Here is a 70,376-nt window from a genome sequence, read left to right as displayed (position 1 = left end):
ACACATCAGACATGTTACACCTGCAAGCGTCACAGGGTCCCGGTCTCCTCTAGCAGGAGATACACAGTAGGGAATGTATATGTTACACAGATAATGACACATCAGACATGTTACATCTGCAGCGTCACAGGGTCCCGGTCTCCTCTAGCAGGAGATACACAGTAGGGAATGTATATGTTACACAGATAATGACACATCAGACATGTTACACCTGCAGCGTCACAGGGTCCCGGTCTCCTCTAGCAGGAGATACACAGTAGGGAATGTATATGTTACACAGATAATGACACATCAGACATGTTACACCTGCAGCGTCACAGGGTCCCGGTCTCCTCTAGCAGGAGATACACAGTAGGGAATGTATATGTTACACAGATAATGACACATCAGACATGTTACACCTGCAGCGTCACAGGGTCCCGGTCTCCTCTAGCAGGAGATACACGGTAGGGAATGTATATGTTACACAGATAATGACACATCAGACATGTTACACCTGCAGCGTCACAGGGTCCCGGTCTCCTCTAGCAGGAGATACACAGGTAGGGAATGTATATGTTACACAGATAATGACACATCAGACATGTTACACCTGCAGCGTCACAGGGTCCCGGTCTCCTCTAGCAGGAGATACACAGTAGGGAATGTATATGTTACACAGATAATGACACATCAGACATGTTACACCTGCAGCGTCACAGGGTCCCGGTCTCCTCTAGCAGGAGATACACAGTAGGGAATATACATGTTACACAGATAATGACACATCAGACATGTTACACCTGCAGCGTCACAGGGTCCCGGTCTCCTCTAGCAGGAGATACACAGTAGGGAATGTATATGTTACACAGATAATGACACATCAGACATGTTACACCTGCAGCGTCACAGGGTCCCGGTCTCCTCTAGCAGGAGATACACAGTAGGGAATGTATATGTTACACAGATAATGACACATCAGACATGTTACACCTGCAGCGTCACAGGGTCCCGGTCTCTTCTAGCAGGAGATACACAGTAGGGAATGTATATGTTACACAGATAATGACACATCAGACATGTTACACCTGCAGCGTCACAGGGTCCCGGTCTCCTCTAGCAGGAGATACACAGTAGGGAATGTATATGTTACACAGATAATGACACATCAGACATGTTACACCTGCAGCGTCACAGGGTCCCGGTCTCTTCTAGCAGGAGATACACAGTAGGGAATGTATATGTTACACAGATAATGACACATCAGACATGTTACACCTGCAGCGTCACAGGGTCCCGGTCTCCTCTAGCAGGAGATACACAGTAGGGAATGTATATGTTACACAGATAATGACACATCAGACATGTTACACCTGCAGCGTCACAGGGTCCCGGTCTCCTCTAGCAGGAGATACACAGTAGGGAATGTATATGTTACACAGATAATGACACATCAGACATGTTACACTTGCAGTGTCACAGGGTCCCGGTCTCCTCTAGCAGGAGATACACAGTAGGGAATGTATATGTTACACAGATAATGACACATCAGACATGTTACACCTGCAGCGTCACAGGGTCCCGGTCTCCTCTAGCAGGAGATACACAGTAGGGAATGTATATGTTACACAGATAATGACACATCAGACATGTTATACCTGCAGCGTCACAGGGTCCCGGTCTCCTCTAGCAGGAGATACACAGTAGGGAATGTATATGTTACACAGATAATGACACATCAGACATGTTACACCTGCAGCGTCACAGGGTCCCGGTCTCCTCTAGCAGGAGATACACAGTAGGGAATGTATATGTTACACAGATAATGACACATCACACATGTTACATTTGCAGTGTCACAGGGTCCCGGTCTCCTCTAGCAGGAGATACACAGTAGGGAATGTATATGTTACACAGATAATGACACATCAGACATGTTACACCTGCAGCGTCACAGGGTCCCGGTCTCCTCTAGCAGGAGATACACAGTAGGGAATGTATATGTTACACAGATAATGACACATCAGACATGTTACACCTGCAGCGTCACAGGGTCCCGGTCTCCTCTAGCAGGAGATACACAGTAGGGAATGTATATGTTACACAGATAATGACACATCAGACATGTTATACCTGCAGCGTCACAGGGTCCCGGTCTCCTCTAGCAGGAGATACACAGTAGGGAATGTATATGTTACACAGATAATGACACATCAGACATGTTACATCTGCAGCGTCACAGGGTCCCGGTCTCCTCTAGCAGGAGATACACAGTAGGGAATGTATATATTACACAGATAATGACACATCAGACATGTTACACCTGCAGCGTCACAGGGTCCCGGTCTCCTCTAGCAGGAGATACACAGTAGGGAATGTATATGTTACACAGATAATGACACATCAGACATGTTACATCTGCAGTGTCACAGGGTCCCGGTCTCCTCTAGCAGGAGATACACAGTAGGGAATGTATATGTTACACAGATAATGACACATCAGACATGTTACACCTGCAGCGTCACAGGGTCCCGGTCTCCTCTAGCAGGAGATACACAGTAGGGAATGTATATGTTACACAGATAATGACACATCATACATGTTACATCTGCAGCGTCACAGGGTCCCGGTCTCCTCTAGCAGGAGATACACAGTAGGGAATGTATATGTTACACAGATAATGACACATCAGACATGTTACACCTGCAGCGTCACAGGGTCCCGGTCTCCTCTAGCAGGAGATACACAGAGGGGAATGTATATGTTACACAGATAATGACACATCAGACATGTTACATCTGCAGCGTCACAGGGTCCCGGTCTCCTCTAGCAGGAGATACACAGTAGGGAATGTATATGTTACACAGATAATGACACATCAGACATGTTACATCTGCAGCGTCACAGGGTCCCGGTCTCCTCTAGCAGGAGATACACAGTAGGGAATGTATATGTTACACAGATAATGACACATCAGACATGTTACATCTGCAGCGTCACAGGGTCCCGGTCTCCTCTAGCAGGAGATGCACAGTAGGGAATGTATATGTTACACAGATAATGACACATCACACATGTTACACCTGCAGCGTCACAGGGTCCCGGTCTCCTCTAGCAGGAGATACACAGTAGGGAATGTATATGTTACACAGATAATGACACATCAGACATGTTACACCTGCAGCGTCACAGGGTCCCGGTCTCCTCTAGCAGGAGATACACAGTAGGGAATGTATATGTTACACAGATAATGACACATCAGACATGTTACATCTGCAGCGTCACAGGGTCCCGGTCTCCTCTAGCAGGAGATACACAGTAGGGAATGTATATGTTACACAGATAATGACACATCAGACATGTTACACCTGCAGCGTCACAGGGTCCCCGGTCTCCTCTAGCAGGAGATACACAGTAGGGAATGTATATGTTACACAGATAATGACACATCACACATGTTATACCTGCAGCGTCACAGGGTCCCGGTCTCCTCTAGCAGGAGATACACAGTAGGGAATGTATATGTTACACAGATAATGACACATCACACATGTTACACCTGCAGCGTCACAGGGTCCCGGTCTCCTCTAGCAGGAGATACACAGTAGGGAATGTATATGTTACACAGATAATGACACATCAGACATGTTACATCTGCAGCGTCACAGGGTCCCGGTCTCCTCTAGCAGGAGATACACAGTAGGGAATGTATATGTTACACAGATAATGACACATCACACATGTTATACCTGCAGCGTCACAGGGTCCCGGTCTCCTCTAGCAGGAGATACACAGTAGGGAATGTATATGTTACACAGATAATGACACATCAGACATGTTACATCTGCAGCGTCACAGGGTCCCGGTCTCCTCTAGCAGGAGATACACAGTAGGGAATGTATATGTTACACAGATAATGACACATCAGACATGTTACACCTGCAGCGTCACAGGGTCCCGGTCTCCTCTAGCAGGAGATACACAGTAGGGAATGTATATGTTACACAGATAATGACACATCAGACATGTTACACCTGCAGCGTCACAGGGTCCCGGTCTCCTCTAGCAGGAGATGACACAGTAGGGAATGTATATGTTACACAGATAATGACACATCAGACATGTTACATCTGCAGCGTCACAGGGTCCCGGTCTCCTCTAGCAGGAGATACACAGTAGGGAATGTATATGTTACACAGATAATGACACATCAGACATGTTACATCTGCAGCGTCACAGGGTCCCGGTCTCCTCTAGCAGGAGATACACAGTAGGGAATGTATATGTTACACAGATAATGACACATCAGACATGTTACACCTGCAGCGTCACAGGGTCCCGGTCTCCTCTAGCAGGAGATACACAGTAGGGAATGTATATGTTACACAGATAATGACACATCAGACATGTTACACCTGCAGCGTCACAGGGTCCCGGTCTCCTCTAGCAGGAGATACACAGTAGGGAATGTATATGTTACACAGATAATGACACATCAGACATGTTACATCTGCAGCGTCACAGGGTCCCGGTCTCCTCTAGCAGCAGATACACAGTAGGGAATGTATATGTTACACAGATAATGACACATCAGACATGTTACACCGGCAGCGTCACAGGGTCCCGGTCTCCTCTAGCAGGAGATACACAGTAGGGAATGTATATGTTACACAGATAATGACACATCAGACATGTTACATCTGCAGCGTCACAGGGTCCCGGTCTCCTCTAGCAGGAGATACACAGTAGGGAATGTATATGTTACACAGATAATGACACATCAGACATGTTACACCTGCAGCGTCACAGGGTCCCGGTCTCCTCTAGCAGGAGATACACAGTAGGGAATGTATATGTTACACAGATAATGACACATCACACATGTTACACCTGCAGCGTCACAGGGTCCCGGTCTCCTCTAGCAGGAGATACACAGTAGGGAATGTATATGTTACACAGATAATGACACATCAGACATGTTACATCTGCAGCGTCACAGGGCCCCGGTCTCCTCTAGCAGGAGATACACAGTAGGGAATGTATATGTTACACAGATAATGACACATCAGACATGTTACACCTGCAGCGTCACAGGGTCCCGGTCTCCTCTAGCAGGAGATACACAGTAGGGAATGTATATGTTACACAGATAATGACACATCACACATGTTACACCTGCAGCGTCACAGGGTCCCGGTCTCCTCTAGCAGGAGATACACAGTAGGGAATGTATATGTTACACAGATAATGACACATCACACATGTTACATCTGCAGCGTCACAGGGTCCCGGTCTCCTCTAGCAGGAGATACACAGTAGGGAATGTATATGTTACACAGATAATGACACATCAGACATGTTACATCTGCAGCGTCACAGGGTCCCGGTCTCCTCTAGCAGGAGATACACAGTAGGGAATGTATATGTTACACAGATAATGACACATCAGACATGTTACACCTGCAGCGTCACAGGGTCCCGGTCTCCTCTAGCAGGAGATACACAGTAGGGAATGTATATGTTACACAGATAATGACACATCACACATGTTATACCTGCAGCGTCACAGGGTCCCGGTCTCCTCTAGCAGGAGATACACAGTAGGGAATGTATATGTTACACAGATAATGACACATCAGACATGTTACACCTGCAGCGTCACAGGGTCCCGGTCTCCTCTAGCAGGAGATACACAGAGGGGAATGTATATGTTACACAGATAATGACACATCAGACATGTTACATCTGCAGCGTCACAGGGTCCCGGTCTCCTCTAGCAGGAGATACACAGTAGGGAATGTATATGTTACACAGATAATGACACATCAGACATGTTACACCTGCAGCGTCACAGGGTCCCGGTCTCCTCTAGCAGGAGATACACAGTAGGGAATGTATATGTTACACAGATAATGACACATCAGACGTGTTACACCTGCAGCGTCACAGGGTCCCGGTCTCCTCTAGCAGGAGATACACAGTAGGGAATGTATATGTTACACAGATAATGACACATCAGACATGTTACACCTGCAGCGTCACAGGGTCCCGGTCTCCTCTAGAAGGAGATACACAGTAGGGAATGTATATGTTACACAGATAATGACACATCAGACATGTTACACCTGCAGCGTCACAGGGTCCCGGTCTCCTCTAGCAGGAGATACACAGTAGGGAATGTATATGTTACACAGATAATGACACATCAGACATGTTACATCTGCAGCGTCACAGGGTCCCGGTCTCCTCTAGCAGGAGATACACAGTAGGGAATGTATATGTTACACAGATAATGACACATCAGACATGTTATACCTGCAGCGTCACAGGGTCCCGGTCTCCTCTAGCAGGAGATACACAGTAGGGAATGTATATGTTACACAGATAATGACACATCAGACATGTTACACCTGCAGCGTCACAGGGTCCCGGTCTCCTCTAGCAGGAGATACACAGAGGGGAATGTATATGTTACACAGATAATGACACATCACACATGTTACATCTGCAGCGTCACAGGGTCCCGGTCTCCTCTAGCAGGAGATACACAGTAGGGAATGTATATGTTACACAGATAATGACACATCAGACATGTTACACCTGCAGCGTCACAGGGTCCCGGTCTCCTCTAGCAGGAGATACACAGTAGGGAATGTATATGTTACACAGATAATGACACATCAGACATGTTACATCTGCAGCGTCACAGGGTCCCGGTCTCCTCTAGCAGGAGATACACAGTAGGGAATGTATATGTTACACAGATAATGACACATCAGACATGTTACATCTGCAGTGTCACAGGGTCCCGGTCTCCTCTAGCAGGAGATACACAGTAGGGAATGTATATGTTACACAGATAATGACACATCAGACATGTTACACCTGCAGCGTCACAGGGTCCCGGTCTCCTCTAGCAGGAGATACACAGTAGGGAATGTATATGTTACACAGATAATGACACATCAGACATGTTACATCTGCAGCGTCACAGGGTCCCGGTCTCCTCTAGCAGGAGATACACAGTAGGGAATGTATATGTTACACAGATAATGACACATCAGACATGTTACACCTGCAGCGTCACAGGGTCCCGGTCTCCTCTAGCAGGAGATACACAGTAGGGAATGTATATGTTACACAGATAAAGACACATCAGACATGTTACACCTGCAGCGTCACAGGGTCCCGGTCTCCTCTAGCAGGAGATACACAGTAGGGAATGTATATGTTACACAGATAATGACACATCAGATATGTTACACCTGCAGCGTCACAGGGTCCCGGTCTCCTCTAGCAGGAGATACACAGTAGGGAATGTATATGTTACACAGATAATGACACATCAGACATGTTACATCTGCAGCGTCACAGGGTCCCGGTCTCCTCTAGCAGGAGATACACAGTAGGGAATGTATATGTTACACAGATAATGACACATCACACATGTTATACCTGCAGCGTCACAGGGTCCCGGTCTCCTCTAGCAGGAGATACACAGTAGGGAATGTATATGTTACACAGATAATGACACATCAGACATGTTACACCTGCAGCGTCACAGGGTCCCGGTCTCCTCTAGCAGGAGATACACAGTAGGGAATGTATATGTTACACAGATAATGACACATCAGACATGTTACACCTGCAGCGTCACAGGGTCCCGGTCTCCTCTAGCAGGAGATACACAGTAGGGAATGTATATGTTACACAGATAATGACACATCAGACATGTTACACCTGCAGCGTCACAGGGTCCCGGTCTCCTCTAGCAGGAGATACACAGTAGGGAATGTATATGTTACACAGATAATGACACATCAGACATGTTACACCTGCAGCGTCACAGGGTCCCGGTCTCCTCTAGCAGGAGATACACAGTAGGGAATGTATATGTTACACAGATAATGACACATCAGACATGTTACACCGGCAGCGTCACAGGGTCCCGGTCTCCTCTAGCAGGAGATACACAGTAGGGAATGTATATGTTACACAGATAATGACATATCAGACATGTTACATCTGCAGCGTCACAGGGTCCCGGTCTCCTCTAGCAGGAGATACACAGTAGGGAATGTATATGTTACACAGATAATGACACATCAGACATGTTACACCGGCAGCGTCACAGGGTCCCGGTCTCCTCTAGCAGGAGATACACAGTAGGGAATGTATATGTTACACAGATAATGACACATCAGACATGTTACACCTGCAGCGTCACAGGGTCCCGGTCTCCTCTAGCAGGAGATACACAGTAGGGAATGTATATGTTACACAGATAATGACACATCACACATGTTATACCTGCAGCGTCACAGGGTCCCGGTCTCCTCTAGCAGGAGATACACAGTAGGGAATGTATATGTTACACAGATAATGACATATCAGACATGTTACATCTGCAGCGTCACAGGGTCCCGGTCTCCTCTAGCAGGAGATACACAGTAGGGAATGTATATGTTACACAGGTAATGACACATCAGACATGTTACACCTGCAGCGTCACAGGGTCCCGGTCTCCTCTAGCAGGAGATACACAGTAGGGAATGTATATGTTACACAGATAATGACACATCACACATGTTACACCTGCAGCGTCACAGGGTCCCGGTCTCCTCTAGCAGGAGATACACAGTAGGGAATGTATATGTTACACAGATAATGACACATCAGACATGTTACACCGGCAGCGTCACAGGGTCCCGGTCTCCTCTAGCAGGAGATACACAGTAGGGAATGTATATGTTACACAGATAATGACACATCAGACATGTTACACCTGCAGCGTCACAGGGCCCCGGTCTCCTCTAGCAGGAGATACACAGTAGGGAATGTATATGTTACACAGATAATGACACATCAGACATGTTACACCTGCAGCGTCACAGGGTCCCGGTCTCTTCTAGCAGGAGATACACAGTAGGGAATGTATATGTTACACAGATAATGACACATCAGACATGTTACACCTGCAGCGTCACAGGGTCCCGGTCTCCTCTAGCAGGAGATACACAGTAGGGAATGTATATGTTACACAGATAATGACACATCACACATGTTACACCTGCAGCGTCACAGGGTCCCGGTCTCCTCTAGCAGGAGATACACAGTAGGGAATGTATATGTTACACAGATAATGACACATCACACATGTTACACCTGCAGCGTCACAGGGTCCCGGTCTCCTCTAGCAGGAGATACACAGTAGGGAATGTATATGTTACACAGATAATGACACATCAGACATGTTATACCTGCAGCGTCACAGGGTCCCGGTCTCCTCTAGCAGGAGATACACAGTAGGGAATGTATATGTTACACAGATAATGACACATCAGGCATGTTATACCTGCAGCGTCACAGGGTCCCGGTCTCCTCTAGCAGGAGATACACAGTAGGGAATGTATATGTTACACAGATAATGACACATCAGACATGTTACACCTGCAGCGTCACAGGGTCCCGGTCTCCTCTAGCAGGAGATACACAGTAGGGAATGTATATGTTACACAGATAATGACACATCAGACATGTTACACCTGCAGCGTCACAGGGTCCCGGTCTCCTCTAGCAGGAGATACACAGTAGGGAATGTATATGTTACACAGATAATGACACATCAGACATGTTACACCTGCAGCGTCACAGGGTCCCGGTCTCCTCTAGCAGGAGATACACAGTAGGGAATGTATATGTTACACAGATAATGACACATCAGACATGTTATACCTGCAGCGTCACAGGGTCCCGGTCTCCTCTAGCAGGAGATACACAGTAGGGAATGTATATGTTACACAGATAATGACACATCAGACATGTTACACCTGCAGCGTCACAGGGTCCCGGTCTCCTCTAGCAGGAGATACACAGTAGGGAATGTATATGTTACACAGATAATGACACATCAGATATGTTACACCTGCAGCGTCACAGGGTCCCGGTCTCCTCTAGCAGGAGATACACAGTAGGGAATGTATATGTTACACAGATAATGACACATCAGACATGTTACATCTGCAGCGTCACAGGGTCCCGGTCTCCTCTAGCAGGAGATACACAGTAGGGAATGTATATGTTACACAGATAATGACACATCAGACATGTTACACCTGCAGCGTCACAGGGTCCCGGTCTCCTCTAGCAGGAGATACACAGTAGGGAATGTATATGTTACACAGATAATGACACATCAGACATGTTACACCTGCAGCGTCACAGGGTCCCGGTCTCTTCTAGCAGGAGATACACAGTAGGGAATGTATATGTTACACAGATAATGACACATCAGACGTGTTACACCTGCAGCGTCACAGGGTCCCGGTCTCCTCTAGCAGGAGATACACAGTAGGGAATGTATATGTTACACAGATAATGACACATCAGATATGTTACACCTGCAGCGTCACAGGGTCCCGGTCTCCTCTAGCAGGAGATACACAGTAGGGAATGTATATGTTACACAGATAATGACACATCAGACATGTTACATCTGCAGCGTCACAGGGTCCCGGTCTCCTCTAGCAGGAGATACACAGTAGGGAATGTATATGTTACACAGATAATGACACATCAGACATGTTACATCTGCAGCGTCACAGGGTCCGGTCTCCTCTAGCAGGAGATACACAGTAGGGAATGTATATGTTACACAGATAATGACACATCAGACATGTTACATCTGCAGCGTCACAGGGTCCCGGTCTCCTCTAGCAGGAGATACACAGTAGGGAATGATCTTCAGGCTGGACACGTGTCATATCTCCCCGGATGTAAGGATCTGATCTTCTTTCTTACAGTTTTCCATCAATGGGAAGAAAGTGGATATCTCCTACAGTTTCCTGGAGAGCCACACTATCAGTCAGTGCTACGATAACTCCCCGTGTGACCGGATGCCATGCTTGCACGGTGGGCGCTGTATGCCAACGGGAGAATATGAGTTCCAGTGTCTGTGCATCGACGGCTTCAAAGGTGAGACTGATAGTCGCCATCTACTTCCAGCCGTGACGTGTTACTATAAACCAGGAACCACAAACTCCAGTAACGTCTGCGGATAGGGATGTATACTGGTGCTGTAAAGGGCCCTACACACTTTGCGGTCCGCCACTGAGCTGCCCAACAGCAGATACGGCCGACGGGCGACCCGGCGGGGGGGCAGTGCCGGGGGGAGTGAAGTTTCTTCACTCACCCCGTCACCCGGCTCCATAGCAGTGCAGGCAAATGTGGACGAGATTGTCCATATTGGCCTCCATGCACAAGCGACGGGGCACCGGCGATGAACGAGCGCGGGGCCGCACATCTTTCATCGCTGGTGCCTCCACACTGAATGATATGAACGTTATCTCGTTCATATCTGTGATTATTATCGGCCGGTGTGTAGGGCCCGTGCGTCCCGATCAGCGTCGGCACTGAGATCCGGCTGCTGGGATCTCCCCCAGATCAGACTGTGCACAGAACTGCTGCCATCGATGTTTTCTGCATCTTCTAGGTGATCGCTGTGACTCACACGAGGATCGCTGCCAGATACACAATCCCTGCATCAATGGTGGCATCTGCAAGGACAATCGATGCCACTGCCCAGAGGGCTTCTCCGGAACGTTGTGTGAGCGAGGTGAGGAATACCCGCCGCGTAGCCCAGCAGGAGATACCAGTGACATGGGGGGTCTATGTACTAAGCCTGGGACCAGCCAATCCGCTCCTGACTGCTGCTGGTACGCTCTCTCTGTCCAACGCTTAGTACATAGACCCCTTAGTGGTGTACTGTAGATGAGATTCCGCGCGTGGTATATAAGATGACGCATAGAGCGGTCCCTCACTGTAGTCATGTAGTGATGTCATATCTGTATACCCTGCACTGTGCCGGCAGTGTACACCTTTCCATCACCTGTGCCGGCAGCGTACACCTTTCCATCACCTGTGCCGGCAGTGTACACCTTTCCATCACCTGTGCCGGCAGTGTACACCTTTCCATCACCTGTGTCGGCAATGTACACCTTTCCATCACCTGTGTCGGCAATGTACACCTTTCCATCACCTGTGTCGGCAATGTACACCTTTCCATCACCTGTGTCGGAAATGTACACCTTTCCATCACCTGTGTCAGCAATTTACACCTTTCCATCACCTGTGTCAGCAATGTACACTTTTACATCACTGGTCTCGGCAATGTACACCTCTCCATCACCTGTGTCAGCCATTACTTGTGCCGGCAGTGTACACCTTTCCATCACCTGTGCCGGCAGTGTACACCTTTCCATCACCTGTGCCGGCAGTGTACACCTTTCCATCACCTGTGTCGGCAGTGTACACCTTTCCATCACCTGTGCCGGCAGTGTACACCTTTCCATCACCTGTGCCGGCAGTGTACACCTTTCCATCACCTGTGTCGGCAATGTACACCTTTCCGTCACCTGTGTCGGCAATGTACACCTTTCCGTCACCTGTGTCAGCAATTTACACCTTTCCATCACCTGTGTCAGCAATGTACACTTTTACATCACTGGTCTCGGCAATGTACACCTCTCCATCACCTGTGTCAGCCATTACTTGTGCCGGCAGTGTACACCTTTCCATCACCTGTGTCTGAAATGTACACATTTCCATCACATATGTCAGCAGTTTACACTTCCATCATCTGTTTCAGCAGGTACAAATTTACTTCACCTGTGTCGGCAATGTACACCTTTCCCTCACCTGTGTGAGCAATGTACACCTTTCCATCACGTGTGTCGGCAATGTACACCTTTCCATCACGTGTGTCGACAATGTACACCTTTCCATCACGTGTGTCGACAATGTACACCTTTCCATCACGTGTGTTGGCAATGTACACCTTTCCATCACGTGTGTCGGCAATGTACACCTTTTCTTCACCTGTGCCGGTAGTGTACACCTTTCCATCATCTGTGCCGTCAATGTACACCTTTCCTTCACCTGTGCCGGTAGTGTACACCTTTCCATCACCTGTGCCGTCAATGTACACCTTTCCATCACCTGTGTCGGCAGTGTACACCTTTCCTTCACCTGTGCCGGCAGTGTACACCTTTCCTTCACCTGTGCCGGTAGTATACACCTTTCCATCACCTGTACCGTCAATGTACACCTTTCCATCACCTGTGCCGTCAATGTACACCTTTCCATCGCCTGTGCCGTCAATGTACACCTTTCCATCACCTGTGCCGTCAATGTACACCTTTCCATCACCTGTGCCGTCAATGTACACCTTTCCATCGCCTGTGCCGTCAATGTACACCTTTCCATCGCCTGTGTCGGCAATGTACACCTTTCCATCGCCTGTGTCAGCAATGTACACCTTTCCATCGCCTGTGTCGGCAATGTACATACTCCCATCACCTATATCAGAAATGTACACCTTCCCATCACCTGAGTCGGCAATGTACATCTTTCCATCACATGTGTCTGCAATGTACACCTTTCCATCACCTGTGTCTGCAATGTACACCTTTCCATCACCTGTGTCGTCAATGCACACCTTTCCATCACCTGTGCCGTGTACACCTTTCCTTCACCTGTGCCGTCAATGTACACCTTTCCATCACCTGTGCCGTCAATGTACACCTTTCCATCACCTGTGCCGTCAATGTACACCTTTCCATCACCTGTGTCTGCAATGTACACCTTTCCATCACCTGTGTCGGCAATGTACACCTTTCCATCACCTGTGTCGTCAATGTACACCTTTCCATCACCTGTGTCGTCAATGTACACCTTTCCATCACCTGTGCCGTGTACACCTTTCCATCACCTGTGCCGTCAATGTACACCTTTCCATCACCTGTGTCGTCAATGTACACCTTTCCATCACCTGTGTCGGCAGTGTACACCTTTCCTTCACCTGTGCCGGTAGTGTACACCTTTCCATCACCTGTACCGTCAATGTACACCTTTCCATCACCTGTGCCGTCAATGTACACCTTTCCATCACCTGTGCCGTCAATGTACACCTTTCCATCACCTGTGTCGTCAATGCACACCTTTCCATCACCTGTGCCGTGTACACCTTTCCTTCACCTGTGCCGTCAATGTACACCATTTCTTCACCTGTGCCGGTAGTGTACACCTTTCCATCACCTGTGCCGTCAATGTACACCTTTCCATCACCTGTGTCGTCAATGTACACCTTTCCATCACCTGTGTCGGCAGTGTACACCTTTCCTTCACCTGTGCCGGTAGTGTACACCTTTCCATCACCTGTGCCGTCAATGTACACCTTTCCATCACCTGTGTCTGCAATGTACACCTTTCCATCACCTGTACCGTCAATGTACACCTTTCCATCACCTGTGCCGTCAATGTACACCTTTCCATCACCTGTGTCGTCAATGTACACCTTTCCATCACCTGTGCCGTCAATGTACACCTTTCCATCACCTGTGCCGTCAATGTACACCTTTCCATCACCTGTGTCTGCAATGTACACCTTTCCATCACCTGTGTCGGCAATGTACACCTTTCCATCATGTGTCGGCAATGTACACCTTTCCATCATGTGTGTCGGCAATGTACACCTTTCCATCATGTGTGTCGGCAATGTACACCTTTCCATCGTGTGTCGGCAATGTACACCTTTCATCAGCTGTGCCAGCAGTGTACACCTTTCCATCACCTGTGTCAGCAATGTACACATTTCCATCACCTGTGTCAGCAGTGTACACATTTCCATCACCTGTGTCAGCAGTGTACACATTCCCATCACCTGTGTCAGCAGTGTACACATTCCCATCACCTGTGTCAGCAGTGTACGCATTCCCATCACCTGTGTCAGCAATGTTTGCCTTTCCATCACCTGTGTCAGCAGTGTACGCATTCCCATCGCCTGTGTCAGCAATGTTTGCCTTTCCATCACCTGTGTCAGCAGTGTACGCATTCCCATCGCCTGTGTCAGCAATGTTTGCCTTTCCATCACCTGTGTCGGCAATGTACACATTTCCATCACCTGTGTCGGCAATGTACACATTTCCATCACCTGTGTCAGCATTGTACACATTCCCATCACCTGTGTCAGCATTGTACACATTCCCATCACCTGTGTCAGCATTGTACACATTCCCATCACCTGTGTCAGCAATGTTTGCCTTTCCATCACCTGTGCCGGCAGAGCGCGCCATATCATTGTGTCCGCAGTGTGTTTTGTAGTTTAGATGCTTGGCTAAGTTTGTGTTGTTGTCTTAACGAGCTTATTTGCACTTGTACAGGCCCACCAGCTGCCAATCTGGATGACGGCGGGCACGAAGGGAGTGGGGGGAATGGTACTGTATGCACAACTTACTTTGTTATTTTACCTTTCTCTCTCTTTCCTATATGTGCCACTAGAAAGTGACTGGGATATTACGGTCTCTTAGACTGACCTGTATGGAGCGTGTCACTGATTATTTGAGGAGTCCCAGTGAATGTTCCGATGATGCGTTATTCTAGCCAGATAGTACCGTGATTAGGTATTGTTGTCACATAGTAATAACATAAAAACTCTACGTCACATGTATGCAGATACAGTATAAGATATTAGCTCTGTGGGTGATTATACCTCCTTACCCCCATCTGGTACTGCTAGTGCTGGGATCGGCTATTAAGCCTTGCCTTGTGGACTTCCTACTGACTGGCTCATTAGGGTAACGTTCCTACACTCCAGCCAATCAGCTTCTCTTTCCATGTCCGCTTATTTTACAGACTCGCCAGGAGTTTACGGATCCTACTTCTCTGATGACTCTTTCATAGCCCTCCCAAGACAAATCTTCCCCAGGAGGTAGGAAGACCCCTTTATACAGATAGATAGATATATTATACAGCTGCATCCACCTGCTATAGTAATAGCTGCAATGCTTTCTTGTTTCAGTCGCCCGGACGCTCCGGAAACCATTGAGCTGGAGGTCCGCACCACTTCTACACACGGTGTGATTCTGTGGCAGGGAATGGTGAGTGTCTATACAGCTCGCTTGTTATTCTGCGCACAGTGGGCCTAGCGCAGAGTTCTGCCGCCGGATATTGCAATCTATAGCACTGCGCATGCGTCACGGTGAGTATCTACATGCACATCTCAGCTGCATCTCCCATTGCGGCTTAGCGGGTGTTACTGGGGCTCACTTGTAAGATACGTGTGCCCTGGGCACGTAGACGGAGCTGCAGACTGTGCCACGTTGTGCGTACACAGAGATGTGGCTGATGTCAGACTGATCTCCTGCACGGAGGATAAGGCTGGTGGAAATGGGCGCTGTGACGGACAGAAGCTGCGTCCATAGGCAGACGGATAGGGGCGGCTCCATAGACGCTGGTGTCTCCGATTACAGCCGGATATTCGCATTGATTCGGCCGGACTCTTAATCCGGCCAATCAGCAGCGTTACACTCACACACCCTGCAGATGACCCCATTGGATGAGCCTTTGTCGTGAGAGTCTCTGCAGGATGAAGCTCCACGGGTCACTGGTTATTTGCCGCAGTGGGTTCAGTTGCGGGTGATTTGCTTGTGACATACGTGTGACTGATAACGGTTATGATTGTATGATACGATAAAACATGACGCAGTGATAATGTGCGTGATGGCGGTGTATACACTAATGACAGTATGTCCTGCATGTGAACAGTTGTATATATAGTGCAAATAGTAACTAAACCACTGTATTCATTCCATGCGGAGCGCTCTTCTATCTGCCACTTGTCACCTAACTGTATCTGCGCTCAGTAACAGCGATCTGCATAGCTCGCCAGTCTCTCCGCTCACTTCCTGTACTTATATCTGCGCTCGCCAACAGCGATCTGTGTATGTAGCTCGCCTGTCTCTCCGCTCACTTCCTGTACTTATATCTGCGCTCGCCAACAGCGATCTGTGTATGTAGCTCGCCTGTCTCTCCGCTCACTTCCTGTACTTATATCTGCGCTCACTAACAGTGATCTGTGTATGTAGCTCGCCTGTCTCTCCGCTCACTTCCTGTACTTATATCTGCGCTCACTAACAGCGATCTGTGTATGTAGCTCGCCAGTCTCTCTGCTCACTTCCTGTACTTATATCTGCGCTCACTAACAGTGATCTGTGTATGTAGCTCGCCTGTCTCTCCGCTCACTTCCTGTACTTATATCTGCGCTCACTAACAGCGATCTGTGTATGTAGCTCGCCTGTCTCTCCGCTCACTTCCTGTACTTATATCTGCGCTCACTAACAGTGATCTGTGTATGTAGCTCGCCTGTCTCTCCGCTCACTTCCTGTACTTATATCTGCGCTCACTAACAGTGATCTGTGTATGTAGCTCGCCTGTCTCTCCGCTCACTTCCTGTACTTATATCTGCGCTCACTAACAGTGATCTGTGTATGTAGCTCGCCAGTCTCTCTGCTCACTTCCTGTACTTATATCTGCGCTCACTAACAGCGATCTGTGTATGTAGCTCGCCAGTCTCTCTGCTCACTTCCTGTACTTATATCTGCGCTCACTAACAGTGATCTGTGTATGTAGCTCGCCTGTCTCTCCGCTCACTTCCTGTACTTATATCTGCGCTCACTAACAGCGATCTGTGTATGTAGCTCGCCAGTCTCTCTGCTCACTTCCTGTACTTATATCTGCGCTCACTAACAGTGATCTGTGTATGTAGCTCGCCTGTCTCTCCGCTCACTTCCTGTACTTATATCTGCGCTCACTAACAGCGATCTGTGTATGTAGCTCGCCTGTCTCTCCGCTCACTTCCTGTACTTATATCTGCGCTCACTAACAGTGATCTGTGTATGTAGCTCGCCTGTCTCTCCGCTCACTTCCTGTACTTATATCTGCGCTCACTAACAGTGATCTGTGTATGTAGCTCGCCTGTCTCTCCGCTCACTTCCTGTACTTATATCTGCGCTCACTAACAGCGATCTGTGTACGTAGCTCGCCAGTCTCTCCGCTCACTTCCTGTACTTATATCTGCGCTCACTAACAGTGATCTGTGTATGTAGCTCGCCAGTCTCTCTGCTCACTTCCTGTACTTATATCTGCGCTCACTAACAGCGATCTGTGTATGTAGCTCGCCTGTCTCTCCGCTCACTTCCTGTACTTATATCTGCGTTCACTAACAGTGATCTGTGTATGTAGCTCGCCAGTCTCTCTGCTCACTTCCTGTACTTATATCTGCGCTCACTAACAGCGATCTGTGTATGTAGCTCGCCTGTCTCTCCGCTCACTTCCTGTACTTATATCTGCACTCACTAACAGTGATCTGTGTATGTAGCTCGCCTGTCTCTCTGCTCACTTCCTGTACTTATATCTGCACTCACTAACAGTGATCTGTGTATGTAGCTCGCCTGTCTCTCTGCTCACTTCCTGTACTTATATCTGCGCTCACTAACAGCGATCTGTGTATGTAGCTCGCCTGTCTCCGCTCACTTCCTGTACTTATATCTGCGCTCACTAACAGTGATCTGTGTATGTAGCTCGCCTGTCTCTCTGCTCACTTCCTGTACTTATATCTGCACTCACTAACAGTGATCTGTGTATGTAGCTCGCCTGTCTCTCTGCTCACTTCCTGTACTTATATCTGCACTCACTAACAGTGATCTGTGTATGTAGCTCGCCAGTCTCTCCGCTCACTTCCTGTACTTATATCTGCACTCACTAACAGTGATCTGTGTATGTAGCTCGCCAGTCTCTCCGCTCACTTCCTGTACTTATATCTGCACTCACTAACAGTGATCTGTGTATGTAGCTCGCCAGTCTCTCCGCTCACTTCCTGTACTTATATCTGCGCTCAATAACAGTGATCTGTGTATGTAGCTCGCCTGTCTCTCTGCTCACTTCCTGTACTTATATCTGCACTCACTAACAGTGATCTGTGTATGTAGCTCGCCAGTCTCTCTGCTCACTTCCTGTACTTATATCTGCACTCACTAACAGTGAACTGTGTATATAGCTCGCCTGTCTCTCTGCTCACTTCCTGTAATTCTATCTGCGCTCACTAACAGTGATCTGTGTATGTAGCTCGCCTGTCTCTCCGCTCACTTCCCGTAATTATATCTGCGCTCACTAACAGCGATCTGTGTATATAGCTCGCCTGTCTCTCTGCTCACTTCCTGTAATTTTATCTGCGCTCACTAACAGCGATCTGTGTATGTAGCTCGCCTGTCTCTCCGCTCACTTCCCGTAATTATAGCTCTGCTCACTAACAGTGATCTGTGTATGTAGCTCGCCTGTCTCTCTGCTCACTTCCTGTAATTTTATCTGCGCTCACTAACAGCGATCTGTGTATGTAGCTCGCCTGTCTCTCCGCTCACTTCCCGTAATTATAGCTCTGCTCACTAACAGTGATCTGTGTATGTAGCTCGCCTGTCTCTCTGCTCACTTCCTGTAATTTTATCTGCGCTCACTAACAGCGATCTGTGTATGTAGCTCGCCTGTCTCTCCGCTCACTTCCCGTAATTATAGCTCTGCTCACTAACAGTGATCTGTGTATGTAGCTCGCCTGTCTCTCCGCTCACTTCCCGTAATTATATCTGCGCTCACTAACAGCGATCTGTGTATATAGCTCGCCTGTCTCTCTGCTCACTTCCTGTAATTTTATCTGCGCTCACTAACAGCGATCTGTGTATGTAGCTCGCCTGTCTCTCCGCTCACTTCCCGTAATTATAGCTCTGCTCACTAACAGTGATCTGTGTATGTAGCTCGCCTGTCTCTCTGCTCACTTCCTGTAATTCTATCTGCGCTCACTAACAGTGATCTGTGTATGTAGCTCGCCTGTCTCTCCGCTCACTTCCCGTAATTCTATCTGCGCTCACTAAGAGCGATCTATGTGTGTAGCTCGCCTGTCTCTCCGCTCACTTCCCGTAATTATATCTGCGCTCACTAACAGCGATCTGTGTATGTAGCTCGCCAGTCTCTCCGCTCACTTCCTGTAATTATATCTGCGATCACTAACAGGTATCTGTGTATGTAGCTCGCCTGTCTCTCCACTCACTTCCCGTAATTATACCTGCGCTCACTAACAGTGATCTGTGTATGTAGCTCACCTGTCTCTCCGCTCACTTCCCGTAATTATAGCTCTGCTCACTAACAGTGACCTGTGTATGTAGCTCGCCTGTCTCTCTGCTCACTTCCCGTAATTATATCTGCGATCACTAACAGCGATCTGTGTATGTAGCTCGCCTGTCTCTCCGCTCACTTCCCGTAATTCTATCTGCGCTCACTAACAGCGATCTGTGTATATAGCTCACCTGTCTCTCCGCTCACTTCCTGTAATTCTATCTGCGCTCACTAACAGCGATCTGTGTATGTAGCTCGCCTGTTTCTCCGCTCGCTTCCTGTAATTCTATCTGCGCTCACTAACAACGATCTGTGTATGTAGCTCGCCTGTCTCTCCGCTCACTTCCTGTAATTATATCTGCGCTCACTAACAGCGATCTGTGTATGTAGCTCGCCTGTCTCTCCGCTCACTTCCTCTAATTCTATCTGCGCTCACTAACAACGATCTGTGTATGTAGCTCGCCTGTCTCTCCGCTCACTTCCTCTAATTCTATCTGCGCTCACTAACAATGATCTCTGTATGTAGCTCGCCTGTCTCTCCGCTCACTTCCTGTAATTATATCTGCGATCACTAACAGCGATCTATGTATGTAGCTCGCCTGTCTCTCCACTCACTTCCCGTAATTCTATGTGCGATCACTAACAGCGATCTGTGTATATAGCTCGCCTGTATCTCCGATCACTTCCTGTAATTCTATCTGCGCTCACTAACAGCGATCTGTGTATGTAGCTCGCCTGTCTCTCCGCTCACTTCCCGTAATTATAGCTGCGCTCACTAACAGTGATCTGTGTGTGGAGCTTGCCTGTCTCTCTGCTCACTTCCCGTAATTATATCTGCACTCACTAACAGCGATCTGTGTATGTAGCTCGCCTGTCTCTCTGCTCACTTCCTGTAATTCTATCTGCGCTCACTAACAGCGATCTGTGTATGTAGCTCGCCTGTCTCTCCGCTCACTTCCTGTAATTCTATCTGCGCTCACTAACAGCGATCTGTGTATGTAGCTCGCCTGTCTCTCCGCTCACTTCCCGTAATTATATCTGCGCTCACTAACAGCGATCTGTGTATATAGCTCGCCTGTCTCTCTGCTCACTTCCTGTAATTCTGTCTGCGCTCACTAACAGTGATCTGTGTATGTAGCTCGCCTGTCTCTCCGCTCACTTCCCGTAATTCTATCTGCGCTCACTAAGAGCGATCTATGTGTGTAGCTCGCCTGTCTCTCCGCTCACTTCCCGTAATTATATCTGCGCTCACTAACAGCGATCTGTGTATGTAGCTCGCCAGTCTCTCCGCTCACTTCCTGTAATTATATCTGCGATCACTAACAGGGATCTGTGTATGTAGCTCGCCTGTCTCTCCACTCACTTCCCGTAATTGTAGCTGCGCTCACTAACAGTGATCTGTGTATGTAGCTCACCTGTCTCTCCGCTCACTTCCCGTAATTATAGCTCTGCTCACTAACAGTGACCTGTGTATGTAGCTCGCCTGTCTCTCCGCTCACTTCCTGTAATTATATCTGCGATCACTAACAGCGATCTATGTATGTTGCTTGCCTGTCTCTCCTCTCACTTCCCGCAATGAATGGCCGGTGAAAGCTTCAGTAATGCATTGAGGACTCTGTACTGCTAGTATCTGTTGACTCTTTATTAACTCTATCTCCAGCGTAAATCACAATTCGCTTCCACTAGTGACCTCGGCCTCTTCTGTAATTGCAGACCACTGGCTGACTGTCTTTTTATTTTGGCAGGAGGAAAAAGAGAAAGGCAGAGAGAGGGACTTTATCAGCCTCGGTTTGAAGGATGGCCACCTTGTCTTCAGGTGAATGTCACCTCTGTGGAGTAGAATTATGGCCACACCAACACTGCACACCTGTCTAACCTTCTCTGTTCCCCTCAGCTACCAGCTGGGCAGCGGCGAGGCCAACATCATCACAGAGGATCCCATCAATGATGGAGAATGGCACAAAGTCACAGCCGTCCGGTGAGAGGCAGCAGGTTCTAACCTGCTATCTGGGTGTTACATGGGGTCTGGCGGTCGGTTCCTCGCAGCCATATTACTGGATTGATCAGGCTCATTGTGGAGGATCATTGCTCCCTACTCGGGGGGAACATTTCTGTAAAATCTGAGGCCGCTGTCACAGATTATCCAGATACCATCTAAGGGGCATATATACCTCCCCAATGTATCAGAAGTCTCCTGCAGGGACAGGGGCTTCTGAAATTTTCCACGCATGTGCTGCAGCCATTGTCGGGGAACATCAGGCATGGTCCCCAAAGACGGGCGTATAGCGGAAGTAGTGCCGATATTCAAAAAGGGAAGTAAATCTGAAACGGGTAACTATAGACCAGTAAGTCTTACATCTATAGTAGGTAAAGTACTGGATAGTATACAGGAATTCCTCTAAACCAATTAGGTTATTAATAGAAACCAACACGGATTTGTGAAGGATAGATCATGTCAAACTAACTTACTAGGCTTTTATGAAACAGTGTGAACCTAGATCAGGGTAAGGAGGTGGATGTAATCTTTTTAGACTTTGCCAAAGCTTTCGACACAGTACCACACATGAGACTTATTTATAAGTTCCAAGAACTGGGGCTAGGGAGCACAATATGCACTTTGGTTAGAAATTGGTTGTATGAAAGGGAGCAGCGACTGGTGGTAAATGGAACATTTACGAATTGGACTGAAGTACTACGTGGTGTGCCACAAGGGTCTGTACTTGGACCACTATTGTTTAACATCTTCATAAATGATCTAGCAGTAGATCTAGAGAATACAGTGTAAATTTTTGCAGACGACACCATACTGTGTAAGGTTATAAATTCGGAGGGGGATGCTGAGTGTCTACAGAACGACTTATTTAGATTTGAAACATGGGCAGCTAAATGGAGAATGCAGTTCAACATAGACAAATGTAAGGTTATGCACTTTGGTAATAAGAACAGAAATACTACCTACATACTAAATGGGGAGAATCTGGGGGATTCTGCACTGGAAAAGATTTAGGTGTTGACATAGATAACAAACTAAGCAGCAGTACCCAAAGTAGGATTGCAGCAAAACAGGCAAACAAGGTATTAGCATGCATAAAGCGGGGAATTGATGCAAGAGATGAGTGTTATACTCTCATTATATAAATCACTAGTGAGGCCATGTCTTGAATACTGTGCACAACTATGGGCACCATACTACAAAAAGGATATTCTGTAACTAGAAAAGGTTCAAAGACGGGCGACCAAATTTATTAAGGGGATGGAGACGCTAGAATACAAGGAAAGGCTTGCAAGGCTAGGCATGTTTACACTGGAAAAAAAAAATTAAAAGGGGACATGATTAACATTTACAAATATATAAGGGGACAATACACAGAGCTAGCGGGAAATCTGTTTTTGGTAAGATCACCACAAAGGACATGTGGACACCCACTTAGGTTAGAAGGGAAGAGAATTCGCACACAGAGACGGAAAGGTTTTTTCACAGTAAGGACAATACGTGTTTGGAATTCCCTGCCTGAGAGAGTAGTAATGGCGGACTCGGTCATTTTAAGAATGGGCTAGATAAATTCCTAATGGATAAGGATATACAGGGTTATGGTGGGTAACTCGTGCACTACACTAATAAAATAATAATAAAAAATAAATATATAAGAGGAATCGACATAATGGTTAAACATTCACTCAAGTTAAAATTAGTGATCTCCTACTGTAATATTTTTAACCGGTTGAACTCTATGGACAATTTGTCTTTTCTCTGACGTCCTAAGTGGATGCTGGGACTCCGTAAGGACCATGGGGAATAGCGGCTCCGCAGGAGACTGGGCACAACTATAAAGAAAGCTTTAGGTCTAACTGGTGTGCACTGGCTCCTCCCACTATGACCCTCCTCCAGACTTCAGTTAGAATCTTGTGCCCGGCTGAGCTGGATGCACACTAGGGGCTCTCCTGAGCTCCTAGAAAGAAAGTATATTTAGGTTTTTTATTTTACAGTGAGATCTGCTGGCAACAGACTCACTGCAGCGAGGGACTAAGGGGAGAAGAAGCGAACCTACCTAACAGGTGGTAGTTTGGGCTTCTTACGCTACTGGACACCATTAGCTCCAGAGGGATCGACCGCAGGACCCGACCTTGGTGTTCGTTCCCGGAGCCGCGCCGCCATCCCCCTTACAGAGCCAGAAGCATGAAGAGGTCCGGAAAATCGGCGGCAGAAGACTTCGGTCTTCACCAAGGTAGCGCACAGCACTGCAGCTGTGCGCCATTGCTCCTCATGTACACCTCACACTCCGGTCACTGATGGGTGCAGGGCGCTGGGGGAAGGGGGGCGCCCTGAGGGCAATATATGACACCTTGGCTGGCAAATCTACATCATATATAGTCCTAGAGGCTATATAGATGTAAAAATACCCCTGCCAGTATTCCAGAAAAAGCGGGAGAAGTCCGCCGGAAAAGGGGCGGGGCCATCTCCCTCAGCACACTGGCGCCATTTTTCCCTCACAGCTCCGCTGGAAGGAAGCTCCCTGGCTCTCCCCTGCAGTCTGAACACTACAGAAGGGTAAAAAAGAGAGGGGGGGCACTAAATTTAGGCGCAGGATAGATATATATATATTGATATATAAAAAGCAGCTATAAGGGAAAACACTCATTTATAGTGGGATCCCTGTGTTATATAGCGCTCTGGTGTGTGCTGGCATACTCTCTCCCTGTCTCCCCAAAGGGCTTTGTGGGGTCCTGTCCTCTGTCAGAGCATTCCCTGTGTGTTTGCGGTGTGTCGGTACGGCTGTGTCGACATGTTTGATGAGGAGGCTTATGTGGAGGCGGAGCAGATGCCTGTAAATGTGATGTCACCCCCTGCGGGGTCGACACCTGAGTGGATGGTGCTGTGGAAGGAATTACGCGACAGTGTCGACTCCTTGCATAAAAGGTTTGACGACATACCTAATGTGGGACAGCCGGCTTCTCAGCCTGTGCCTGCCCAGGCGTCTCAAAAGCCATCAGGGGCTCTAAAACGCCCGCTACCTCAGATGGCAGACACATGTCGACACGGATACTGACTCCAGTGTCGACGACGATGAGACTAATGTAACTTCCAGTAGGGCCACACGTTACATGATTGAGGCAATGAAAAATGTGTTGCACATTTCTGATGTTACCCCCGGTACCACAAAAAAGGGTATTCTGTTTGGAGAGAAAAAACTACCAGTAGCTTTTCCTCCATCTGAGGAGTTAAATGAAGTGTGTGAAGAAGCGTGGGCTTCCCCTGATAAAAAGCTGGTAATTTCTAAGAGGTTACTAATGGCGTACCCTTTCCTGCCAGAGGATAGGTCACGCTGGGAAACATCCCCTAGAGTGGATAAAGCGCTCACACGCTTGTCAAAGAAGGTGGCACTACCGTCTCCGGATACGGCCGCCCTGAAGGAATCTGCTGATAGAAAGCAGGAGGCTATCCTGAAATCTATATATACACACACAGGTGTTATACTGAGACCGGCTATTGCTTCAGCCTGGATGTGCAGTGCTGCTGCTGCGTGGTCAGATTCCCTGTCAGAAAATATAGATGCCCTAGACAGGGACACTATATTGCTAACCGTAGAGCATATAAAAGACGCACTTTTATACATGAGGGATGCACAGAGGGATATTTGCCGGCTGGCATCCAAAATTAGTGCAATGTCCATTTCTGCCAGGAGAGGGTTATGGACTCGGCAGTGGACAGGAGATGCAGATTCCAAAAGACACATGGAAGTTCTGCCTTATAAGGGTGAGGAGTTGTTCGGGGATGGTCTCTCGGACCTCGTTTCCACAGCAACAGCTGGGAAGTCTACATTTTTACCCCATGTTCCCTCACAACCAAAGAAAGCACCGTATTATCAGGTACAGTCCTTTCGGCCCAATAGGGGCAAGCGGGTTAAAGGCGCGTCCTTTCTGCCCAGAGGCAGAGGTAGGGGAAAGAAGCTGCAGCATACAGCCAGTTCCCAGGAGCAAAAGTCCTCCCCCGCTTCCTCTAAGTCCACAGCATGACGCTGGGGCTCCACAGGCGGAGCCAGGGACGGTGGGGGCCTGTCTCAAATTTTTCAGCAATCAGTGGGCTCGCTCACGGGTGGATCCCTGGATTTTTCAGATAGTATCTCAGGGGTACAAGCTGGAATTCGAGACGTCTCCTCCCCGCCGTTTCCTCAAATCTGCCTTGCCAACCACTCCCTCAGGCAGGGAGGCAGTGTTACAGGCAATTCACAAGCTGTATTCACAACAGGTGATAGTAAAGGTACCCCTACTTCAACAAGGAAGGGGTTACTATTCCACAATGTTTGTGGTACCAAAACCGGACGGTTCGGTGAGACCCATTTTAAATTTGAAATCCTTGAACACATATATAAAAAAATTCAAGTTCAAGATGGAATCGCTCAGGGCGGTTATTGCAAGCCTGGACGAGGGGGATTACATGGTATCTCTGGACATCAAGGATGCTTACCTGCATGTCCCCATTTACCATCCTCACCAGGAGTACCTCAGATTTGTGGTACATGATTCCAGACGTTGCCGTTCGGTCTATCCACGGCTCCGAGGGTCTTTACCAAGGTAATGGCCGAAATGATGATACTCCTTCGAAAGAAGGGAGTTTTAATTATCCCGTACTTGGACGATCTCCTGATAAAGGCGAGGTCCAGAGAGCAGTTGTTGGTCGGGGTAGCACTATCTCGGGAAGTGCTACAACAGCACGGCTGGATTCTAAACATTCCAAAGTCACAGCTGGTCCCTACGACACGTCTACTGTTCCTGGGGATGGTTCTGGACACAGAACAGAAAAAAGTGTTTCTCCCGGAGGAGAAGGCCAAGGAGCTGTCATCTCTAGTCAGAGGCCTCCTAAAACCAAAACAGGTGTCGGTGCATCACTGCACGCGGATCCTGGGAAAAATGGTAGCTTCCTACGAAGCGATTCCATTCGGCAGGTTTCATGCAAGAACCTTTCAGTGGGACCTGTTGGACAAGTGGTCCGGATCGCATCTTCAGATGCATCGTCTGATAACCCTGTCTCCAAGGACAAGGGTGTCTCTGCTGTGGTGGCTGCAGAGTGCTCATCTTCAAGAGGGCCGCAGATTCGGCATACAGGACTGGGTCCTGGTGACCACGGATGCCAGCCTTCGAGGCTGGGGGGCAGTCACACAGGGAAGAAACTTCCAAGGACTATGGTCAAGTCAGGAGACTTCCCTGCACATAAATATTCTGGAACTAAGGGCCATTTACAATACCCTAAGTCAGGCAAAACCCCTGCTTCAAAACCAGCCGGTACTGATCCAGTCAGACAACATCACGGCGGTCGCCCATGTAAACCGACAGGGCGGCACGAGAAGCAGGACGGCGATGGCAGAAGCCACAAGGATTCTCCGATGGGCGGAAAATCACGTGTTAGCACTGTCAGCAGTGTTCATTCCGGGAGTGGACAACTGGGAAGCAGACTTCCTCAGCAGGCACGACCTCCACCCGGGAGAGTGGGGACTTCATCCAGAAGTCTTCCAAATGATTGTAAACCGTTGGGAAAGGCCACAAGTGGACATGATGGCGTCCCGCCTAAACAAAAAGCTAGAAAAGTATTGCGCCAGGTCAAGAGACCCGCAGGCGATAGCTGTGGACGCTCTAGTGACACCGTGGGTGTACCGGCCGGTTTATATGTTCCCTCCTCTTCCTCTCATACCAAAGGTACTGAGGATAATACGGAGAAGAGGAGTAAGAACTATACTCATTGTTCCGGATTGGCCAAGAAGAGCTTGGTACCCGGAACTTCAAGAAATGATCTCAGAGGACCCATGGCCTCTACCGCTCAGACAAGACCTGCTGCTGCAGGGGCCCTGTCTGTTCCAAGGCTTACCGCGGCTGCGTTTGACGGCATGGCGGTTGAACACCGGATCCTAAAGGAAAAGGGCATTCCGGAGGAAGTCATTCCTACGCTGATTAAGGCTAGGAAAGAAGTAAACGCAAACCATTATCACCGCATATGGCGAAAATATGTTGCGTGGTGTGAGGCCAGGAAGGCCCCAACGGAGGAATTTCAGCTGGGACGTTTCCTGCACTTCCTACAGTCAGGGGTGACTATGGGCCTTAAATTGGGTTCCATTAAGGTCCAGATTTCGGCTCTATCGATTTTCTTCCAGAAAGAACTGGCTTCACTACCTGAAGTTCAGACTTTTGTTAAGGGAGTGCTGCATATTCAGCCCCCTTTTGTGCCTCCAGTGGCGCCTTGGGATCTCAACGTGGTGTTGGATTTCCTAAAGTCACATTGGTTTGAGCCACTGAAAACCGTGGATTTGAAATATCTCACGTGGAAAGTGGTCATGTTGTTGGCCTTGGCTTCGGCCAGGCGTGTATCAGAATTGGCAGCTTTGTCATGTAAAAGCCCTTATCTGATTTTCCATATGGATAGGGCAGAATTGAGGACTCGTCCCCAGTTTCTCCCTAAAGTGGTATCAGCGTTTCATCTGAACCAACCTATTGTGGTGCCTGCGGCTACAAATGACTTGGAGGCTTCCAAGTTGTTGGACGTAGTCAGGGCCCTGAAAATATATGTTTCCAGGACAGCTGGAGTCAGAAAGACTGACTCGCTATTTATCCTGTATGCGCCCAACAAGTTGGGTGCACCTGCTTCAAAGCAGACTATTGCTCGCTGGATCTGTAGTACGATTCAGCTTGCACATTCTGCGGCTGGACTGCCGCATCCAAAATCAGTGAAAGCCCATTCCACAAGGAAGGTGGGCTCTTCTTGGGCGGCTGCACGAGGGGTCTCGGCTCTTCAACTTTGCCGAGCAGCTACTTGGTCGGGGTCAAACACGTTTGCTAAATTCTACAAGTTTGACACCCTGGCTGAGGAGGACCTAGAGTTTGCCCATTCGGTGCTGCAGAGTCATCCGCACTCTCCCGCCCGTTTGGGAGCTTTGGTATAATCCCCATGGTCCTTACGGAGTCCCAGCATCCACTTAGGACGTCAGAGAAAATAAGAATTTACTCACCGGTAATTCTATTTCTCGTAGTCCGTAGTGGATGCTGGGCGCCCATCCCAAGTGCGGATTGTCTGCAATACTTGTATATAGTTATTGCTTAACTAAAGGGTTATTGTTGAGCCATCTGTTGAGAGGCTCAGTTGTTATCATACTGTTAACTGGGTATTGTATCACGAGTTATACGGTGTGATTGGTGTGGCTGGTATGAGTCTTACCCGGGATTCAAAATCCTTCCTTCTTGTGTCAGCTCTTCCGGGCACAGTGTCCTAACTGAAGTCTGGAGGAGGGTCATAGTGGGAGGAGCCAGTGCACACCAGTTAGACCTAAAGCTTTCTTTATAGTTGTGCCCAGTCTCCTGCGGAGCCGCTATTCCCCATGGTCCTTACGGAGTCCCAGCATCCACTACGGACTACGAGAAATAGAATTACCGGTGAGTAAATTCTTATTTTTTCAACCTCAAAAACTATGTTACTATGTTATGTTACTAACGTCATCTTCAGATGGTGTCAGCTGCTGGGGATATTGGTAAATCTGAGACCTTTGCCGCCAGCATAGAACTCTATGGGGGTTGCGGCTGCTGTCAGAAATCCAACATTGCTGTCCTTGTCTTTATCCCCTGGCTCTCAGCACTTCTACTACTACCATGTAATTGTGCCTGGTAACATCAATCACAGAGGCTAGGCATAGAACTGTAGGGAAATCACAGAAAGGCCAGACGGACACCAGCCATAACCTGGGATCCCCCTGAGAGAAGACTACCTATCTCACCCTGCGGCACAGGAGAAAGGATAGACTTTGCTTCTAGACCTCTCCTCTTGTTATGTGGGTTGCAGGATAGCGTCCCTCATAGGGTTAGTGGAGTCAGATATGAGATGAAGATCTCTCCTCTTGTTACTGTATGTGGGTTGCAGGATAGGGTCCCTCATAGGGTTAGAGGAGTCAGATATGAGATAAAGATCTCTCCTCTTGTTACTGTATGTGGGTTGCAGGATAGGGTCCCTCATAGGGTTAGAGGAGTCAGATATGAGATGAAGATCGCTCCTCTTGTTACTGTATGTGGGTTGCAGGATAGGGTCCCTCATAGGGTTAGAGGAGTCAGATATGAGATGAAGATCTCTCCTCTTGTTATGTGGGGTACAGGATAGGGTCCCTCATAGGGTTAGAGTGGTCAGATAGGAGATGAACATCTCTCCTCTTGTTATGTGGGTTGCAGGATAGGGTTCCTCATAGGGTTAGAGGAGTCAGATATGAGATGAAGATCTCTCCTCTTGTTATGTGGGGTACAGAAGAGGGTTCCTCATAGGGTTAGAGGAGTCAGATAGGAGATGAAGATCTCTCCTCTTGTTATGTGGAGTGCAGAATAGCGTTCCTCATAGGGTTAGAGGAGTCAGGAGATGAAGATCTCTCCTTGTTATGTGGGTTGCAGGATAGCGTTCCTCATAGGGTTCGAGGAGTCAGATATGAGATGAAGATCTCTCCTCTTGTTACTGTATGTGGGTTGCAGGATAGGGTCCCTCATAGGGTTAGAGGAGTCAGATATGAGATGAAGATCTCTCCTCTTGTTACTGTATGTGGGTTGCAGGATAGGGTCCCTCATAGGGTTAGAGGAGTCAGATATGAGATGAAGATCTCTCCTCTTGTTACTGTATGTGGGTTGCAGGATAGGGTCCTTCATAGGGTTAGAGGAGTCAGATATGAGATGATCTCTCCTCTTGTTACTGTATGTGGGTTGCAGGATAGGGTCCCTCATAGGGTTAGAGGAGTCAGATATGAGATGAAGATCTCTCCTCTTGTTATGTGGGGTACAAGATAGGGTCCCTCATAGGGTTAGAGTGGTTAGATAGGAGATGAACATCTCTCCTCTTGTTATGTGGGTTGCAGGATAGGGTTCCTCATAGGGTTAGAGTGGTCAGATAGGAGATGAAGATCTCTCCTCTTGTTATGTGGGGTACAGGAGAGGGTTCCTCATAGGGTTAGAGGAGTCAGATAGGAGATGAAGATCTCTCCTCTTGTTATGTGGAGTGCAGAATAGCGTTCCTCATAGGGTTAGAGGAGTCAGGAGATTAAGATCTCTCCTTGTTATGTGGGTTGCAGGATAGCGTTCCTCATAGGGTTCGAGGAGTCAGATATGAGATGAAGATCTCTCCTCTTGTTACTGTATGTGGGTTGCAGGATAGGGTCCCTCATAGGGTTAGAGGAGTCAGATATGAGATGAAGATCTCTCCTCTTGTTACTGTATGTGGGTTGCAGGATAGGGTCCCTCATAGGGTTAGAGGAGTCAGATATGAGATGAAGATCTCTCCTCTTGTTACTGTATGTGGGTTGCAGGATAGGGTCCCTCATAGGGTTAGAGGAGTCAGATATGAGATGAAGATCGCTCCTCTTGTTACTGTATGTGGGTTGCAGGATAGGGTCCCTCATAGGGTTAGAGGAGTCAGATATGAGATGAAGATCTCTCCTCTTGTTATGTGGGGTACAGGATAGGGTCCCTCATAGGGTTAGAGTGGTCAGATAGGAGATGAACATCTCTCCTCTTGTTATGTGGGTTGCAGGATAGGGTTCCTCATAGGGTTAGAGGAGTCAAGATATGAGATGAAGATCTCTCCTCTTGTTATGTGGGTTGCAGGATAGGGTTCCTCATAGGGTTAGAGGAGTCAGATAGGAGATGAAGATCTCTCCTCTTGTTATGTGGAGTGCAAAATAGCGTTCCTCATAGGGTTAGAGGAGTCAGGAGATGAAGATCTCTCCTTGTTGTGTGGGTTGCAGGATAGCGTTCCTTATAGGGTGAGAGGGGTCAGATATGAGATGAACATCTCTCCTCTTGTTATATGGGGTGCAGGATAGAGTTCCTCATAGGGTTAGAGGATCCCGATATGAGATGAAGATCTCTCCTTGTTATGTGGGGTGCAGGATAGGGTTCCTCATAGGGTGAGAGTGGTCAGATAGGAGATGAAGATCTCTCCTCTTGTTACTGTATGTGGGTTGCAGGATAGTGTTCCTCATAGGGTTAGAGGAGTCAGATATGAGATGAAGATCTCTCCTCTTGTTATGTGGAGTGCAGAATAGTGTTCCTCATAGGGTTAGAGGAGTCAGATGGGAGATGAAGATCTCTCCTTGTTATGTGGGTTGCAGGATAGCGTTTCTTATAGGGTGAGAAGGGTCAGATATGAAATGAACATCTCTCCTCTTGTTATATGGGGTGCAGGATAGAGTTCCTCATAGGGTTAGATGATTCCGATATGAGATGAAGATCTCTCCTTGTTATGTGGGGTGTAGGACAGGGTTCCTCATAGGGTTAGAGGAGTCAGATGGGAGATGAAGATCTCTCCTTGTTATGTGGGGTGTAGGACAGGGTTCCTCATAGGGTTAGAGGAGTCAGATATGAGATGAAGATCTCTCCTTGTTATGTGGGGTGCAGGACAGGGTTCCTCATAGGGTTAGAGGAGTCAGATGGGAGATGAAGATCTGTCCTCTTGTCATGTGTGGTTGGAACTTGGAGGTGGGTTGCCGGACACCATTCCTCGTGGCTCCCTAATAATAACCTGTCTTTTCCTGCCAGGGAAGGGAAAGCTGGCTCTATTCAGGTGGACGGGGAGGAACTGGTCTCTGGAAGTTCACCCGGCAAAAATATTATGGTGGACACAAAGGCAAAAGTATATCTAGGTAAGATCCTCACATCTGGGTTTATTTTGAAATAAAAAAGGATAAATACAAGTCTGATTGACGCACACAGTCATTGCATAGTACGGAGGACAGTAAGTGATCAGGATATTGCTTAGAGACTGTGGCCCAAATGTATTAAGCGTTAATAAGAGATAAAGTGGAGACGCATAAGGAGAGGTAAAGTACCAGCCAATCAGCTTCCTGTCATTTTTCACACAGCCACTTTATCTCTTGTTAAGGCTTAATACATTTGAGCCTATAAGAGGTTGCCTGTAATTCTGTAGTCCTTTCTATCTGTAAATTGTTACCACTATGTTACATGCAGACATCACAGCCAGTTTCAGCGTAGAGGTCAATCTGGTGGCTAGTGTACAGAGCTGAGGTCAGTCCGGTGTCAGTGTACAGAGCTGAGGTCAGTCCGGTGTCAGTGTACAGAGCTGAGGTCAGTCCGGTGTCAGTGTACAGAGCTGAGGTCAGTCCGGTGTCAGTGTACAGAGCTGAGGTCAGTCCGGTGTCAGTGTACAGAGCTGAGGTCAGTCCGGTGTCAGTGTATAGAGCTGAGGTCAGTCCGGTGTCAGTGTACAGAGCTGGGGTCAGTCCGGTGTCAGTGTACAGAGCTGGGGTCAATCCGGTGTCAGTGTACAGAGCTGGGGTCAGTCCGGTGTCAGTGTACAGAGCTGAGGTCAGTCCGGTGTCAGTGTACAGAGCTGAGGTCAGTCCGATGTCAGTGTACAGAGCTGAGGTCAGTCCGGTGTCAGTGTACAGAGCTGGTGTCAGTGTACAGAGCTGGGGTCAGTCCGGTGTCAGTGTACAGAGCTGGGGTCAGTCCGGTGTCAGTGTACAGAGCTGGGGTCAGTCCGGTGTCAGTGTACAGAGCTGGGGTCAGTCCGGTGTCACAGTCCGGTGTCAGTGTACAGAGCTGGGGTCAGTCCGGTGTCAGTGTACAGAGCTGAGGTCAGTCCGGTGTCAGTGTACAGAGCTGGGGTCAGCCCGGTGTCCGTGTACAGAGCTGGTGTCAGTCCGGTGTCAGTGTACAGAGCTGGGGTCAATCCGGTGTCAGTGTACAGAGCTAGGATCAGTCCGGTGTCAGTGTACAGAGCTGGGGTCAGTGTACAGAGCTGGGGTCAGTCCGGTGTCAGTGTACAGAGCTGGGGTCAGTCCGGTGTCAGTGTACAGAGCTGGGGTCAGTCCGGTGTCAGTGTACAGAGCTGGGGTCAGTCCGGTGTCAGTGTACAGAGCTGAGGTCAGTCCGGTGTCAGTGTATAGAGCTGAGGTCAGTCCGGTGTCAGTGTACAGAGCTGGGGTCAGTCCGGTGTCAGTGTACAGAGCTGGGGTCAATCCGGTGTCAGTGTACAGAGCTGGGGTCAGTCCGGTGTCAGTGTACAGAGCTGAGGTCAGTCCGGTGTCAGTGTACAGAGCTGAGGTCAGTCCGGTGTCAGTGTACAGAGCTGAGGTCAGTCCGGTGTCAGTGTACAGAGCTGAGGTCAGTCCGGTGTCAGTGTACAGAGCTGAGGTCAGTCCGGTGTCAGTGTACAGAGCTGGTGTCAGTGTACAGAGCTGGGGTCAGTCCGGTGTCAGTGTACAGAGCTGGGGTCAGTCCGGTGTCAGTGTACAGAGCTGGGGTCAGTCCGGTGTCACAGTCCGGTGTCAGTGTACAGAGCTGGGGTCAGCCCGGTGTCCGTGTACAGAGCTGGTGTCAGTCCGGTGTCAGTGTACAGAGCTGGGGTCAATCCGGTGTCAGTGTACAGAGCTAGGATCAGTCCGGTGTCAGTGTACAGAGCTGGGGTCAGTCCGGTGTCAGTGTACAGAGCTGAGGTCAGTCTGGTGTCGGTGTACAGAGCTGGGGTCAGTCCGGTGTCAGTGTACAGAGCTGGGGTCAATCCGGTGTCAGTGTACAGAGCTGGGGTCAGTCCGGTGTCAGTGTACAGAGCTAGGATCAGTCCGGTGTCAGTGTACAGAGCTGGGGTCAGTCCGGTGTCAGTGTACAGAGCTGAGGTCAGTCCGGTGTCAGTGTACAGAGCTGAGGTCAGTCCGGTGTCAGTGTACAGAGCTGGTGTCAGTGTACAGAGCTGGGGTCAGTCCGGTGTCAGTGTACAGAGCTGGGGTCAGTCCGGTGTCAGTGTACAGAGCTGGGGTCAGTCCGGTGTCAGTGTACAGAGCTGGGGTCAGTCCGGTGTCAGTGTACAGAGCTGGGGTCAGTCCGGTGTCACAGTCCGGTGTCAGTGTACAGAGCTGAGGTCAGTCCGGTGTCAGTGTACAGAGCTGGGGTCAGCCCGGTGTCCGTGTACAGAGCTGGTGTCAGTCCGGTGTCAGTGTACAGAGCTGGGGTCAATCCGGTGTCAGTGTACAGAGCTAGGATCAGTCCGGTGTCAGTGTACAGAGCTGGGGTCAGTCCGGTGTCAGTGTACAGAGCTGAGGTCAGTCCGGTGTCAGTGTACAGAGCTGGGGTCAGTCCGGTGTCAGTGTACAGAGCTGGGGTCAATCCGGTGTCAGTGTACAGAGCTGGGGTCAGTCCGGTGTCAGTGTACAGAGCTAGGATCAGTCCGGTGTCAGTGTACAGAGCTGGGGTCAGTCCGGTGTCAGTGTACAGAGCTGAGGTCAGTCTGGTGTCAGTGTACAGAGCTGGGGTCAGTCCGGTGTCAGTGTACAGAGCTGGGGTCAATCCGGTGTCAGTGTACAGAGCTGGGGTCAGTCCGGTGTCAGTGTACAGAGCTGGGGTCAGTCCGGTGTCAGTGTACAGAGCTGAGGTCAGTCCGGTGTCAGTGTACAGAGCTGAGGTCAGTCCGGTGTCAGTGTACAGAGCTGGGGTCAGTCCGGTGTCAGTGTACAGAGCTGGGGTCAGTCCGGTGTCAGTGTACAGAGCTGGGGTCAATCCGGTGTCAGTGTACAGAGCTGGGGTCAGTCCGGTGTCAGTGTACAGAGCTGGGGTCAGTCCGGTGTCAGTGTACAGAGCTGGGGTCAGTCCGGTGTCAGTGTACAGAGCTGGGGTCAGTCCGGTGTCAGTGTACAGAGCTGAGGTCAGTCCGGTGTCAGTGTACAGAGCTGAGGTCAGTCCGGTGTCAGTGTACAGAGCTGGGGTCAGTCCGGTGTCAGTGTACAGAGCTGGGGTCAGTCCGGTGTCAGTGTACAGAGCTGAGGTCAGTCCGGTGTCAGTGTACAGAGCTGAGGTCAGTCCGGTGTCAGTGTACAGAGCTGAGGTCAGTCCGGTGTCAGTGTACAGAGCTGAGGTCAGTCCGGTGTCAGTGTACAGAGCTGGGGTCAGTCCGGTGTCAGTGTACAGAGCTGGGGTCAGTCCGGTGTCAGTGTACAGAGCTGGGGTCAGTCCGGTGTCAGTGTACAGAGCTGGGGTCAGTCCGGTGTCAGTGTACAGAGCTGAGGTCAGTCCGGTGTCAGTGTACAGAGCTGAGGTCAGTCCGGTGTCAGTGTACAGAGCTGGGGTCAGTCCGGTGTCAGTGTACAGAGCTGGGGTCAATCCGGTGTCAGTGTACAGAGCTGGGGTCAGTCCGGTGTCAGTGTACAGAGCTGGGGTCAGTCCGGTGTCAGTGTACAGAGCTGGGGTCAGTCCGGTGTCAGTGTACAGAGCTGGGGTCAGTCCGGTGTCAGTGCATAGAGCTGAGGTCAGTCCGGTGTCAGTGTACAGAGCTGGGCTAGCGTACAGTGTTGAGATCAGGCTGAGGCTTACATATGAGCAGGTCCTCAGGGGTGACCACGCGTCTTGTAATCAGCATTGTTATCTGCCCCTCGAGCTCCCTGGCTTTCTATCAGGAGCAGTAAAGAAGATATTTTGCACCTGGACGTATATAGAACCACAGAGCCGCGCTGGAATGAATGAAGGGAGCGCTCTCTGCACTACTGATCTCTGCCTTCTTACAGGGGGGGCGCCTGATGTAAAGGCGGTGACCGGAGGCAAGTTCTTCAGTGGAATTACTGGATGCATCAAGAACCTGGTGCTTGTAAACGCAAGGCCGTCTCACCAAGCGTCGCAGCAGCCCATCGACTTACAGCATCACGCGGAGACGGGTCATAACACCAAAGAGTGCCCCTCGTAGGGGGGACAGCGGCCCCCTACCGGCACTGCTACAGCAATCCAGAGACTCTTTTTTTTACAATAAAATAAAAAGACAGTGACGAAATGGAGAATAATGTAAATGGTGCTTTTGCTGCTACCAAAAAAACTAGCGGTGGTGCTAAAGGAAGTATTTGGATTGCAGAGTTCTGTGTTACCTAAGCAGGATTTCTTTTTAATTATTATTTTTTTTAAGGTCTTCAGATTTCCGTGTTTTACTGCTGGATGAAGGAAATGTCTATGTGCTGAACCAGATGTATGTTTTTTAAAGAAAATGATCCCCTAACCAAAACAGCCAGAAATCCAAATCCGTGTAATGTAACCTCCGAGGCGCCTCATACTCCAAATCTGTTATTTTATTGTCTATCTATATATATATATATATATATATATATTGACCTGGAGACGTTTCAGACCCAATGTACCAGGGGGGAGTTGAACAATGTGAGAATATTTGCCCCCCGCACCCGGTGACCCTGAAGACTTATTGTCCAGCCTTCTAGACACAACAAACCACTGGGCCTCTGATCTATAGACTGTGGCCGTACGTTGTGCTGGGATGGAGGTAGGATCCGGCCTGCCCCAGTCACAGGTTTCATAGTGCGTCTCATCTCTCCGTATACTGCAGTATAATCCTCACAGTCTATATTGCAGGGAGTAAGGGCCAGCTGCCGCCCAGATGGGGTGGGGTCTCTATTGCAGGGAGTAAGGGGCAGCTGCCGCCCAAATGGGGTGGGGTCTCTCTAGCAGGGAGTAAGGGCCAGCTGGCGCCCTGATCGGGTGAGGTCTATATTGGAAGGCGTAAAGGGCAGCTTTGCCCAGATGGGGTGATGTCTATATTGCAGGAAGTAAGGGCCAGCTGCCGCCCGGGTGGCGTGGGGTAGGGTCTATATTGCAGGGAGTAAGGGGCAGCTGCCACCTGGGTGGCGTGGGGTAGGGTCTATATTGCAGGGAGTAAAGGGCAGCTGCCGCCTGGGTGGCGTGTGGGTAGGGTCTATATTGCAGGGAGTAAGCGGCAGCTGCCGCCCCGGTGGCGTGGGGTCTATATTGCAGGGAGTAAGGGGCAGCTGCCGCCCGGGTGGCGTGGAGTCTATATTGCAGGGAGTAAGGGGCAGCTGCCGCCCCGGTGGCGTGGAGTCTATATTGCAGGGAGTAAGGGGCAGCTGCCGCCCGGGTGGCGTGGGGGTAGGGTCTATATTGCAGGGAGTAAGCGGCAGCTGCCGCCCCGGTGGCGTGGGGTCTATATTGCAGGGAGTAAGGGGCAGCAGCCGCATAGATGTGGTGGGTTTTTTATTTTTTGTAGAAGGTTGTCTGAGACTCCATAGGAAAGAAGCTGGAGCAGCGTCTGGCTGATCACACATCTCATTCGTTACGTTGCGGTCAGAGCCCCGGCCTCTCCATGGCTGCCTGGTCTGTATTATGAAAGGAGCTGGAGCGGCATCTCGCTGGTCACACATCTCATTCGTTACGTTGCGGTCAGAGCCCCGACCTCTCCATAGCTGCCTGGTCTGTATTATGAAAGGAGCTGGAGCGGCGTCTCGCTGGTCACACATCTCATTCGTTACGTTGCGGTCAGAGCCCCGACCTCTCCATAGCTGCCTGGTCTGTATTATGAAAGGAGCTGGAGCGGCGTCTCGCTGGTCACACATCTCATTAGTTACATTGCGGTCAGAGCCCCGGCCTGTCCATGGCTGTCTGGTCTGTATTATTTATGTTGTATAACACACTGAGTATATTATAAAGGTTCATGGACTCTTAGTTCAGGTCAAAATTACTTTTTCCAATAAAATCATTCCTCTCCAACCGCCTGCGCCTTCCCGGTGGACTCTTTTCACGTCTTTTACCTAATAACGTTCTTTCATCAAATTCTGTCCTGCCTGCTCGGGGACCAACATAACTAGCCCGGTCACTGCGGGGGCCCCCAAGGTGCACCTTTATGTTGATCTGGTAAAGAAGCAGAAGGCAATTCAGTGCAGTTAATAAGAAGTTATTATACGTATCACTAATTGTCTTATGTGCTGCTGCCTGCTGGAATGAAATGGATGTGGCACATACTGGCAGCACACATAACGTTATGGTTACACTTGGGCCTAAGAGTGTGTGCACCTTTCCTGCGTGTATCTGCTCCCGGGAACCTGTGGGTAGTTTGGGGTTACAGGACTTGGCTGGAACCAGTCCTGTGTGAGCTCTACATGAGGCAGTGCCCATAGGGATCATGGCCAGTGGCCCCGGAGTCAGTGTGGATAATTACATAACCTTAGCGTCTTCAGGAGGAACCTCTCTGGACCCATGCTCCTTGTAGGAGAGGCCTCCAGCCTAGTCACCATAGTCCTAGCTGTACAGATGTGACCCATCTAGTGAGTGACGTTAGCCACACTGGAGATATACTTGGTCCTAGATTGAGAACATACATGACGTACAGTTGGGTCTGAGGGACTGGATAGTGGGGGCACGAGGGGGCACACTTACAATAGGAGTTGGCATGGTCACTGTTTTGGTGTGTAGAGCTGTGGTACTCGTCTGGTGGGGAGAAGACACAGGTAGATAGATGTTGTGTGTAACGTGTGAGCTTTGTCCTACACACATGAGCTGCTTGTATATACTGTATATATGTACAGCCAGCAAGAATGCAGTATCCCCATCCCAGTGATGGAGCCGGTGATGCCAACAATGCGTCATGTTATATCCCTGCCTCAGGTTCCACCTCTAACCAATAAACCAGGTGTTGGAACATGGAACGTTGTCGTCTTGTTGTGTCACTGTCACAATGTCCGCTTCACGGGCGTTACAGAGAAATGGTTGAACATTTAATGAGTGCAGAAAGCTAATAAATATAAGATACATCCGGCCAATACATGGGCGTTCCAGGTGGTCATGTCCACTGCAGCCATCAGGGTTAGAATGAGGTAGAACTGTGCTCGCAATACCGGCAGGATGTTTCTATTCTCCGTGGGACCAGACCAGTGGTCCCCATAACCAGGTTTAGACCTTACGTAGTGGGAAGCCCCTTTTCCAGCCGTGAGTTTGGTGCCGACGTGTGGAGGCCAGTTTCACACCGGCACAGTTGGCGCTGTAGTCTCGGGGGTCACTTTGCTGGGTCGGTTTTTCTCCTTCAGGACGCAGCTTCGGGTGCAGAGGTGGCAAGAGGCGCAGAAGGAGTTGCAGCAGGGAATGAAGCGACAGGCGCTGACTCTCCAGATGAACCAGCCGGGGGACCAGCAGCACCAGAACAGCAGAGCCACGCCGATGGCCAGCCCCAGGATTATATACAGGTAAAGGAAGGAGGCGGAGGATCTCCTGTCTGAAGCAATGGAAGTGCATTAGGAGGATATAGCAAACTTCACACATCACATCATACATGGACTTCACACATCACATCATACATGAACTTCACACATCACATCATACATGGACTTCACACATCATACATGAACTTCACACATCACATCATACATGGACTTCACACATCATACATGGACTTCACACATCACATCATACATGGACTTCACACATCACATCATACATGGACTTCACACATCACATCATACATGGACTTCACACATCACATCATACATGGACTTCACACATCATACATGGACTTCACACATCACATCATACATGGACTTCACACATCACATCATACATGGACTTCACACATCATACATGGACTTCACACATCACATCATACATGGACTTCACACATCACATCATACATGGACTTCACACATCACATCATACATGGACTTATCACATCATACATGGACTTCACACATCACATCATACATGAACTTCACACATCATACATGGACTTCACACATCACATCATACATGGACTTCACACATCATACATGGACTTCACACATCACATCATACATGGACTTCTCACATCATACATGGACTTCACACATCACATCATACGTGGACTTCACACATCATACATGGACTTCACACATCACATCATACATGGACTTCACACATCATACATGGACTTCACACATCATACATGGACTTCACACATCATACATGGACTTCACACATCACATCATACATGGGCTTCACACATCACATCATACGTGGACTTCACACATCACATCATACGTGGACTTCACACATCACATCATACGTGGACTGCACACATCACATCATACGTGGACTTCACATAATCACATCATACGTGGACTTCACACCTCACATCATACATGGACTTCACACATCATATCATACGTGGACTTCACACATCACATCATACGTGGACTTCACACATCACATCATACGTGGACTTCACACATCACATCATACGTGGACTTCACACATCACATCATACGTGGACTTCACATAATCGCATCATACGTGGACTTCACACCTCACATCATACATGGACTTCACACATCATATCGTCACCACACAGCAATCTACTATGGCCCCCTGCTTCTACAGAACCTGCCCCAGGGTCGACTGTCCTGTGTATAGACCATGGGGGTAATTCAGACCTGATCGCTATAGGGTTTTGCAGTCCTGCGTTCGCATAGTCGCCCCCCATAGGGGAGTGTATTTTTGCTTTGCAAGTGTGTGAACGCCTGTGTAGCAGAGCGGTACAAAAAGATCTTGTGCAGTCTCTGAGTTGCCCAGGACTTACTCAGCCGCAGCGATCACTTCATCCTGTTCTTGCCTGGAAGTGACGTCAGACTCCCGCTCTGCAAACGCCTGGACACGCCTGCGTTTTTCCAACCACTCCCAGAAAACAGTCAGTTGCCACCCAAAAACGCCCTCTTCCTGTCACTCTCCTTGCGAATGACCGTGCAAATGGATTCTTCGCACAAACCCAACGCTGATCGACGATCCGCTTTGTACCCGTGCAACGCGCCTGCGCATTGCGGTGCATATGCATTCGCAGTTTAGACCTGATCGCCCGCTAAACGAAAAACGCAGCCTAACGATCAGGTCTGAATTACCCCCCATGTTCCAACACTTTTACAGCACATGGAAGTGGTAGGAGATGATGTTCTACTTGTAATAATGCTGTAACCACTGGCAACACTAAGGGCAGGTCCCCATGCTGAGGATCCACCCCAGATACAAGATGCTACGACACTGTCCAATCTGCTGCATGGATCCACCACCTCACATTGCTCCGCTCTCTCTGGTTTTGCCGGTGTGTGTTGGGCTACACGCTACCGCCACAGGGAAGAGTAATACAGAACACGGAGCGGGAGGGTAGGATGGGGATATATTAGGCGGTAAGAGGGCGATAGACCCCTGTAGTGTCACTGTGGTGTGTGGCAAGCCCGGCGGCATTCCGTGCGCTGGTTCTGTAGTAGCACTGGGGTCCACTCACTGAGGAGTCTGTGACAGATGTCCTACCAGCGTACTCAGTGCCATAGGCCGAGAGTGCAGTCGTCTTCCCCCCCCCTCCGCACTGTGAATCCTCTAACACAATGAGCCAGGTGAGGTCACAGTAAAGGCTAATAAATAATTCCTGGCCGACATTGGCGTTGTGCGCCGCTGTCAGGAACACATCTGATGATTGGCTGTGTGGAGAATAGGAACTATTGCAGCCTTAAACGGGCCTGGTACTGGAGCATCCACCATAGATGAAGTCTCCCATTTCCCACCGGTCTCATAAGCTCGGAACTATTACACGACCCCCTATATGACCTCCTCATGACAATGACAAACTGAACCTGATGGCACCAGGACCCTGAAGCCGCTGTTTATATTCATGGCATCCAATAACATTTACACATCCCAATGCAATAATACTATCCATGTGTGGGGACAGGAACGGGTCAGTACCCAGCGTTACTTTTGTGGATGAAAGTATTAGTCGACTACCGTTTATTTCCGCACTAAGGTGAAACCTGAGACCCACTGACTAAGGAGCTAATTCAGACCTGATCGATAGCTAGCTGTTTTTTGCAGTCCTGCATTCATATAGTCGCCGCCCACAGGGGAGGGTATTTTCGCTTTGCAAGTGTGCGATCGCATGTGCAGCCGAGCGCTACAAAAACATTTTGTGCAGTTTCTGCCCAGCCCAGAACTTACTCAGCCGCTGCGATCACATCAGCCTGTCCGGGCCCGGAATTGACGTCAGACACCCGCCCTGCAAACGCTTGGACACTCCCAATAAACAGTCAGTTGCCACCCACGCATGCGCAGTTCTGACCTGATCGCAGCGCTGCAAAAAACACTAGCGAGCGATCGGGTCTGAATTACCCCCTAAATCTCCACTAAAATAAAGCAAAAGAAAAAGACAAAAGTATAATTTTAAATAAGTGATTAAAACTAAATAGAAAATCCCGGTAAAAAGTAACAGTGGCGGTACCTATGTTATATCCGTGCGGCTGGATGCTGTCTGGCACAAGCAGCTTCTGATTGCCTTCGTTCCCACAGCTGAGATTTAGCGCAGTCGCCGGAAGGTCTGGTGAAGTAGCCGCGCTGCTGCCTGGTCCGTCTGTGGGCGTTCCCGGCATCCCTTGCACTGTAGATATGACACAGGATAAGGCAGAGAGAAATACCCTAATCTCACAGTCCGCTCAGGACCAGTGCTCTCTGGGGCAGTCCTATTCTTTCGCGGCAAGCGCTCCATTTATCATTAATTGCATATTCAATATGATGTAGGGGGAACCCTCCAGAACTACATCTGCGGTGAGTAGCCCATAGGCTAAAACGTGCTACCGCCATCTTTAGATTGATAAATATGGCAGCATCGCATACCCCATAGAAATCTATGGGGGGGATTCAGCTGCCGGCGGGAACGGAGGGATCGCAGCAGGTATCAGGCAATCCCACTTACATTCAGGGGGTACCTAATGTTTCTGGCTAACCCCCCAAAAACGGTGTTTTCAGGGAAATAGCCGCAAATATGTTTTGATAAATGGGCCCCAAACGTGCGCAGGAGTTATTAAGTTACGTCCCACGACAGACTCTTTTTCCCGTGAAAATGCACGTGGCTAGCCGCCGCGGTAATCTGCGGCTCCCCGGTGGGCTGTGCGCCTGCTGTGATACAGCTGTCAGGCCGCAACCAGCGCTGAAACCCTCTGTGAAGATATCGGGTTCCAAATCACTCAAGCTTGGTGGTAGATGGAAAACCAATCACATCTTCCAGATATAGCAGATACACATAACTGTACACTGTAACAATAACAACATCCAATATAATACAATATTCCGTAGTATATAGCCAAATACAGATCGGCAATTAGTGTAGTCCATGGGATTAGACCAGGGCTAGGGAAGTAATTGCGTGTCTTTTACCACTGTGCGACACAACGCGCCGGCTGTGTCGTTACACCCTCCTTAATGCAGATTTCTGCTCGCACCGCAGTAGGGCGGGAGCAGATAGTTCCTGCGACGATTACCGAAGCTGCACTACTTGCAATTAGCTGGGAACTAAATTCCCGTATATGAAATCACCACCTATATACAGTATGTCAGAGAACACCGTGCAGTATGTGAGCCTGAGTAGCTGTACGCTGCATAGGAATGGGGCAGATAAATACTGGCTGCTGTAGCGTGTAGCCCACACAATGTGCCCCACGCATACACACACATTGCGCATATGTGCCTGGCTGCAGGTGTGGTTGCACAGTACAGCTGCAGCACCATCTACTGGCCGCTGCACCTCTCACACATGGTGGTACCTCAGTGCTGTAGGGAGGTTCGGAGGCATGAGGTGGCCTGTGAATTACTGGATTAGCCCTGTCTAGGAATATGAAGTGTATGCATATCCCTGTTTGGAACATTAGAATGGTAATACAGAAGTTTATTATTCAGTAACGTCATGAGACAAACATGAAATATTGGGAGAACGGGTGGACAGGGCATAGAGACGGTATAAAGGGATACATGGGGCGTTACCTCTGCTGTTCCCCCCTTTCCTGTACAAGGAGACGCAGTTGGCCGGGGGGCTGGCAGACTGATCACTCCCATCTCCACAGTTATCGATGTTGCGCTCGTCACACACCAGGCTGGACGGGATACATTTGCCGTTATGGCAGCTGAAGTACGGCTCTGACCTGCACTCCGAGGTGTTGAAGCCTGTAACGGGGAAACGTGGCTTATGGCAGGTTACATATACACGTCAGCGAAGCAGGAATGTTACAGCGTGACCGGGGGTCCATATAATATCCTGCGCACTCACATTGCGGCCTACTGCCAGTTACCATTACGCCTGCATGGGACATGTACTAAGATACAGGAGAATAAATCTGCAGAGCCTGCAATGAGGCAGTGAGACTGGGGGGTGACCGCCTGAGGACCGGGTGTGTTTTGCCTTTTCAATTAGTGTATGGATTATGGTACTCCCTTGGCATGGAAGATATAATGGTACCCTCCAACACGGCTGAGCAGAAAATCAGTACAAATTAGGAAAGTGGGCGTGGTCACTAGTAAAGGGGGTGTGACCCCCGCAGCACTCCCATAGGAATCAATAGGAATGCATACCCTCCAACTGTACCTTTTTTGCCGGTACAGTGCCGTTTTTTTATGGTCTGTACCGGCCAAAAATGGCTTTGTACCAGATTCAGTGTCTCCCTATTCCTATAGACTCCTATGGCAGCACCTTGGGGACACGCCCCTTTACCTAATTTGTACCGATTTCTTGTTCTACAATGTTGGAGGGAATGGGAGACGCTGAAAGCCAGTACTGACCATAAAAAAAAGGTACTGTGCCGGCCAAAAAGGTCCAGCTGGAGGCTGCATATCGCAACGTGTCTCTGCCATTACCCTCTTAAATCTATTGCCATCCTGGTTCTCCTCTGTACTCACTGCCCCCATCCCCCCAGGGCAATCCCCCCCCCCCCCCCCACACACACACACACCTCCTCTCTATTTTACCCTCACCCCACTCCTCTCGCCCCCTTTTGCACAGATAACAGTCCTGGGTCTCGGTCTGTTACGCCTTATTTTGCAGAGACTGTTTTTATCATCGTTAGCGTTCTGCTATTTACACTTTGTAGTTCACTCTTCATGTTTTATATTATTTCATTGTCTATGCTGCGTCTGTTTTACGATGTTGGGTTTGAAATAAATATTTTTTTAAAAACTTTCAGGCAGATTGGCTGGGACGCCACCGGTCAGACTGTTACATTTACCCCTGAGTGTGGCATTACAGCACATTCATCCCAAAGGGAGGGTAAAGGACTGACTGTCCTTATTCTCATGTACAGTAGGACGCCAGCTATCTGAGCATAATATATGGACACCAATAATGACATCATTACCCCATAACGTCATCATTACCTCCAGTGAGACCCCTAGCCCAGACGCAGACACGTAATATGAGGAATAACACGGCCCTTACCTATTCTGAAAGAGGTAAAATCACCAACAAAGTCCACTCTAGGCTGCTGGCCGCGGGTGACCAGGCGTAGGGTTAGATAGCTGCCAGTGGACAGGACTGGCCTGGGGATGGTCTTCCCACATAGAGGAGTGCTTAGAGCTTCTGAGTAATGGTCTTTGCCATCGTAGAATTGTACATAGGAGCCAGCATTACAGGGGTCGCTTAGAGGGTCTGCACCCATCCCAGGTGTCCTTGAAGCCTCTTGAGATGACGCGTTTCGCAGGCTGCTGCTCACACCTGGCCCTGATGTCTGGCTCTGAATGTTGGACATGCGCAGGAGGCTGTAGACCAGGAAGAAGCGGAACTGGAACTGGACCTTGTCCTTCGGAGTAGCGGCCTGCATGGTCAGTCGGCAGTCTGTCCCAATAGACACAAAGTAGTATTTCCTGGAGTCCCCATGTGAGTTCACAATCATTCCATCGCCTCGGACAGTCTGACCACAGAAGTCCACCATGCTCACTATAGAGGGCACATAGACAACAACAAATAATGGTTACACAGATGTAGACGTACAGACTACAGAAACACAGGTGTATACAGCAATGAGAGGCGCGATTTAACTATATAATAAGCAAGAACGTGTCCGTTTGCCCTTTATGCACGGCCAGAGTTTTGTACCAAGCTCCACCAAGTCTGGCATGGTGGTGTAGTTTGACCAGGATTAGGTTTTTGCCCAGGGTTGACCTTTGTCAGGGCCATAGAGGTCTGCATGGTGGCCACCAGCTAGGTCGTGGAGTTTCTGAATTTCACATTTTCGTTTAAGCAACTTTGCTCAGGATGTCTGCCAATGCCGAAAACCAACTGATCTGAAGGCACTGGCCTGATATGTAGCAGTGGGCGTCAGGCAGAGGTCCAAGACAAACATGTCAGTTAGCCAATGCCGCTAGACATGCAGCCTCAAGGTCCATGGAGTCCCCAGCTGCAAGACAAACGTCAGTCAGCCGATGCTGTACAAACTGCAGCCTCGAGAGCCATGGACTCCCCAGCTGCAAGACAAACGTCAGTCAGCCGATGCTGTACAAACTGCAGCCTCAAGGTCCATGGAGTCCCCAGCTGCAAGACAAACGTCAGTCAGCCGATGCTATACAAACTGCAGCCTCGAGAGCCATGGAGTCCCCAGCTGCAAGACAAATGTCAGTCAGCCGACGCTATACAAACTGCAGCCTCGAGAGCCATGGAATCTCCAGCAGCAAGACAAACGTCAGTCAGCCGATGCTATACAAACTGCAGCCTCGAGAGCCATGGACTCCCCAGCTGCAAGACAAACGTCAGTCAGCCGATGCTATACAAACTGCAGCCTCGAGAGCCATGGAATCTCCAGCAGCAACACAAATTTGACAATTTTAGTGTTTAAATACCTGGTAGAAATTACTAGACAGGGCCTTTGATGGCGGAAACAATGGGGGTAAGTCAGACCTGATTGCTGTTGTGCGAATTCGCAATGTGGCCGATTATCGATCGACTGTGCATGTGTACAGATCGTAATGCGACTCGCAAGGTCAAACTGCGAACAAATCTTGCTTCTTTTTTGATCGCTAGGCGTATGCAGGCTGACTGACAGGAAGCGGGCGTTTGTGGGTGGTAACTGGTCGTTTCCTGGAGGTGTCATGAAAAATGCAGATGTGGCCAAGCGTTTTCAGTGCGTGTGTGTGACGTCAGCTCCAGCCCCGATCAGCCTGTGTGTATCGCACTGTAGGAGTAAGTCCTGAGCTGCGCACACACTGGAGATATCATTAGATGGTGAGTGAGGTGTGAACGGATTTGCAGCTGGCCGGCGTTTGCAAAGCTTTTCGCAGGGCGTACGCAGACTTGCACGGGGCTGAATTTCACTCTGTCTGGGCGGCGATTATCTGATTGCAGATTCACAGAGGAGCGATCAGGTGTGAATTAGGCCCTATGTTAGCAAACAGTGGGGTCCTATTCTGGATGATGGAATGGGGTTATAGGCGAGGACAATGGAAAAAAGGCAGCAGATGTACATCAAGGTCCATTCTTCAACCCGGGCAGCGCCGGTTATCCCAGCGAGTCTTACATGACAAGTGATACTGGCTGCTGATATCTGTGCAACCTTCCAAGAAACAGTGCGCCAGGTTTTCTCTATACTCTGTAAAGTCCCTTAGGAGACATATAGAACACTTAGGTAGGAGACATGTATAACACTTAGGTAGGAGACATGTATAACACTTAGGTAGGAGACATGTATAACACTTAGGTAGGAGACATGTATAACACTTAGGTAGGAGACATGTATAACACTTAGGTAGGAGACATGTATAACTCTTAGGTAGGAGACATGTATAACACTTAGGTAGGAGACATGTATAACACTTAGGTAGGAGACATGTATAACACTTAGGTAGGAGACATGTATAACACTTAGGTAGGAGACATGTATAGCACTTAGGTAGGAGACATGTATAGCACTTAGGTAGGAGACATGTATAGCACTTAGGTAGGAGACATGTATAACACTTAGGTAGGAGACATGTATAACACTTAGGTAGGAGACATGTATAACACTTAGGTGGTAGCTGTGCTCAGCGTGAATTTGTTTTTCTCTAACGTCCTAGTGGATGCTGGGGACTCCGTAAGGACCATGGGGAATAGACGGGCTCCGCAGGAGACATGGGCACTTTAAGAAAGAATTTAGATTCTGGTGTGCTCTGGCTCCTCCCTCTATGTCCCTCCTCCAGACCTCAGTTTGAATCTGTGCCCGGACGAGCTGGGTGCTGTTCAGTGAGCTCTCCTGAGCTTGCTGTAAGAAAGTATTTTGTTAGGTTTTTTATTTTCAGGGAGCTCTGCTGGCAACAGACTCCCTGCATCGTGGGACTGAGGGGAGAGAAGCAGCCCTACTTTCTGAAGATAGGTCCTGCTTCTTAGGCTACTGGACACCATTAGCTCCAGAGGGATCGTACACAGGATCTCACCCTCGTCGTCCGATCCCAGAGCCGCGCCGCCGTCCCCCTTGCAGAGCCGGAAGACAGAAGCCGGGTGAGCATAACAAGCAAGAAGACTTCGAAATCGGCGGCAGAAGACTCCGGTCTTCACTGAGGTAGCGCACAGCACTGCAGCTGTGCGCCATTGCTCCCACACACACCTCACATACTCTGGTCACTGTAAGGGTGCAGGGCGCAGGGGGGGGGGGCGCCCTGGGCAGCAATTGGGACCTCTTTGGCAAAAGTTTAGCATATATACAGTTGGGCACTGTATATATGTATGAGCCCCCGCCAAGTAAATGTATATTTAAGCGGGACAGAAGCCCACCGTCGAGGGGGCGGAGCTTCTCCATCAGCACTCACCAGCGCCATGTTTTTTCTCCACAGCACCGCTGAGAGGAAGCTCCCCAGCCTCTCCCCTGCAGATACACGGTAGAAGAGGGTAAAAAGAGAGGGGGGGGGGCACATAATTAGGCGCAAAAATCAATATAAAAAGCAGCTACTGGGTTAACGTTAAGTTACTGTGTTATTCCTGGGTTAATAGCGCTGGGGTGTGTGCTGGCATACTCTCTCTCTGTCTCTCCAAAGGGCCTTATGGGGGAATTGTCTTCAGATGAGCATTCCCTGAGTGTGTGGTGTGTCGGTACGTGTGTGTCGACATGTCTGAGTTAAAAAGGCTCCCCTAAGGAGGAGATGGAGCAAATGTGTGTGTGTGTGGTGTCTCCGTCGACAACGCCGACACCTGTTTGGATATGTGTAATTAAGTGCTAAGGTGAATTTATTGCACAAAAGATTAGAGAACAGACAGGGAATCTACCCATGTCTGTCCCTATGTCGCAGAGACCTTCAGAGTCTCTCAATGATCACTATCCAAAATAATAGACACTGATATCGACACGGAGTCTGACTCCAGTGTCGACTACGATAATGCAAAGTTACAGCCAAAATGGCAGGAAAGTATTCAATATATGATTATTGTAATAAAAGATGATTTGCATATCACTGATGACTCATCTGTCCCTGACACAAGGGTACACATGTTTAAGGGGAAGAAAGCTGAGGTAAATTTCCCTCCTCTCATGATGAAAAAGAGCGGGAATCTCCAGACAAGAGACTGCAGCTTCCCACAAAGAATTCTCAGGGAGTATCCTTTCCCCACTAGGGCCAGGATACGATGGGAATCTTCCCCTAGGGTGTCTCGTTTGCCCAAAAGGTAGCCCTGACTTAACAGCTATCCTCAGGGATCCTGCAGATAGCGTGCACATTCTGGTACACTACTCAGACCGGCGATTGTGTCGGCATGGGTTTATAGCGCTGTAGCGGCGTGGTCAGGTACCTTATCAGCAGAGATTGAGACCTTAGTATGTATATGTATATATATATGTATATATAGAGATATATATATTAAAGATGCTGTCTTAAGAGATATATATATAAAACATGCCCAAAGAGACATTAGTCTACTGGGTTCTAGAGTCAACGCTATGTCGATTTCTGCTTGACGTGTCCTATAGAATATGCAATGGACAGGTGATGCCGACTTAAGAGGCATATGGAAGGCTGAGGATTGTGTGGAGAAGGGATCTCGGACCTGGTCTCCACAGCTATAGCTGGTAATTCTGATCTTTTGCCTTATATTCCTGCACAGCCTAGGAAAGCACGACATTATAAAATGCAGCCTTTCGAACAAAAAGAAACAAGAAAGTCCGAGGTGCGTCCTTTCTTGCCAGAGGCAGGGACAGAGGAAAGAAGCTGCACAACACAGCTAATTCCCAGGAACAGAAGTCCTCCCCGGCCTCTACAAAATCCACCGCATGTCGCTAAGGCTCCACAGGCGGAGCTAGGCCCGGTGGGGGCACGTCTGCGTAATTTCAGCCACAAGTGGGTTCACTCCCTGTTGGATCCCAGGGCAATAGATATTGTGTCTCAGGGATACAAGCTGGACTTTGAGGAGATGCCCCCTCACCGACGGCCCTGCCGGCTTTCCCCCACGAGAGGGAAATAGTGTTAACTGCAATTCACAAATTGTATCTTCAACAGGTGGTGGTCAAGGTTCCCCTCCTTCAACAAGGAGGGGGGGTTATTATTCGACCATGTTGTAGTCCCGAAACCGGACGGTTCGGTCAGACCCATATTGAATTTAAAATCCCTGAACATATACCTGAAAAGGTTCAAGTTCAAGATGGAATCGCTGAGAGCGGTCGTCGCAAGCCTGGAAGGGGGGGGATTTTATGATGGCTCTGGACATAAAGGATGCATACCCTCATGTCCCCATTTATCCACCTCATCAGGCGTACCTCAGATTTGCGGTACAGGATTGTCATTACCAATTTCAGGCGTTGCTGTTTGGTCTCTCCACGGCCCGAGAATCTTCACCAAGGTAATGGCGGAAATGATGGTGCTCCTGCGGAAGCAAGGGGTCACAATTATCCCGTACTTGGACGATCTCCTCATAAAAGCGAGATCAAGAGAGCAGTTGCTGAACAGCGTATCACTTTCTCTGGAAGTGTAACGGCAACACGGCTGGATTCTATATATTCCAAAGTCGCAGTTGGTTCCTACGGCTCAACTGCCTTTCCTAGGCATGATTCTAGACACAGACCAGAAAAGGGTTTATCTCCCGATAGAGAGAGCTCAGGAGCTCATGACACTGGTCAGGAATCTATTAAAACCAAAACAGGTGTCAGTGCTTCACTGCACTCGAGTCCTGGGAAGGATGGTGGCATCATACGAGGCCATTCCCTTCGGCAGGTTCCATGCGAGGACCTTCCAATGGGACTTACTGGACAAGTGGTCCAGATCACATCTTCAGATGCATCGGTTAATCACCCTGTCCCCCAGGGCCAGTGTGTCACTCCTGTGGTGGCTGCAGAGTTCTCACCTTCTAGAGGGAATTCAGGACTGGGTCCTGGTGACCACGGACGCTAGCCTCCGAGGGTGGGGAGCAGTCACACAGGGAAGAAATTTCCAAGGTCTGTGGTCAAGTCAAGAGACTTGCCTTCACATCAACATCCTGGAACTAAGGGCCGTATACAACGTCCTACGTCAAGCGGAGCACTTGCTTCGCGACCAACTGGTTCTGATTCAGTCAGACAACATCACCGCAGTGGCTCAGGTGAACCGCCAAGGCGGCACAAGGAGCAGAGTGGCGATGGCAGAAGCCACCAGAATTCTTCGCTGGGCGGAGAATCACGTAAGCGCTCTGTCAGCGGTGTTCATCCCGGGAGTGGACAACTGGGAAGCAGACTTCCTCAGCAGACACTACCTCCACCGGGAGAGTGGGGACTTCATCGGGAAGTCTTCACACAGATCACATATCGGTGGGAACTACCACAGGTGGACATGATGGCATCCCGCCTCAACAAAAAACTACATATTGCGCCAGGTCAAGAGACCCTCAGGCAATAGCGGTAGACGCCCTGGTGACACCGTGGGTGTTCCAGTCGGTCTATGTATTTCCTCCTCTTCCTCTCATTCCCAAGGTGCTGCGGATAATAAGGAAAGGAGGAGTGAGAACAATCCTCATTGTTCCAGATTGGCCACGAAGGACCTGGTATCCAGATCTGCAACAAATGCTCACAGAGGACTCGTGGCCTCTTCCTCTAAGACAGGACCTGTTGCAACAGGGGCCCTGTCTGTTCCAAGTCTTACCGCAGCTGCGTTTGACGGCATGGCGGTTGAACGCCGGATCCTAGCAGAAAAGGGCATTCCGGACGAGGTCATTCCTACACTGATAAAGGCTAGGAAGGACGTGACAGCTAAACATTATCACCGTATATGGCGAAAAGATGTTTCTTGGTGTGAGGCCAGGAATGCTCCTACAGAGGAATTCCAGCTGGGCCGTTTCCTTCACTTCCTACAGTCAGGAGTCAATTTGGGCCTAAAATTGGGCTGCATTAAGGTCCAGATTTCGGCCCTATCCATTTTCTTTCAAAAAGAGTTGGCTTCTCTACCAGAAGTTTGTAAAGGGAGTGCTGCATATTCAGCCTCCTTTTGTGCCTCCAGTGGCACCTTGGGATCTTAACGTGGTGTTAAGTTTCCTGAAATCACACTGGTTTGAACCACTTAAAACGGTGGAGTGAAAATATCTCACATGGAAGGTGGTCATGCTATTAGCCTTGGCTTCGGCTAGGCGTGTGTCAGAATTAGCGGCTTTGTCACATAAAAGCCCCTATCTGGTTTTCCATATGGATAGAGCAGAATTGCGGACCCGTCCACAATTTCTGCCAAAAGTGTGGTCATCTTTTCATATGAACCAACCTATTGTCGTGCCTGTGGCTACTCGTGACTTGGAGGATTCCGAGTTACTGGATGTGGTCAGGGCTTTGAAGGTTTATGTAGCCAGAATGGCTAGTGTCAGGAAAACGGAGTCGCTGTTTATCCTGTATGCATCCAACAAGATGGGTGCTCCTGCTTCAAAGCAAACTATTGCTCGCTGGATCTGTAACACGATTCAGCAGGCTCATTCTGCGGCTGGATTGCCGCTGCCAAAATCAGTTAAAGCCCATTCCACTAGGAAGGTGGGCTCTACTTGGGCGGCTGCCCGAGGGGTCTCGGCATTACAACTATGCCGAGCTGCTACTTGGTCAGGTTCAAACTCTTTTGCAAAGTTCTACAAGTTTGATACCCTGGCTGATGAGGACCTATTGTTTGCTCAATCGGTGCTGCAGAGTCATCCGCACTCTCCCACCCGTTTGGGAGCTTTGGTATAATCCCCATGGTCCTTACGGAGTCCCCAGCATCCACTAGGACGTTAGAGAAAATAAGATTTTACTTACCGGTAAATCTATTTCTCGTAGTCCGTAGTGGATGCTGGGCGCCCATCCCAAGTGCGGACTTCTTCTGCAATACTTGTATATAGGTGGTCATTCCGAGTTGTTCGCTCGCAAGCTGTTTTTAGCAGCTTTGCACACGCTGAGCCGCCGCCTACTGGGAGTGAATCTTAGCATCTTAAAATTGCGAACGAAAGATTCGCAATATTGCGATTACACAAGTCTTAGCAGTTTCAGAGTAGCTCCAGACTTACTCGGCATCTGCGATCAGTTCAGTGCTTGTCGTTCCTGGTTTGACGTCACAAACACACCCAGCGTTCGCCCAGACACGCCTCTGTTTCTCCAGCCACTCCCGCGTTTTTCCCAGAAACGGTAGCGTTTTTTCACACACACCCATAAAACGGCCAGTTTCCGCCCAGAAACACCCACTTCCTGTCAATCACATTACGATCGCCTGAACGATGAAAAAGCCGTGAGTAAAATTCCTAACTTCATAGCAAATTTACTTGGCGCAGTCGCAGTGCGGACATTGCGCATGCGCACTAAGCGGAAAATCGCAGCGATGCGAAGAAATTTACAGAGCGAACAACTCGGAATGACCCCCATAGTTATTGCTGCAATAAGGGCTATGTTATTGTTGCATCAGGGTTGAACTGATGCTCTGTTGTTGTTCATACTGGTGACTGGGTAAGTTTATCACAAGTTATACGGTGTGATTGGTGTGGCTGGTATGAGTCTTGCCCTGGATTTCCAAAATCCTTTCCTTGTACTGTCAGCTCTTCGGGGCACAGTTTCTCTAACTGAGGTCTGGAGGAGGGACATAGAGGGAGGAGCCAGAGCACACCAGAATCTAAATTCTTTCTTAAAGTGCCCATGTCTCCTGCGGAGCCCGTCTATTCCCCATGGTCCTTACGGAGTCCCCAGCATCCACTACGGACTACGAGAAATAGATTTACCGGTAAGTGAAATCTTATTTTTCTTTTTCATCCACTAGGGGTCACTGGAGTACTCTTGGGATATGGACGGCTTTAGCAGAACAGGCACTGAATATTTAAATTTAGTAACTCTCCTCCCCTCCATATTCCCAGAGTACCTCAGTGTTTTTTCTGTGCTCAAGCAGTGACACGCTTGTGTGGACCTTCCACACTTACTTTGAATATTTTATTTTTTATTTTTACACCTTAGGCACATCCCTTCCCAGTTTATCAAGAAACTTGGGTCCGGGATAGTGCATGCTGCACGGAGGCAGCGCATGGCGTGTTGGTCCTCACAAAGAGCACCCTCACAGCCACACGCAGCTCGCTATCTGACTGCAGGAAGAGCTGGACGGAGCTTACAGAAGAAGCCCCGTCATAGCCCTCACTACATGAGACAAGGTATGCTGGGGGGACCGTGCGTTCAGCGCACGCTGCCGCCCCGCTGTGTGGGGTCCGTGCTTCCTTTCACCGCCGCCCGCACCCGCCGCTGATTATAGGCCAGCCGCTCCGTCCGCCGCTGTACGGGGCTCAGCGCCCGCCACAGCCGCTCCGACTAAGCCGCCCGACAAGAGCCGCTCAGACCCGCCGCACGCCGCTCACAAACGCCGGCCGCACAGAAGGACCGCTCTCCACACTACGCGCTCCTCGGCTCCCTGCACCCGATCTCTGGCTTCCGGAACCCGCTCCCCTTCAACCGCTCCCCGCTGGAAGATGCAGCAGTACACGGAGCACAGGGGGAGGGGGGAAGAAGTCTCCTCACAGGCAGCGCAGCTGCAAGGGGGGGGGGGGGAGTGGCTGCATGCATTGCAGCAGCAGCAATATAGAGGCTGCGTGGGTTATAGCTGTAATTACATAGGCTGTTAAGCCTATATTAACAGGATTAGTTTTGCTACAGTAGTTACATGTTATAAAGGACAGGTGTTATAACCTGCACTGTGATTATAACTGTAAGCATGGCATGGGGGCCATTTTAACCATGCTTCCTGTTTGTGATTCCAGAACGTTCCTGTTCTACATCTCTACTCCACCGGATGGCGCAGGGGTGTTAGTGGTAATTTTGAATCAGGTTTCATATATTACTGGCCACGTGCACTGCACTGCGGCCATATATATATATATATTACACACACCTTAGTACTATTTTACTGAGTCGTGCAAGTGTCTGTCTTTGTATATTGTATTGTATGTCTGCATAATGAGTAAGGCACCAGCAAAAACTAAAAAGCAGTTTCACTGCAATGTCTGTAAGAGTGTGTTACCGGATGATTCTACCACATGTACAGTATGTTTTGTAAATTCAGCTACAAATACAATTGCCGCTCCGGTTTCGAAGCCGGTTTCATCCCCGGACCCTCCATGGGCAATGCTAGCAGATGTAATGGCTGGGTTGCAATCAGAATTGGCCGCCGCTCGACACGAGCGGGAAGCGGCAAGATCTGAGTCTCGGGTGAGACCGCCAGAACTACCGGAGGGGTCTCAGCCTTTCCAAAGGTCCAAAGCCACTTTGGGTAAAAGGGATAAATTTCATTTGTCTTATGATTTACCAGTTTCTGCTATGTTGCATTCTGACAATTCTATGCCAGACCTCACTGCACAAGATGAGGGTGAGGAGGGCGAATTAGACCAGCAGTCAGATAGTGAAGATCTAGACAGCCCAGGCATTGATAATCTCATCAGGGCGGTGCGTCAGTCTCTGAAGTTTACATAGACTGAGGAGCCTCTGACAAATGATGAGGTGGTCTTTACTAAACGACACAGATCTCCAATGTGTTTCCCGGTTTCAGAATCTCTTAATAAGATGTTAGTAGAAACTCGGAAGTATCCAGATAAACGGTTTTCTATACATCGCCGATTTAAGTCTAGTTACCCGTTTCCAGAGTCTGTGACATCTACATGGGAGAATCCGTCAATGGTGGATTCGTCTGTGTCAAAACTTACAAAAAAATTAACCATACCAGTACCAACTGCTACTACGCTTAAAGACCCTTCAGACCGTAAAATAGAAGCTATGCTAAAGTCCATGTATATAGCAGCAGGAGTGTTGCTTAGACCTGGGTTGGTTGGCATTTGGGTAACTAAGGCGCTAATGGTATGGATAACAACTCAAGTCTGGCCTACATGACGATCACCTTATACTTCTCGCTGATCAAATTTGTGAAGCTGCTGATTATCTATGTACAGCTTCTACTGACGTCTGTCAGCTCAGTTCTCGCCTTTCATCGTCGCTAGTTACGGCACGACGAGCACTCTGGCTGCGGTCTTGGCAAGTGGAGGCAGAGGTTAAGAGAGGTATAGAAGCGTTACCTTACGGTGGCGAGAAGTTGTTTGGTCCTGAATTGGACAAATGGATTTCTGAGGTGTGGCCGGAGAGCCCCAGCCACGAGGGGAATGGCCGCCTGCGGCACTGAAGGGGTTAACCCCTAGTGCCCGGCGCCATTTGTAAAGACAATGGGCGCTTGGCGCCAGATTTAAAAAATGTATTGTGGGCGCTAGGCGCCGTGTTTATAAATGGTAATAAAATGTAATTTAGGATGTGCCGTGGTCCCGGACCTCTCCGGAGACCACGGCAGGGAGGACAGCCCCCCGGCGCGCTCAGCAGAGTGTGCACGCCGGGGGAGAGGGCAGCCGCCGACCGCCGGAGTCCGGGAGCTCCGCTCCCGGCAGCGGTCGATGCAGCCGCTGACCGCCAGAGTCCGGGAGCTCCGCTCCCGGCAGCGGTCGGTGAAGCCCCGGGCGCACTGGAGTGTGCGCGCCGGGGAGAAGGGTGAGCGCTGCGGCTGGGAGCTCGACTCCCGCTGCAGTGCTCTATGTGAGAGCCGCCGCTGGGGGCCGGGAGCTCTGCTCCCGGCGCCTCAGCCCAGCACGGGTGGCCAGCCGCAGCAGCCGGGACGGACGTCCCGGGCTGCTAGCCGGCGAGGGGGGTGCGCCGCAGCCCGGCTCCCCGCCGGACGCTGCGGCGAGGGCACTCACAATCAGCGCCGCTCATGGGGGACCGGGCTAGCCGGCTCCCTAGCGGTGTGGGGGACATTAGGCTGCCGAGCAGGATGGTGAAGCGCTGGGGTCCGGGAGCTACGCTCCCGGCGCCTCAGCGCTGAAACAAGCCAGGGTCACGGCGGCCGGGACAAGTGTCCCGGGCCGCCGGACTTCGGTACAGGGGGGTGCGCCGCTGCGTGCGGCGAGGCCACTGGTTAGTGCCACACTGGGGGGACAGGGAGAGCCAGCTCCCTGGAACCCCAGAGGCAGGAAGGCAGGCTGGAGGATGGGGGAAGCCAGCCCCATACCTCCAGCACTGAGAGAGAGCCCTAGCAGCCAGGCTGCAGGGCTAGGGCTAGTACACAGTAGTTACAGAACAGGACATTGTGTAAAACATGCAGTGCCTAGGTATGTGGAGCTTGTGCAGGCTCAGAGGGTATTTAAATGTATAAACATGTACAGTGTGATTTAAATGTAATGTATTTAAAGATAAATTGCACTTACTTGATTGTGTGTCCCAGGAGGGGGGAATCCATAGCTGTGCAGGCTGATGGATTCTCCCAGACCTTTTCCCCAAAAACGGAATGTTTTCCCATCCAGCCTCACATTTCCAAGAGGCACAGGGAGAGAGAGAAGCAGCTTAGCTATGAAACAAGCTGAGTGGTTTCTTGGAGCTCCATGGAGATCAGCCGTAGTGCCAAGAAACCTGGACCGGGGAGCCAGGCTGCCCAGCTCTGGAGCCCAAATCCAGGCTGCAGGCAGTGAGAGGGGTCCCCGGGCAGGTTTCTGGAAGTCAGTTTAGGAGGGAAAACTTCCCCCCAGCCAGACTGAACGGCACCGGGGAGTATCCTGACTCTCCCAGATGGGAGAGTCCAAGGAGACCGACCACTCCCCACTGTCCATAGGGAACAATGTTAGGTGTGCATGAGACCAGAGCATGCACAGCTCATGGGTAAACATTGATTGGTTGTGCACCACAGGGCGGGCTTACCCCCTGTGGTAAGGGGTCTTGGAGAGGGATAAAAGAAGGGCAGCTGGCCCATAGGATTGGTATTGTAACATCTTCTTCTGCTGAAAACATCTTGATTGTATGCTGTTGCCCCTAGCAATAGGGAGGAGCCTTTTTAAAGGTTATTTGAGCAATAAACATCTTTGCCTCAAGACTGCTTCATCTTGTGACCAACAGGGTTAGGCCAAACCTAGCCCCGTCCTCCGGCTGTCCAGGGAAGCACCTAGCGTCTCCAAGCTCCGCCTTCCGCCAGCTACCGGTAGAGGCCTAGCAAGTGGCTAGTGGGGATTCGTCAGCACCACACAGGGGTGGTAAGGCAGTGCGTCGGCACATACAGAGCAGAACCGTGGTTCCAAACGCCACGGCAGGTTAGGAGTTTGGTGGTGGCAGCAAGAACCCGCCCACAGCGCAGTGGGTGGAGTCAGTAACAGGCGGTTACTGACGGTAAGCGGGAATCCCCTATGTGGTCAGGCCTCGTGCGGCTTGACCTTCCATTCTGTGCGCAGTCAACGGGACGCGGCAAGCGGCGAGTGCTTCCGTACGGTACCGTCCTGTCACATGAGGCCACGGGGGGAAAGTCTGTTTTCCTACCATTGCCTCCAACTGTACCTAGACGGAAATACTCTGGCCCGACGTTCAAATCCTTTAGACCTCAGCCCTTTCGAGGCCATGGTAGAGGAACAGCCACGCCTCGTAGACGAGGTCGAGGACGTGGTTTTCAACAAACCAACACCAGTCGTCAGGATGCTAAGGTCTCCGACAAGCCAGTGGCATGACGGGCTCCCAGACCATCTCGGATCTCCAGTTGTGGGAGCACGCCTTCAGACGTTCCATTTGGCATGGTTCCAGACATCCACAGATGGGTGGATCCGCAATTTAGTGTTAAAAGGTTACAAGATAGAGTTCGACTGTCTCCCGCCACTGCGGTTTTTCAAGACAGGACTGCCTGTGTCGGACGACAAGAGGGCGGTTCTGCAAATTGCCATTCAGTCTCTGCTGGATTCAGCAGTTTTGATTCCGGTCCCTGTACATCAGCAGGGTCAGGGTTATTATTCCAGTCTGTTTGTAGTACCAAAGCCAGATGGCTCGGTCAGACCAAAATTGAACTTAAAGTGCCTCAATCAGTACGTCACTTACTACAGATTCAAGATGGAATCTCTGCGGTCAGTAATTGCAGGTTTAGAGCCACAGGAATTCATGATTGCGCTGGATCTCAAGGATGCGTACTTACACATTCCGATTTGGCCACCTCATCAGAGGTTCTTGCGTTTTGCGATACGGCAGAACCATTACCAGTTTCAGGCTCTACCGTTTGGCCTCTCGTCAGCGCTTCGGGTATTCACCAAAGTGATGTCTGTGATAGCTCATCTCAGATCCCTGGGAGTGATAATAGTTCCATACTTGGACGATCTGCTCATCAAAGCTCCGTCTCAACAGATGCTCCTCCAACATGCGTTGCTGACGTACAATGTACTAGTTCAGCACGGTTGGATTGTCAACTTCAAGAAATCACATCTGACTTCAATTCCTAGGTATGATTCTCGATACGGTAGATCAAAGAATTTACCAACCAGAACAGAAAGTACAGATTATTCGTCATCTGGTACAATTAGTGCTCAAGCCACGCACAGTCTCAGTACATTTGTGCATTCGCCTGTTAGGCACAATGGTGGCGGCTTTCGAAGCGCTTCAGTTTGGAAGATTTCACTCACGTCCTTTTCAACTGGATGTGCTCGCACAGTGGTCGGGCTCGCATCTGCAGATTCACCAGAGGGTGAGGTTGTCTCCTCGGACCAGAGTATCTCTACTCTGGTGGCTCAAAGTACACAATCTAACCACAGGGAAACGGTTCGGCGCCTGGAATTGGATAATTCTAACGACGGACGCGAGTCTCAGAGGTTGGGGAGCTGTAGTTCAAAATTGTGGGCGGATTACGAAAGATTGCTGTCTATAAATGTCCTGGAACTCCGGGCAATTTACAATGCACTACGACAAGCAGTGCACATGCTTCGGTCTCAGACTGTCCAGGTGCAGTTGGACAACGCAACGGCGGTCGCGTACATCAACAAACAAGGAGGAACGAGAAGCCGCATGGCAATGCGGGAAGTAGCTTGAATCCTCAATTGGGTCGAGCATCATCAAGTGATATTGTCGGCAGTGTTCATTCCGGGAGTGGACAACTGGGAGGCGGATTATCTCAGCCGTCGGGATTTTCATCCAGGAGAATGGGCATTAAATCCAGAAGTGTTTCACATGTTGGTCCAGAGGTGGGGTTACCCTCAAGTGGACCTGATGGCATCTTGCCACAATCACCAAACGCCCCAGTATGTGTCCAGAAAGCGAGATCCAAAGGCAGTGGCGGTGGATGCTCTCACGATCGCATGGCCTTACAGCCTCGTGTATCTGTTTCCACTGTTTCCGCTGCTCCCTCTGTTGCTAAAACGGATCAAAAGAGAGTCCGCCACAGTCATACTAGTGGCGCCTCATTGGCCTCGGAGAGCTTAGTTCTCGAATCTCCGCGGACTACTCGCAGACGATCCTTGGACGCTCCCGCTACGTCCGGACCTGTTACAACAGGGTCCGTTCCTTTACCCCGATTTAGCGCGGCTGTTGAGACCGCCCTCTTAAGAAGAGAGGACATTCCAGAATCTGTTATACCAACCATGTTACGTGCTAGGAAGCCAGTTACGGCAGCTCATTATTACAGAATTTGGCGTGCCTATATAGGTTGGTGTGAAGCTCGGAAGTTTCTGACATCATCTTTCAAGTTATCTCGTGTTTTGTTATTTCTACAGACGGGGTTAGATGGAGGACTGTGTTTATCTACACTAAAGGTGCAGGTCTCTGCTTTGTCAATTTACTTTCAAAGACGATTGGCTCTATTGCCGTCTGTACACACCTTTCTGCAAGGTGTCCTCAGAGTACAGCCTCCATTCATTCCACCTACAGCGCCATGGGACTTGAATCTGGTTTTAGATTTTTTACAGTCTTCATATTTTGAACCCTTACAACAAGTGGATATTAAGTTTCTCACTTGGAAAACAATTTTTCTCCTAGCCTTAGCTTCGGCAAGGCGTGTTTCAGATTTGGGTGCCTTGTCATGCAAGCCACCGTATTTGATGTTTCATGATGACAGAGCAGAACTTCGGATGAATCCCGCTTTCCTACCAAAGGTAGTGTCATCTTTTCACATCAATCAACCAATAGTAGTTCCTGTGTTAACAGGAGATTCTGGAACTTTGGATGTGGTACGCGCATTACACGTTTATGTGTCCCGAACGTCTACAGTTCGTAAGACGGATACGTTGTTTGTTCTCTATGATGCTGCCAAGATGGGTTGGCCAGCTTCTAAGCAGACCTTATCCAGATGGATTAAACTGACCATACGTCAGGCTTTCCTTCATGCTAGGTTACAGCCGCCTACATCAGTAACAGCTCATTCCACACGTTCTGTGGGAACTTCATGGGCAGCTGGTTGTGGGGCTTCTACGACGCAGCTGTGCCGTGCGGCTACATGGTCATCAGTGCACACGTTTGTGCGCTTTTACAAGTTTGATACGTTTGCGGCATCAGCATCTAGCTTTGGCCGCCTAGTTTTACAGGTGCCAAACAGCTCTCCCGCCCACGGGGGAAGCTTTGGTACGTCCCAAGAGTACTCCAGTGACCCCTAGTGGATGAAAAAGAAAATAGGATTTTGGTACTTACCAGGTAAATCCTTTTCTTTGAATCCATAGGGGGCACTGGACGCCCACCCAGAGCAGTTTTACCTGGTTTGTGGTAAGTTCAGTGGATCTTATGGTAACACATTCTCACCGACTGGGTCAAATTTTTCAGTTCTATCGGTTATGGTGTCAACTGTTCAGTTGTCAGTAACGTTATGTGTCAACTTTATTGTTGTCCGTTATGTTATAATGTTATATGTAATTCTCCATTGTTCATCCTCTCTATCGCTCCTGTTCGGCTCAGTAAAAAACACTGAGGTACTCTGGGAATATGGAGGGGAGGAGAGTTTCTAAATTTAAATATTCAGTGCCTTGTTCTGCTAAAGCCGTCCATATCCCAAGAGTACTCCAGTGCCCCCTATGGATTCAAAGAAAATGATTTACCTGGTAAGTACCAAAATCCTATTTTTATTTATATAGATATATGGGACAGCACCAAAAGTAACACAACTTATAATTGTGTATTGCGGCATGCGTATGTAACATGGTGTCATTGCCGGGGGATGGGCCCCAGTAAGAGCCGTTCGGTGTCCAGAAATAAACACAGTGTTTGCTCACCTGAGGCGGTATGTTCCAGATCAGAGGCCTGGTTTATACACTAGTACTGTGTGGGTGTGACCAGGGCCATGTGGGTATGGCCAGTGCTGTGTGGGTGTGGCCAGTGCCACGTGGGCGGGTGCATCCTTAATCTATCAGCCCCAGTTTCTCCCTAAATAAGCAGGAAAATGACGTTTTGTGAGGAAAATAGAAATACAATTTTATTACTTGTGATTTATGGCCGACCGTGTGGCCTATTTTTCTGTGGAAGCCTGGGGCTCTAGCCCCACCTGGCTCATAGTTAATCTGGCCCTGACCGGCTACATATCCCAGTATAGTAATTCCCATGAACATACTGTAACAGGCCGAGAGTATTTTTATCATCACCAAAGTCACAATATTAAATCTAACAATTTTAAAATTTATATATAGCCCAGTCACTATAATTCAGCAAAAAATGTCTTGTTGGCGGAGCATGGGCCCAGCGGCGGGACACCGGTTTACGAACAGGACACGGGCTCACGGGCAGGACGTGGGCCTCACGGGCGGGACACCGGTTTACCAACAGGACACGGGCTTACCGGCGGGACACGGCTCACTAGCAGGACACCGGTTTACCAACAGGACACGGGCTCACCGGCGGGACGTGGGCCTCACTGGCAGGACACCGGTTTACCAATAGGACATGGGCTTACCGGCGGGACACGGCTCACTAGCAGAACACAGGCTCACTTGCGGGAGCTTACATTATCACTTTGCTTCTGGCTACAGATCCGGCCAGGCTAATACACATGCAAAGTCGCCAGGGAGTGTAGACATCTTTGGGCCGGTCGGGAGGGGTCAGAAGCTTCCGTCTCTGGTAGATATTGTGTTAGCGTAGCCCATGGGCTAACGCCACCTGAATATAGAGTTAGTTAATTGGGCCAAGCTGCAAAGAATTCCGGAGATTGTTAAATCTCACCAGTAGCAGCCGGCATCGCTTGTGTGATTGAAAATGGGGGATTTCCAATATCTGCTGCTGTCCCCTCCCCCCAATAAATCCCGGTGACACTGGAAATTTGCAGATATCACCCAACAGCGGGTGTTTTTTCGGTGATATCTTGCAAATTTCTTTTGATAAATATCCCCCTCGACAATAGGCGGTGACCTAGTGATTTGATAGGACTGTCCAGCCACTTATTGCACGCATACACCTGTATAGTGAGGCCCAGCAATCACTGCAGACAGCCCCTGCCACAGCACCATCTGGGAGAGATACCAGCTGGGAAGATTTACAGCCCCCAAGCATTTACAGCCCTGGTCTCCAGGGAGATGTGTCTCCCGGAATCTCTGTGGGCGCTGTGAGAACCAGCCTGGTTTTGGGACATTATTGTCTGCCAATAATGAGATCTCATTTCTGCCTCACACAAAGGGAATGATGAGGGCGACACATCCAATTACAACAAATATTTCGGGTTAGGCCAACAAAATAAAAAGTATTTAGCAAATAATTAGGGACGACATACACAAGTCTCGGCAGCCGCACACATGACTGCGAGGATACAAACACACAAGCACACTGCTTCTACATACCGGACACAATGGTTCATGAGGCAGGAGAATCTAGAAGTCTAGAAACAGCAGCTTCAAGGGGCTTCGTATTTCCTAAACATCATGGAGAATGAAGCTATAGGCGATTCCCGCACTTATAGATCTGCCTGCAGGGACCAGGCATCAGACAGAAAAAGAGAAAATGCAGGTGCACACTCCACGCACTGAGAACACTGGCAATCAGAGCAATTACTGTATAATAAACTCTGCAATGTAAAGGGGAGAATTGTTCTGGCTGCCGGTGTCCTAGTGTCCCCTGCGTTGCAGTATGGCCTCCAATGTGAGCGCTTCAACGTCTCTATATGCAACCGGGAACATTTGTAGAAGTGGCCTCACACGGGCAGCACTAGAGGTATACCGTGTAGCTAGGGTCACCACCTCACCCCTTTAATTCTGGACACATATTAATTACACAGGTTCGGTGGCTGATTAAAACCAGGTGAAATGGAGTCTTGAAGTCAGCCAGCCACATAACCTGTGTAATTAATATGTGTCCACAATTAAAGGGATGAGGTGGTAACCCTAGTGTAGCCATGGCGACAGCACCACCACCAGTTCATATGTCAACAAACAACACAGGCCCGCGGGCGCGTCAGCCCAACGGGGATGTTCCATTTGAACACCATAGCCAAACTGCCCCTGGATGAGGGCAAATACGTCAGAAAAGAAGAACACACCTGTAGTGCCCCACAAACAGCAGGGCGGTGGTTAGTCAGTCTGCCTCAGGCACTGCATGCAGGCAGAGAGGAACAGCAGAGAGGTGGTAAGTCAGTCTGCCTCAGGCACTGCATGCAGGCAGAGAGGAACAGCAGAGAGGTGGTAAGTCAGTCTGCCTCAGGCACTGCATGCAAGCAGAAAGGCACAGCAGGGCGGTGGTTAGTCAGTCTGCCTCAGGCACTGCATGCAAGCAGAGAGGCACAGCAGGGAGGTGGTAAGTCAGTCTGCCTCAGGCACTGCATGCAGGCAGAGAGGCACAGCAGGGTGGAGGTAAGTCAGTCTGCCTCAGGCACTGCATGCAGGCAGAGAGGCACAGCAGGGCGGTGGTAAGTCAGTCTGCTTCAGGCACTGCATGCAGGCAGAGAGGCACAGCAGGGTGGAGGTAAGTCAGTCTGCCTCAGGCACTGCATGCAGGCAGAGAGGCACAGCAGGGCGGTGGTAAGTCAGTCTGCCTCAGGCACTGCATGCAGGCAGAGAGGCACAGCAGGGAGGTGGTAAGTCAGTCTGCCTCAGGCACTGCATGCAGGCAGAGAGGCACAGCAGGGGGGTGGTAAGTCAGTCTGCCTTGGGAACTGCACGCAGGCAGAGAGGCACAGCAGGGGGGTGGTAAGTCATTCTGCCTCGGGTACTGCACGCAGGCAGTGAGGCACAGCAGGGCGGTGGTAAGTCAGTCTGCCTCGGGTACTGCATGCAGGCAGAGAGGCACAGCAGGGAGGTGGTAAGTCATTCTGCCTCGAGTACTGCACGCAGGCAGTGAGGCACAGCAGGGGGGTGGTAAGTCATTCTGCCTCGGGTACTGCATGCAGGCAGTGAGGCACAGCAGGAGGGTGGTAAGTCATTCTGCCTCGGGTACTGCATGCAGGCAGAGAGGCACAGCAGGGAGGTGGTAAGTAATTCTGCCTCGAGTACTGCACGCAGGCAGTGAGGCACAGCAGGGGGGTGGTAAGTCATTCTGCCTCGGGTACTGCACGCAGGCAGTGAAGCACAGTGGGGGGGGGGGGTAAGTCAGTCTGCCTCGGGAACTGCATGCAGGAGAGAGGCACAGCAGGGGGGTGGTAAGTCAGTCTGCCTCGTGTACTGCACGCAGGCAGTGAGGCACAGCAGGGGGGTGGTAAGTCATTCTGCCTCGGGTACTGCATGCAGGCAGTGAGGCACAGCAGGGGGGTGGTAAGTCAGTTTGCCTCGGGAACTGCATGCAGGAGAGAGGCATAGCAGGGGGGTGGTAAGTCAGTCTGCCTCGTGTACTGCACGCAGGCAGTGAGGCACAGCAGGGGGGTGGTAAGTCATTCTGCCTCGGGTACTGCATGCAGGCAGTGAGGCACAGCAGGAGGGTGGTAAGTCATTCTGCCTCGGGTACTGCATGCAGGCAGTGAGGCACAGCAGGAAAGTCCAGAGATTTTATATAGAAAGTAGATTTGGGGAAAAGCAATAGTTTGTGTGCAGCAGATAACACGGGATATAAATGGGTACGGTGCACAGATAGCGGAAAGAGACAATGGGAGTCATTCCGAGTTGTTCGCTCGCTACCTGCTTTTAGCAGCATTGCACACGCTAAGCCGCCGCCCTCTGGGAGTGAATCTTAGCAGAATTTCAAACGAAAGATTAGCAGAATTGCGAATAGAAATTTATTAGCAGTTTCTGAGTAGCTCCAGACTTACTCCTCCACTGCGATCAGTTCAGTCAGTTTCATTCCTGGTTTGACGTCACAAACACACCCAGCGTTCGCCCAGACACTCCCCCGTTTCTCCAGCCACTCCCGCGTTTTTCCCAGAAACGGTAGCGTTTTTACGCACACTCCCATAAAACGTCCAGTTTCCGCCCAGAAACACCCACTTCCTGTCAATCACACTACGATAACCAGAACGAAGAATAATCCTCGTTATGCCGTGAGTAAAATACCTAACTTTTGTGTAAAATAACCGCATTCGCTCTGCGAACGTTGCGCATGCGCAGTAAGCGACTAATCGCAATATAGCGAAAATCGGCAACGAGCGAACAACTCTGAATGACGACCAATACCGGGTACGGCTCACAGACAGGGGAAAGAGACAATACCGGGTACGGCGCACAGACAGGGGAAAGAGACAATACCGGGTACTGCGCACAGATAGGGGAAAGAGACAATACCGGGTACTGCGCACAGATAGGGGAAAGAGACAATACCGGTTACGGCGCACAGACAGGGGAAAGAGACAATACCGGGTACTGCGCACAGATAGGGGAAAGAGAGAATACCGGGTACGGCGCACAGATAGGGGAAAGAGACAATACCGGGTACTGCGCACAGATAGGGGAAAGAGACAATACCGGTTACGGCGCACAGACAGGGGAAAGAGACAATACCGGGTACGGCGCACAGACAGGGGAAAGAGACAATACCGGGTACGGCGCACAGACAGGGGAAAGAGACAATACCGGGTACGGCGCACAGATAGGGGAAAGAGACAATACCGGGTACGGCGCACAGACAGGGGAAAGAGACAATACCGGGTACGGCGCACAGACAGGGGAAAGAGACAATACCGGGTACGGCGCACAGATAGGGGAAAGAGACAATACCGGGTACGGCGCACAGATAGGGGAAAGAGACAATATCGGGTACGGCGCACAGACAGGGGAAAGAGACAATATCGGGTACTGCGCACAGACAGGGGAAAGAGACAATACCGGGTACGGTGCACAGATAGGGGAAAGAGACAATACCGGGTACTGCGCACAGACAGGGGAAAGAGACAATACCGGTTACGGCGCACAGATAGGGGAAAGAGACAATACCGGGTACGGCGCACAGATAGGGGAAAGAGACAATACCGTGTATGGCGCACAGATAGGGGAAAGAGACAATACCGGGTACTGCGCACAGACAGGGGAAAGAGACAATACCGGGTACGGCGCACAGACAGGGGAAAGAGACAATACCGGGTACGGCGCACAGATAGGGGAAAGAGACAATACCGGGTACGGCGCACAGATAGGGGAAAGAGACAATACCGGGTACGGCGCACAGACAGAGGAAAGAGACAATACCGGTTACTGCGCACAGATAGGGGAAAGAGACAATACCGGGTACGGTGCACAGATAGGGGAAAGAGACAATAGCGGGTACGGCGCACAGATAGGGGAAAGAGACAATACCGGGTACGGCGCACAGACAGGGGAAAGAGACAATACCAGGTACGGCGCACAGACAGAGGAAAGAGACAATACCGGGTACTGCGCACAGATAGGGGAAAGAGACAATACCGGGTACGGCGCACAGATAGGGGAAAGAGACAATAGCGGGTACGGCGCACAGATAGGGGAAAGAGACAATACCGGGTACGGCGCACAGACAGGGGAAAGAGACAATACCGGGTACGGCGCACAGACAGGGGAAAGAGACAATACCGGGTACGGCGCACAGATAGGGGAAAGAGACAATACCGGGTACGGCGCACAGACAGGGGAAAGAGACAATACCGGGTACGGCGCACAGACAGGGGAAAGAGACAATACCGGGTACGGCGCACAGATAGGGGAAAGAGACAATACCGGGTACGGCGCACAGATAGGGGAAAGAGACAATATCGGGTACGGCGCACAGACAGGGGAAAGAGACAATATCGGGTACTGCGCACAGACAGGGGAAAGAGACAATACCGGGTACGGTGCACAGATAGGGGAAAGAGACAATACCGGGTACTGCGCACAGACAGGGGAAAGAGACAATACCGGTTACGGCGCACAGATAGGGGAAAGAGACAATACCGGGTACGGCGCACAGATAGGGGAAAGAGACAATACCGTGTATGGCGCACAGATAGGGGAAAGAGACAATACCGGGTACTGCGCACAGACAGGGGAAAGAGACAATACCGGGTACGGCGCACAGACAGGGGAAAGAGACAATACCGGGTACGGCGCACAGATAGGGGAAAGAGACAATACCGGGTACGGCGCACAGATAGGGGAAAGAGACAATACCGGGTACGGCGCACAGACAGAGGAAAGAGACAATACCGGTTACTGCGCACAGATAGGGGAAAGAGACAATACCGGGTACGGTGCACAGATAGGGGAAAGAGACAATAGCGGGTACGGCGCACAGATAGGGGAAAGAGACAATACCGGGTACGGCGCACAGACAGGGGAAAGAGACAATACCAGGTACGGCGCACAGACAGAGGAAAGAGACAATACCGGGTACTGCGCACAGATAGGGGAAAGAGACAATACCGGGTACGGCGCACAGATAGGGGAAAGAGACAATAGCGGGTACGGCGCACAGATAGGGGAAAGAGACAATACCGGGTACGGCGCACAGATAGGGGAAAGAGACAATACCGGGTACGGCGCACAGACAGGGGAAAGAGACAATACCGGGTACGGCGCACAGACAGGGGAAAGAGACAATACCGGGTACGGCGCACAGACGGGAAAGAGACAATACCGGGTACGGCGCACAGATAGGGGAAAGAGACAATACCGGGTACGGCGCACAGATAGGGGAAAGAGACAATATCGGGTACGGCGCTCAGACAGGGGAAAGAGACAATACCGGGTACGGCGCACAGACAGGGGAAAGAGACAATACCGGGTACGGCGCACAGACAGGGGAAAGAGACAATACCGGGTACGGCACACAGATAGGGGAAAGAGACAATACCGGGTACGGCGCACAGATAGGGGAAAGAGACAATACCGGGTACGGCGCACAGATAGGGGAAAGAGACCATACCGGGTACGGCGCACAGATAGGGGAAAGAGACAATACCGGGTACGGCGCTCAGACAGGGGAAAGACACAATACCGGGTACGGCGCACAGACAGGGGAAAGAGACAATACCGGGTACTGCGCACAGATAGGGGAAAGAGACAATACCGGGTACTGCGCACAAATAGGGGAAAGAGACAATACCGGGTACTGCGCACAAATAGGGGAAAGAGACAATACCGGGTACGGCGCACAGACAGGGGAAAGAGACAATACCGGGTACTGCGCACAGACAGGGGAAAGAGACAATACCGGGTACTGCGCACAGACAGGGGAAAGAGACAATACCGGGTACGGCGCACAGATGGCAAAGAGACAATACCGGGTACTGCGCACAGATAGGGGAAAGAGACAATA

General features: G+C 49.9%; 2 protein-coding genes across 2 annotated transcripts; one reads left to right on the top strand and one right to left on the bottom strand.

The window, feature by feature from the left end:
* Nucleotides 1-10,781: 10,781 nt before the first annotated feature.
* LOC134994320 (basement membrane-specific heparan sulfate proteoglycan core protein-like) lies at nucleotides 10,782-38,497 on the top strand (the record flags this gene model as incomplete). The annotated part of the gene is made up of 9 exons (XM_063950971.1): nucleotides 10,782-10,953; nucleotides 11,471-11,593; nucleotides 15,198-15,251; nucleotides 15,670-15,745; nucleotides 15,836-15,914; nucleotides 21,723-21,793; nucleotides 21,872-21,955; nucleotides 32,524-32,627; nucleotides 36,501-38,497. Coding segments are annotated over 9 exons (939 nt in total), but the record flags the coding sequence as incomplete, so codon positions are not given.
* A 1,006-nt stretch (nucleotides 38,498-39,503) lies between these two features.
* LOC134994321 (low-density lipoprotein receptor class A domain-containing protein 2-like) lies at nucleotides 39,504-46,453 on the bottom strand. Its single transcript, XM_063950972.1, has 4 exons — nucleotides 45,995-46,453; nucleotides 44,551-44,730; nucleotides 43,016-43,171; nucleotides 39,504-39,994 (listed from the first exon to the last, which is right to left on the bottom strand). Exons 1-4 carry the CDS (start codon nucleotides 46,446-46,448, stop codon nucleotides 39,744-39,746), a joined length of 1,041 nt encoding a protein of 346 aa, XP_063807042.1. The 5' UTR covers nucleotides 46,449-46,453; the 3' UTR covers nucleotides 39,504-39,743.
* Nucleotides 46,454-70,376: the final 23,923 nt, after the last annotated feature.

The sequence above is a fragment of the Pseudophryne corroboree genome, unplaced genomic scaffold (genome assembly GCF_028390025.1).
Source record: "Pseudophryne corroboree isolate aPseCor3 unplaced genomic scaffold, aPseCor3.hap2 scaffold_1299, whole genome shotgun sequence".
Taxonomy (NCBI): Eukaryota; Metazoa; Chordata; class Amphibia; order Anura; family Myobatrachidae; genus Pseudophryne; species Pseudophryne corroboree.
The sequence above is the reverse complement of the archived record's forward strand: the minus strand, read 5'-3'. Positions and strand labels throughout refer to the sequence as shown.

Excerpts from the sequence above, each read along its gene's own strand:
- LOC134994321 (XM_063950972.1), bottom strand. The coding sequence starts at position 46,448 with ATGATTGTGAACTCACATGGGGACTCCAGGAAATACTACTTTGTGTCT. Across the intron at positions 44,731-45,994 it reads TTTTACCTCTTTCAGAATAG|GCTTCAACACCTCGGAGTGC; the intron begins GTAAGGGCCGTG and ends TCCCCGTTACAG. Across the intron at positions 43,172-44,550 it reads GAAAGGGGGGAACAGCAGAG|TGCAAGGGATGCCGGGAACG; the intron begins GTAACGCCCCAT and ends TCATATCTACAG.